Here is a 72,089-nt window from a genome sequence, read left to right on the forward strand (position 1 = left end):
TCTTTTTGCTTTAATGCCAGAACAAGCACTGCAGAAAGTGGAATTAACAGCTGTGAAGCTGCTTCTACAGGTCTCTAAAGAGATAATGAAACACATAACACCAAAATTTGTGATTTATTTAAAAATGTGTACATACATGTATGTTTCAGTCCTGAGCCAGCCACATGACTTTTGGATGCTTTGAATTCCAGCAGCTGCAAAGAAAATGGTGCTATAACACAGAAAATGCCTGCTTCTCCTAGTGTGCCTGTAACATCATCTAAGTGGAAGTGGGTGCCAGAGGAATACCTATTACGAGCACACCTAGCAGGTATATAGCTGACCTCAGCTCACACAACTGCATGCTTACCTGTTGAGCTGGATGAGGCACTGTTGTTTAATTGAAACATTTTGACACTAAGGCAAATTTTGGTGAAGATGCTGGTTCTTGTTTTAATTGTTAAGATAGAAGACTTGTCTGCTACCAATTGGAGTGCATACAAGGCAAACGTGTGCTTATGAGTGCTTTTCTCTCACAGATGCCAAAACTTAGTCCTTCCTAAATGAAGGACTTGCAGGACTGTTCAACATCTTGGCACACCCACTGGGTGCACCATGATGACAGCCTGCTTTAATCTACACAACGTGTTGTTAAGTTTATTTGGATTTGTTAAGAAAAACTGCATTATCTGCTTTCTCACTTTGCTTCATTTGATTATAGTACACCATAGAGCCTGGGCAACCATAAAAGTCATACTAAGTAATAAAAACTGGGGCATGGTCTATCCATAATACACACACTCAACCTGTATCAGACAGATATCAGAAAATAATCATTTCTCATTCATAGCTCATAGCTGCAAAGGATTTAATACTTGTTGCTTCAGTGGGATTAGGGCTGCTTTTCTGCAACAGGAGCTCATGTATTAAGTAAAATGAAGAAAGATAGAACCTCTTCAGGTGTAAAATAGTTTAAAATCAATGAAAACAGGGTAGTGCAGTGTCATACATGGCAAAGGGAAGGAAGCTCTGTGTTTGTAGCATCCTAAATTGTAACTACTCCCAAAATAGTATTACAGAAGGCTAACTGGCAATCCTGTGTAATCGCTGTACTAAATTATGTGTAAAAGATAAATGGATCCTTCTAAGACTTGTTAATACCCATAGTGCTAAAGAGTTTAAGTATTAATATATGGGAATTAAAAACAATAATAATTTTGATCTTTTTGGTCTTATTTCATATTAAATCCTACCATCCATCTCCTGCTCCTGATCATATGAGTAGAATGATATTGAAAAGCACATTAGTATGATCTTAATCTTTTTTCCATCTTCTGCAGCTCTCTTTCTTTCAGTACATAACACTTATGTTTTCTACTGGAATCATCTTTGCTTTCATAAAGGAAAAACTAAAGCTCTGATGACTTATAAATATCTGGGGTGACTAAGTCATAGCAAACTGATCAGTCATAACACAGCTCATACACTAGTTACTTGTATAAATTGTTCTTTTACTTTTCACATTGAAGGAAGAAAACAAGATTAGCGTTTCAACAAGTTCTGTCTAACTTGCTGCTGTGATAGTTTTTGCCCTTTTACCGTTGTGCATCTTTTATCATCATAAGTTGCTGCCTTCAAACTTTTCTGTAAGTTGTTTGTCCAGGTTCGCTTTAATTTGTTTTCTCTTGGTATCTGCTAAAAGTTTTTATGGGTTTTTTTATTCTTTGCTGTGATAGTAGACAGGATGCTTATAGCAATGAGGAGAAACATTGTTACATCAGGCACATTGGATTAGATTTTGATCATATTTACAGAGATGTGAAAAATGGAATTATGCCTATCAGTGGATGGGAGATCAGCATCTCACCTGTAAGTGTAAGTCAGCAGCAGAATATAAAAAATACTGATATTTAACATTGACAAAACCAACTTTAAGTATATGACCACCAGATTACATTTCTACTCTGTAAATAGCGAAGCTAAAGTTCTTAGCTCAAAGTAAAGCTTTGCAAGGCACAGGGAAATTAAACTCAGTTCCCTGCAGTGTTACATCAATTCAAAAAACATCACTTCCAAATAAAATATGTTAGATAACACACTTTCTAAATCACATATAAATGCCAAAATAAGTACAGAAAGGCACCATCTTATAATTTTATTAACAATAATAATTTAATTCTCAATTATGCCATGCTGGAATACTGTTCCTTTGAATGGATGTAGGAAATGTGTAAAACAGGGCTGTGTACCAACCATTTTCACAGCAAGTTATGTTTTGTTTTATTTTCACAAACCATCAATCCTGCTCATCATCATTGGAAGGGTTCACGACATAGGCTCTAGATATCACTTCCTCATATTTGCTGTAAATGCTGTATTTAATGTTCAAGCTTAGCAATGTATGTGAGGTGAGACATTTAAAAAAGTCTCTGAGTGAGATTTTTAACGGTACTTAAGAATTTAAAGATCCATTTAGGAACATTGAAGGATTTTCAAAAGCATGGAAACTCCCAACTCCTACAAGTCTGGTCCTTAAAGGGACTTTGGGACACATATTCCTATGACCTTTACGAACCTTATGCTCTTGGGTAATTGAGCTTCGAAAATCTTGCTTCTAGCTTTGCAATTGATTCACTAAGGATTTTCTCATAGAAGTGAACTCTTCAGAGCATGGACAGCTTCTATATGTGGATGCTATTGTTAAGCACACATAGCACAGGGAGTGCAGCTACACAGTTGCTTTAACTGGGCATATATACCCCCATGCCACGAAAAGCAGCAGCTCCATCTGCCTCTTGTCCTAGGCTGCTCATTCCCACCAGCTCCCTATGCCAATACTGGTGATGGTTAGTTTCCAGCTGGATCGGTTCCCATTAGCCCTGGTGCAAGGCCAAGGGGCAGGGCTTAGCAGCTGCGATAGGGAGAGGAAGGCACTTATGCTCTTTTCAATAGCAGAGTGGACTTCTGCCAGGTTAAAGCAAGCATTTAACCATAGCCTAAAAAAATACAATGCTCTGATAAAGATAAAGCTTCCAGTGCTGTTCATACTTAACACAGGCAACTTTCTGGGTCTTGTATTAGGTTTACATTATTATTGCTTTTACAAAAATTACCTCTACTTTCTAACCTTTGAGCATTGAGAAGTGAACAGGGTTAGTAAGATGGAAGGCAATCATTTCGGTCTGGGAATTAATTTTGAAACTGTAAAATAAGCTTCAGTTTAATATTCCCAGTCATCTGACCTGCAAACTAACCAGAAGAGTCAAGATATACAGCAAGAGAGACTGTTAAAGGATATGTCAGCTGGTTCTTGACATATGATGCGAAAGACTTACTGTACAAGACTGTCAGCAGTACTCGAAAGGTTAATGGAAGTGGGATTTGCAGAGAAGTGACTGATTCTTCTAGAACAGGTGAGGAAAAAAAGACGATTTGGACAAAGACCTTTAAAGCCCTTTTGCATTTGCATCTTTCCATCTGAAGGGAAGAAAAGTGCTAGTATCTCTTTTAACTTAAATCACTCTAATTTCTTGGAGGGATCCAAAACTTGTCAAAGAAAACATTTTCAGACTAAGAATGAGCTATCAGAATGGGTGAAGTACCCAGTGTGAAACTTACGAAAATGTATCTGTCATGGTGTAGGAGAGTGCCTTTAGTACTAACAGAGTTAAGGATAAATGTTTTGGGTTTACTGTGTGTTGCCCTTTCTCACACATATATCCACATGCCTGCATATGCGCACATTTCTGACTCACCTTTATCACATCTAGTTGAACTGTAGGTCCTTTTTTCTTTTTTTTTCTTTTTAAATTTAATAGGATGAATTAAAATACTTTTACACAAAGAAAGCAACTCACAAAAGAGAATTATTCTGTTATCAGGCCACCTGTGATTTAAATTCCTCACTTAGATTAAAATGAAAATAAAAATATATAATGGTCCTGTTGTATGTTAAATATAAGACACATTCTCCTTGCATTATATGAATTCACACTAAGCCAACAATTAAATTAAAACATAATAGGATTGGTAATTTTCCTGGCTGACAGCAAGACTGGGAAATCTAGAAAATGACCTTTTTTTCTAGAAAATAACCTCAAGCAAAGCCCTATAACAGTAACTGTAGTAGGCATTAGTCTTCTTACTCATTTTAATTCCTAAGCCTTTGATCTAGACCCTGCTGCCCCAGCATCACTGAGCAGGTTGCAGATGCCTCTGCTGAGCAGTGTTGGCCAGAACTCTGTATACATGAAACTCCCTTTGGTTTGGTGGGGCAGAACCAAACCCATTTAAAGATGGGGGCCTGTTGACCAAAGTTGCAAACTTCTCTGAGATATATAATGGACCCTACTCATCTTAGAAGATGACTTCCTTAATATTCCCAGTGTTTCAGCTTAGTAGGATGTGGCCCTGGGGACTTAACTTGGCTTGTGAGTTGGGCTGTAACTGCTTCAATATGGCCTGGCTATAAAAGACAATGAATGTTAAGCTACAGGGAATAGAAATAAGCTTTTCCTATAAAGAAGATATCCTATAACTATTTCCTTTTGTATGTTCATGTCTTCCTGTACTACACATGAAATTAGGAGATGGCAGGCTATCTGCTCCGTATCATGAACTCATTTGGCAGAGTCTACCTCTGCATCTGTGTTCTTCTTCTCTTGTGGCCCTTTTCTTATGGCCTGATGCAAGTAATTTGCACTCATTTCAAGAGAGAAGCAAGGCCAGGGGTCAGAACTGGTTCATTCTTGCACAGACATTTTGCTTGTGTGATACTGGGAGATCATTCACTAGAGCCTTTTCCTTCTGTGGTTGTCAGGACAACTTGTCATGGGAAGGGTCCAAGCTGGAAATGCCACTAGACTCCTATCGTTACCCACAAGCAATGTATTCATTAAAATGAGAGGATTGTCAGAGGACCTGTGAGCTTTGGAAAGCCAACTGGAGAGTGAGCAAAGTCAAGAACTCAGCATTTATCAAAACAATGGTTACAGGTAGTCTGGTACACTAAAGTATTAAAACCCAAATTTATCCTGGAACCAATGCTTTTATCAGCAATGAGAATAATTCATCACTAGAATGGTGTGGCTGGGATTGTGGTGTTTTTCTCTAGCAATGCTTTGAGTTTCAGCAAAACTGGTTTGGATTTCCCGGGTCACAGCAGGGGACAGAATACACAATATCCCAGTTGTTCCTTTTAGTCCTTGCAATGCATGAATGCAACTCTCTTCCCTTGGTAGGCCATGACTTTCTACTGAAGAATACAACATCTCTTATCTCCGTGATAACCTACAGGGTGTCATTTGGGAAATGTTTAAATGAACATTGTTCTCTAAGCTAAAGCATTCCTGTGGCCTTTTTCCCATTTACGTTCTGGTTTATGTAACGTAAAGTAAAATGGATAAAATAGAATTAATTTAATCATCATTTAGTAGATGGTGGCAATTCTAAAACAGTCCCTTTGTCTTTCATATATATAACATTCACTTACAAGCTTTGTCAACACTTCAACACTGAAAGTTAAAAGTAGCTTAGTGTTTGTTGTTAGATTATTTTTTAAAATCTGTAAATCCTAAAAATAACATGAAGCTGTGTTATCCTCAACATTAATTTGTCTGCCAAAGGAGGATAGCATCACCTAACCTGATTTGATGCCCAGCAAAATAATGCAATTTGACAGAATGCACCGTTCAGGCGATTGATTGACTGATCTCAGTTGACGTAACTGTTGGGCAGGCAGCCTGAATTTTGATAGAATATTTAATGAGATAAAGGACTGACTAAGTATAATTGCATGGAAGTCACACCTCTAGTTTATCCAGTAATCTCCCAGCCCTAACCATGGCTGGAGACTTGATATGGCTTCATGTGCCTTTCTGATTGTTTTCTGGCTGTGGTTTTTAACATATTTTCTGCCTGCCTTGTCTGTTTGGTGTAGAGCTGGGGGAAACCTGCACTATTTTCCATCTACTCTATCTGTTTTTCAGGGCTTACAAAACTCATTCTGATTTGATTTTCCTCTGGAGTTTAACCTCATAGTTTTGTGTTTCTCCAGTTTCCCACTGCTGTAACTACACGCTAGCCAGACAGAAGGCTGGGCTTTTGATGAAAAGAACTATTTGCATGGTATAAGTAGAAGTGGTATTGGTGACACATACACACATGCATACATTCCTGTAAAATAGGAATACGATTTTCTCCTCCATGACACTCTTTTTGTCAATCCTTGGGCAAAATATTTTGGTTACGTTTATTTCACACCACTTTCATTCCTGTTCCTAATTCATGCTGGCATACACTAGAAAAAAATGAAGCCCTTGGCCCCTTGGGAGGCTTTTCTTCCTGCTTTTTTTTGGCAGAATATGTCAGATTACACCTTTCTTAGGTTTTCCATCTCTGCGTTCATGGTGCTGCTCCTTCATATATTCTCTTTCAGGCCTAATCCAAACAGTACTTCTGTGATTCTTTGCAGTGTAGGTTGCATGTTATACTTAAAACTAAACTGTATTATTTAGTAAGTTCGATTTTTGTTTGTTTTTAGTTTTTCTTTTGAGAAACTTAACAATTCTTTGAAATATGGTATCCACATGTCTACTCACCAGCTGCTACTGATTAGTTGTCTGTCCTCATAAGTGTGAATATGCATATATGCAAACTATGTTTCTCTTCATTTTATCACTGCTGCAAGAAGATCCATTTATCTCTCCATTTTAAATCAAAGTATACCTTCCTGTGGATTCCATAGACCCAAGTCTTCATTAGCAACGGAGTAAGTGGGCCCCACTAATGGGATCTTTGCTCCCAATGTCAGTAGTCAAATATTTTTCATACTAATTGCAATGGTTCAAAAAGCTAAAAAAATCCTTACAGCAAAAAGTTTAGGAAGCTTTTCAGTCTCAAAATGAGCCTAACTTTTTGCAGACATTTGCCACATACCTGTGGGCCAAGGAAACACAACAAAACATTAGGAAATGTAGTTTCAGATTGCCAGCATAAGGTATACTGAATATTGCATCCATAAGGTTCTTACATGTTTTCATTTTAAAACTTCCATTTAAATGCAAATTCTGCCAATTAAATAGTATCTGCATGTACTTTATTACATTATGATTATTGCTTTCCATCTTGCTAGACCTGGCATATAATAAGGCCAGGAGTCATTTTGCTAGTCCCCTGAAAGTGCAATTGAAATCAAGGACCTGTCTTCTGCTGTATTTGTGAGTGACACACGTTTTAGGAAAGATCTGAGGACAGAGTTAAGTAAATGCTCTAAAAAATATTGTGTCATTGTACTTAAAAGAACATTTCCACTGGAAAAACAAGACCCCTCCAGAATTTACCTCATCTAAATGTAACCCTCTAAAAGTTAGTCCTTTAACCTAGGGTAGTGTCATGGTTTAACCCCAGCTGGCAACTAAGCACCATGCAGCCGCTCGCTCACTCCCCCCACCCAGTCGGATGGGGGAGAGAATAAAAAAAAAAAACAACCTCGTGGGCTGAGATAAAGACAGTTTAATAGGACAGAAAGGAAGGAAGATAATGATAATGATAATAATAATAATAAAATTACAATAATAACAGTAAAAGAATTAGAATATACAAAACAAATGATGCACAATGCAATTGCTCACCACTCACTGACCAGTTAGTCCCTGAGCAGCGATCTGCCCCTCTCAGCCAGCTCCCCTCAGTTTATATACTGGGCATGACGTCATATGGTATGGAATATTCCTTTGGCCAGTTTGGGTCAGCTGTCCTGGCTGTCTCCCCTCCCAACTTCTTGTGCCCCTCCAGCCTTCTTGCTGGCTGGGCATGAGAAGCTGCAAAATCCTTGACTGACTTAGTATAAACACTACTTAGCAATAACTAAAAACATCAGTGTGTTAGCAACATTATTTTCCTACTAAATCCAAAACACAGCACTATACCAGCTACTGTGAAGAAAATTAACTCTATCCCAGCTGAAACCAGGACAGTATGCACCCCTTATTCTATACCATATACATCATGTCCTGGTCCCACACTTTCCAATACATTTCAATTAATCACCACCACTTTTCCTGTCTTTTGATACATATACACACAGATATCATTCCCTTCATCTATAGGCCTTTAAAATGTCCATTTAAATGTCCTTTTAAAATGTTTGTTGAGTTAATTTAGTCCATGACTTTGGGCTCCATCTGTCATAACAGTCTGTCTGGGCAGGAGGGATGGTGCGAAGTCCGCTCAGTCGGCAGAACAGGATTGGGCTTCGGTGTGATGTGGCAGGCAGGTGACATTAGGCGCAGCGGGAGGATGGTGTGTGGTGTCGGATTGTTGCATGCTGAAGTCAGTCCTGGTTCCATCACTACTGCACTTCATTCAGTTTTGTCAAAGTTCATTCTTCATTAATCTAAGTAATTCTTACTGTAATACCATTAATATAGCACATAACAATTATAATAATGATGACATACAGTGGTAGGGTTATATAGCAATTAATAGCATACAATTTAATCTATTGGCTGTTCTCACCTAAAATCAAATCCCCTTGAGGCACACATCGGACTTCCCCATCCTTCCGCATCGCCCACCAAGTGCACCCAGGCCCTTGAGCAAAAGCAATCCCACGAATGGGTTTGCCTTTGCCTGAGGCAGGAGTAACCCAAACTGGTTTTCCTAGCATATTTTTTATGTGCACTACAGGGACTTTATCCCCTTCTACAGTACATAAAAGTTCTGATTGGACGGGGCCAGCCCAATTGGCAGATCGTCTAGTGTTGACTAACCAGGTGGCCTTTGCTAGATGTGTATCCCAATGTTTAAAGGTCCCACCATCCATTGCTCTCAATGTAGTTTTTAACAACCCATTGTATTGCTCAATTTTCCCAGAGGCTGGTGCATGATAGGGGATGTGATATACCCACTCAATGCCATGCTCTTTGGCCCAGGCATCTATGAGGTTGTTTCGGAAATGAGTCCCATTGTCTGACTCAATTTTTTCTGGGGTACCGTGTCGCCATAAGAGCTATAAATAATTCACTCTTATGTTGCCGGTCCGGATCCACCTGAACCACTTCAATCTTAGCAGCCTGATCCACCTGCTGGTTGTTTTGATGTTCTTCAGTAGCCTGACTCTTGGGTATGTGGGCATCTACGTGACGTACTTTTACAACCAGGTTCTCTAGCCGGGCAGCAATATCTTGCCACAGTGTGGCAGCCCAGATGGGTTTACCTCTGCGTTGCCAGTTACTCTGCTTCCCTTGCTGTAACCACCCCCACAGAGCATTTGCCACCATCCATGAGTCAGTACAGAGATAGAGCACTGCCCATTTTTCTCATTCAGCAATGTCTAAAGCCAGCTGGATGGCTTTCACCTCTGCAAACTGACTCGATTCACCTTCTCCTTCCGCAGTTTCTGCAACTTGTCGTATAGGACTCCATACAGCTGCCTTCCACCTTCGATGTTTTCCCACAATGCAACAGGACCCATCAGTGAACAGGGCATATTGCTTCTCATTTTCTGGCAGTTTATTATACAGTGGGGCCTCTTCAGCACACGTCACCTCCTCCTCTGGCGATATTCTGAAATCTTTGCCTTCTGGCCAGTCCGTGATCACTTCCAGAATTCCTGGGCGACTGGGGTTTCCTATTCGACTTTGTTATGTGATCAGTGCAACCCACTTACTCCACATCACGTAGCATCAGTTGCATGATGTGTCAAGGGGACCTTCCCTTTGAACATCCAACCCAGCACTGGCAGTCGGGGTGCTAATAGGAGCTGTGTTTCAGTACCAACCACTTCTGAAGCAGCTTGAACTCCTTCATATGCTGCTAATATCTCCTTTTCAGTTGGAGTATAGCAGGCCTCGGATCCTCGATATCTCCGACTCCAAAACCCTAGGGGTCGACCTTGGGTCTCCCCAGGTGCTTTCTGCCAGAGACTCCACGTAGGGCTATTCTTCCCAGCTGCAATATAGAGCACATTTTTAATATCTTGACCTGCCTGGACTGGCCCAAGGGCTACTGCATGACAATCTCCCATTTAATTTGTTCAAAGGCTTGTTGTTGCTCAGGGTCCCATTTAAAATTGTTCTTCTTCTGAGTCACTTGATAGAGAGGGCTTACAATCAGACTATAATTTGGAATATGCATTCTCCAAAAAACTACAACACCTAAGAAAGCTTGTGTTTCCTGTTTACTAGTCGGTGGAGACATAGCTGCTATTTTGTTAATCACATCCATTGGGATCTGACAACGTCCGTCCTGCCATTTTACTCCTAAAAACTGAATCTCCTGTGCGGGTCCCTTTACCTTACTCTGTTTTATGGCAAAACTGGCTTTCAGAAGGATTTGGATTATTTTCTTCCCTTTCTCAAAAACTTCTGCTACTGTGTTGCCCCATACGATGACATCATCAACGTATTGCAGGTGTTCCGGAGCTTCACTCTGTTCCAGTGCAGTCTGTATTAGTCCATGGCAAATGGTGGGGCTGTGTTTCCACCCCTGGGGCAGTCGATTCCAGGTGTACTGGACATCCCTCCAAGTGAAAGCAAACTGTGGCTGACACTCTGCTGCTAAAGGGATTGAGAAAAATGCATTAGCGATATCAATTGTGGCGTACCATTTGGCTGCCTTTGTCTCCAGTTCATATTGAAGTTCTAGCATGTCTGGTACGGCAGCACTCAGCAGCGGCGTGACTTCATTCTGGCCATGATAGTCTACTGTTAGTCTCCATTCTCCATTAGACTTTCGCACTGGCCAAATGGGGCTGTTAAAGGGTGAGCGAGTCCTGCTGATCACTCCTTGGCTCTCCAGTCGATGAATCAACTTATGGATGGGAATCAGGGAGTCTTGGTTGGTGCGATATTGCCGCTGGCGCACCATTGTGGTAGCGATCAGCACCTGTTGTTCTTTGACCCTCAGCAACCCCACAACTGAAGGGTCCTCAGGAAGACCAGGCAAGGTAGACAGCTGTTCAGTTCCCTCTGTCTCCAAGGCAGCTATACCAAAAGCCCACCAATACCCCTTTGGGTCCTTAAAATACCCTCTCCTGAGACAGTCTACGCCAAGGATGCATGGAACCTCTGGGCCAGTCACAATGGGGTGTTTCTGCCACTCATTCCCAGTTAGGCTCGCTTCAGCCTCCAACACAGCTGTTGGGATCCCCCTGTCACACCAGAAATACAGATGGGTTCTGCCCCTTTATAACTTGATGGCATTAGATTACACTGTGCACTGGTGTCCACTAGAGCCTTATACTCCTGTGGGTGTGATGTGCCAGGCCATCAAATCCACACAGTCCAACAAACCCGGTTGTCCCTTTCGTCCACGTGGCTGGAGGCAGGACCCCTCTAATCCTGATCAGAGTATTCATTACTCACTTTTTGTAAAAATGACTTAGAGGTCCCTTCAAGAGAGTCAGAAGCCCTTCTACTCTGTCTGGGGAATTGCTTGCTGGAAACTGGAGCGGCATTTTTCCTGGAAGAATCCCCTTTTGTGGTTGTTTTTCCTTTCAATTCACGTACCCGTGCATCTAGGGTTGAGGTAGGTTTTCCATCCCACTTCCTCATGTCCTCTCTGTGGTCATGCAGGTAAAACCACAGGGTACCCCATGGTGTGTATGTTCTATATTCTCTCTCTTGAGGAGAGGAACACTCACTCCTAATAGCTGAGATACTGGTCCATACAGGTGGGGAGTAGGACTTTTCAGTCAGCTCAATCAGTTTTTTGGACTTTTTGGACAGTTTTTCTGCAGCCGAGATGCAGGCTCATAGGGAGGATGAGAGATTTTCTTCATATTGCCAGAGCTGGTGAGCCATTTCATCCACCGTTGGTGCCTCTTCGTCTTTCCAGGTTAGTACTGCCAATGGGTTGGCATATGACAATGGTGCACTCCTTACAAACTTCTGCCACATGGGTCGTGTGCATTGGACTTCGTCTGGATCTCTGGGTAACTGTGTGTTGTCCAGGTCATAATAAATCATCTATAGCATGGCTAATTCCCTCAGGTACTGGATACCTCTTTCTATGGTGGTCCACTTGCCTGGTTGACATATAACATCTTCCTTGAAGGGGTACCTTTCCTTCACACTTAACAGGAGTCGCCTCCAGAGGCTGAGGGCTTGTGTCCCTTTTCCAATCGCTTTGTCAATGCCACCTCCCTAGAAAGGGATCGTAGCTGTTTGGCTTCCCTACCCTCTAATTCTAGGCTACTAGCCCATTGTCCCAGCATTGAAGCAGCCAGGTGATAATGTGCTTGCCTGGACGACCACTGAAATCTTTTTGCATATCCCGCAGCTCACTCAGGGATCAGGAAATTACCTCTGTTTCTGCCTCTTCCTCTTGTTCTCGTGATGACCCTGGTTCATCTTCATCCCTTACTAAGCGAACTGATTTTTTTGTGCATTTCTTCTTCTGTATAGGGGTGACTGGTACTGGCACAGGTTGGTTCTCTGGTTCAGCCGCAGTGCCTGTCACCGGGGTTGGAGCAGCCGCAGTGTCTGTCGGTCTGTTTTCCCTCCCTTCCCCCTGAGGGTGCTGCATAATATCGAGCAATGTTTGGTAGATACTGGCCAGGGCCCAGCACAGTGCAGTAATTTGTGCCTGTTTGGAATAGCCACAGCATTTTCCTTTCAAATATTCTATCACTTTATCAGGGTCCTGTAGCTGTTCAGGAGTGAAGTTCCAAACCATTGGAGGTGAGAAGTTCTTTAGATACCTGCCCATGTTCTCCCAGATGCAATGCCACCCATGACTATCCAGCCTTGGGGCAGGTCTCTGGGTGGTATTCTTAAACAGTTGTTTAACCTTAAACAAGACCTGGAACACATTCAGGAGACATAGCAATAGGAACATGCTGGTTTGAACATCCCAAGGATGTTCAAAATTCTCAAAAGCTATTGTAATTTTCCTGGAGGAGAAGGGGAAGGTAAAGAAATATGTTTCCTCTGTGGATTGGCTCTCCGATAAGAAAGGGTAAAAGGTGTAATTATTAATAGTTTCTGATAGATGGCTCCCGAAGTATGGAGATGATGGCAATGCTGAGTACAAATAATACCAGATTAGTTTCACGACCAGCAATTCTATCATATCATAAGCCAGTGTTACAAAGTACAACAACATGGTAACTCTGGCCCAGTTCCCACAGGTGATAAACAGCACAACAGGGAGCATATACTGCAAGTAAGGTATTACATAACGCACCTTTAAGAACAAATGCACCAACCTTGAGAGCAAATACATCAGCATTGTGACCAGCAACTATTGAACTATTATAATGAATGCTTATAACAAATTTGTTCTAACGCATTCCAGTCATATTTGTCGTTATCTCAACCTGTCGTGCCCCACGTTGGGCACCAAAAAGGACTGTCATGGTTTAACCCCAGCTGGCAACTAAGCACCACGCAGCTGCTTGCTCACTCCCCCACCCAGTCGGATGGGGGAGAGAATAAAAAAAAACCACCTAGTGGGCTGAGATAAAGACAGTTTAATAAGATAGAAAGGAAGGAAAAATAATCATAATAACAATAAAATTACAATAATAATAATAAAAGAATTAGAATATACAAAACAAGTGATGTACAATGCAATTGCTCACCATTTGCCGACTGATGCCTAGTTAGTTCCCGAGCAGCAATCTGCCCATCTCAGCCAGCTCCCCTCAGTTTATATACTGGGCATGACGTCATATGGTATAGAATATTCCTTTGGCCAGTTTGGGTCAGCTGTCCTGGCTGTCTCCCCTCCCAACTTCTTGTGCCCCTCCAGCCTTCTTGCTGGCTGGGCATGAGAAGCTGCAAAATCCTTGACTTACTTAGTATAAACACTACTTAGCAATAACTAAAAACATCAGTGTGTTAGCAACATTATTTTCCTACTAAATCCAAAACATAACACTATACCAGCTACTGTGAAGAAAACTAACTCTATCCCAGCCGAAACCAGGACAACTATGTAACAACATCTCTGTATATTGCTTTCCACCTTCTGTGTTTATCCTCCTTTTTTGAGTACAGTAAAAACAGAAGGCTGCTCCTGAAATTAAGTCTCTACTGCTAATTTAAAAAGCTATGTTCTCTGCACATAAAACACTTAACTCTGGACTACTGAACATGCTGTTATGACTTAACCAATTGGAAGCAGCTACCTGTGCTAGATATTATCCACACAGTAAAGGTGTGCTAATTTAATCAAAACTGATTTTAAAACTAATCTGATTAGGCCAGTACAACCCCCAGTGTAGATACATTTTTGTCCATTCACACTTCATCCCTATTAGTTAAGCTTACTGTGGTAAATTAATTTATACATTGGTCTTAATTAAAGCAGAAGAACTTCTGGGTGTATCTCAACACCAAGTTTATTGTCTCTTTGGTCTGAATTTATAAGAGTTTTGCCCTGAACTGAATTGCCCTGAATTAGAGAGGTTAATACCATGGGCCTATGGCTCAGTCAGTACATGTTCTGTCCCACATACACAACCCTTGAAATACACTCCCACTCTTTTCTAGAAACATCTAAATGGCAACATTTTTTTATGTTAATTTGGATTAACGTGAACCAGATAACATGGCAAGAATATTCCTGTCCATCCCAGACAGGCATGATTTTAAAAATATTTATGCTGTGAGAAGACAGCATATTGAGGGAACATTTCTGTCAATATAACTAAGTAAGTTCAGTGGCAATGAAGAAATGAAAGAAAATTAAAGTAATGTTGGGAATTACTAGGAAAGAAATAGAGTAGAAAAATGGAAGACATCATTATGTCATTATAAATGATCAATTTACATTGTAAATATGGTGTGTGGTTCTTTCCCCTTCTCCTTTCCCACAAATGATATGGTAGAACTCGAAAAAAATACATTAAAAAGTGATCAAAAGTCTGGAAGAGTCACAGTAGTCTGCCAGATGCATAGGCTGGGACTCTTCAGCTTTAAAAAAAGATGACTCTGTGTGACATGACTGGAGTCTCTAAAATCAGGCATGCCAGGTGAATACAGTGACTGTGCATTGTTGCTTCTATTATGAGAACATGGTTGCATCGAGTTAAACTTGGGGAGGAGGGGATGGTGAGAACAAACAGAAAGAGGTACTTCTTCACCTAACATCTAGTTAAGTGTTGGACAGTTGCCACTGGATATTGAGGATGCTAAAATTTTACATGGTTTCTAAAAGGAGCTCATGATTTTTGCAGAGGAAAAATACATCAGGGGCTCTTAGGTGCAAAGACAACATGTCTATGTCTGGAAGTCATTTAATTACAAACTGTTGAAGACTGGGAGGGTTTTCTGGGAAAATATTGCCATATACTTGCTTAGTTCTTATACTCACTTAGTTCTTATACTCTTCCCTATTAGCTGTTATCAGAAATTGATTATGGAGCAAGAAAGCTGTTTGGCTTGACCCATTATGGCTATTCTTTTCCATTGCTTCCCACTATCCAAAGAAATTTATTTTAGCTGTGATCACTGGTTGTAGTCAAGGTAGGATAACAAACACTGTGTTCTGGCTGTCATTAAGTTAGGATAACCACCAGCCCTGACAGCCTGCCTTAGTTGCTCATTGCCACCCTTTCATCAGTGTTTATGATGCCCCTTACCCTGGGTAACTGAGCACAAATGCAAGTGTAGTCATTGCCTACCCTCCTTCTGTCAAAGTGATCCACATTTAAAGGAAGTAATTTTCTGGCTACCTTGGATCACTTGTGCTGACCTGAGTTAGGAGAGGGAGTACAAGTACAGCTTTGCTGTCTGGTTCTGAGTGAGCAGTGGGGTTGCTTAGCAGGCTAATATGCAAACTAATGCAAATTAAACTCTCTGAGTTGAACAGCCTTCTGCTCCCAGCTGCCTGCTCTGTCTTTTCCTTTAAGATCACGTCCCGTGTGGCAGGGCTGACTAATGCACATGCAGAACAGCTCCTGGAGCTCCACATTCCATACATTAAAGTAGACTGGGATTCATTATTGGTTACCTTTGAGTTGAGCTTGAGTTGACTCGGGATATGCTGTAGAAATAGACCCATATATGGGTTTAAACAACAGCTGAGCTGAGAAATTACGCATGAATGTAGCAATAGTATGTAACAACAGCCTTTGCTCAGATAGCTTTGGACAGAAAACCACGCTGTGTAAGAGATAGCGTAAAACTTGAAGGAATGGGACTTACCTTTAACTAGTCTAGAGTAGGAGTTGGGATCCCAAATGAATCCATTGTAGGATTGAAACAAAGATGCTTTGATAACAGTAAAGCTTTTTGCTAACTGCTGGAGCTGGCATGGGGGAAATGAAACTAAAGATTCACGGTATTGAAAAAGATGATCTTCTGCACCAGACAACTTCCTTTAAAAAGTCAAAGGTTTAAAACCATAGTCAGGATGCCTTATAAAATGGAAAAGTCAAAAATCTTTTCTAAAAAATAACTATTTAAAATTTGTTTCTAAACTAACACTTCTAATTTTTTGTTTTCTAACACCCTCCTCCCCATAATTAATAAAAATACATGTTTTTAAAAAGTATGGAAACATACATGGTTTATAAGGAAGCTTTGAACTAGCCCTATTCACCATATCACTGTTTGTTTTTTCTGAATGCTATCTTAGAAACATAGGCTCAATTTAACAGGCAGGATGCAAGGCAACATCTGCATGCTTTTGGGGTTGTGTCATTTGTGCTATAGTTTCCCTTGCTGATATGTTTGGATAAAGTCGTATAGGCCTTCTGTGGCCTCTGAAATAGCCATTTCACATACTGCGAAGCTTACAGAGGCAATGGAACCTTTCTGGGTTGTGTTTTATTTTTGTATTTTTCCTAAAGAGATACATGAATGAGGGAAGACAGATGTGGCAAAATCATTATTCACGTTACGTGGAGTGATACATCAGAAAATGTTGGCAAGGCCCAAGGGAAGTAGCCAAGGCATTGGCTAATCTGGCAGCATTTCCATCTCTTGTTGGAGGCAGTTAAAAGGGATGTTGTAATTACTGAGATGGTCGCAGAGCATTAGCAGCCTCCAGAATGGATGTTACAGTTGTCCCAACAGCGCATAGTGGTAACATTTTATACGTTCCACTATAGAGCATATTCTTTAAATATAGATCATCTCATTAAGTACTTTTGAAACAACCAGGATATACACTGTATGACAGTGTCAAGTCCACAGAAGAGCAAAGAAATACTGGGAGGGAAAATGGTGTCTTTTGTTCTTAGCAGAGAAAAGAAAAAGGAAACTGGATGACAGGGCAATGGAGACATGATAATGGTAATTTGAGTAGATAAAAGCTGGTGCAAAGATTAAGGAAATAAACAGCCTGCCTCCATGCCCAGAGAAATTGGAAAAGTAATGAAATTAAATTCCAGCAATGTTTACTATGAGGAGACATTTTACCTAAGAGGGGCTAAGCACTGCAGTAGTCTGCAGGAGAAGCAAGGAATCTCCATCAGGGAAGGTCTGATGGAGGTCAAATTAGGTCAAGCAAACACCTGCCAGAAATGCATAGATATAGCTGATCTTTCCCTTGGACACAGTGGTGGGCTAGCTGACCTCTTGAGGTCCCTTCCAACTCTACTGATAATAGTTCTGCGAAGACTGACGGGTCACAGATACACCATATTTCAAAACCGTCTCAAGTATCTTTGAAAAGTTTGCCCAGTTTTTTCCCTAATTCATGCATGATTAAACATGTTAAACAATATAGAATTTTACCAGTTGCATGTGGAAACTTGGTTTTCTCATCCAGCTTGCTGAATCTCTTGTGTCTGGGTGCTTCATCCTCTTAACAGCATGGAAGGTGACTTGCAATAGAGCTTGCTTGGGAAGCAAAGCCCAAAGTCAAGCATTCACCACAGGTTGCATTTTTATTCTATGTAGGGGAAGAAATTACTTCATTCTTTTTAAGGAAGACCTTTCATTGCACCAGAAGCCTTGCATGTACAGTGATACTATACAGCTCAGCTGTTCTCCATCTTCCCATGTCCACTTTCTTATCTAAGCTCTCAGATGTGTGACTCTTGCTGTGCCTTCTGTAACACTGGAGTCACAGTAGAAACAGGAGTGAGGCAAAGGCTAAAAGAGGTAATGGCTTCTCCCTTTGAACAGCAGAGTGAGGTCTGCGGCAATCTCTTTCTCTGTTGTTTTTGGTGTGGTTTTTTTCCCCCACAGATCTGCAGCACATCTATAACCAACATTTTTATGGAATATGGGTATGAAAGATACTGTGTCTGTGGAGAGATTCCAGGTAAAAGGTAGTAGTAGATAATGTAGCTTATATCCCAGTCTTTATTAAAGAACTTATGGTGTATGAATTGTTCATTGACTAAGTGATGGAGTTGCTATGACTAAAAGGAACAGCTGGTTGGAGAAGGCAAAAAGATGATACTGTTAAGGTATATTTCTTTTCCAAGTCCTTGAGAAATACTGGTCCTGGAAATGAATAGATGCAGTACATCCAAATTTAATAAGTTAGCAACTGCTTTTCTTGGAAGGCCTGAAGGCAGCAAGAGATGGGAGGGAATAAGGAGATGGCTTGAAGGAAACAATTCAGAAGTGCTAATCATTGTCTGAGCTTGCCTTGTAAGGAAGCTCCAGAGGTTAGAAGTGACATATTAATTGGAAAGACATCAGAACAAAAAAATTAAACCAAAAAATGAGCAAAACCACGGTTACAGAAACTCTAGCAAAAGACTAGAAAAGCCTGCCCCATTGCTAGCTGGGTTGCATTTGGCTCTGATGCATTCTTGTGCTAGAAGCGTTCTAGTACAGAGTGGGCACATCAAGTGGAGGTGACAGTGAGCTGTATCCAGCACATAGGTTGTCTCGGGCATATTGAACAAACTGTTTTAACAAGTCAAGTGAGTCTGTCATTGCTGTGTTCTGTGCAGTGATCTCTACCATGAGTTTAGGATTAAAAGACAAAGATGTACATCATCGGTAAGTGTTGTGGGAGGAAGGTGTTATTAAATGGCCCTCATACTCCCATGAGGAGAAATTCCTTGCTCTCTCTTGCTCTCCCTACTCACTCGTGTGCAAAATCCAGAATGGATGAATCTCGTCTTTTGATTTCCTGCATCTTTCTGTCTGGAGTTGTGTTATCCCTGAGTCTTTTGATGGTTAAATGATCATACCAAAAAACCCGTTGTCCTCACAGAGTGTCAAATCTGATGCATGGCTGTCCTGTCATACTGGTAATTGGCATAAAGCATCACTGCGGTTTTTACTGGTGTTTGTTGTACTGTTTTGTGGAGATGTAACATGGCCATTCTAAGAAGAGTGAGTAGACATAGAAATGGTTGTGTATACTTGGTTAATAATGATTCTACCTGGAAGAGAGGCTTTTACTTTGATTTGTGGCAATACTATAGTGCATCCACTTCTGTTTCAAAGAACTGTTTCAAATTTGCAAATTCAAGTCTCTAAGAAGCTCAAGGTTTAAGATTTTCAATTAGGAAGTCTACAATTTTCAGTTTGAAATGAATCTTAGTTTTTGAAAGAGATACCCCCCCCCTTCATTTCCACTAGAAATAACTTAGAAGTTTGTCCCTTGAAATAAATTATATTCTAATTTTATCCTTTGGTACTCAATTTTAATTAAATTTTCATACCAGTTTTACTGCTCTAGAGTCAATGTCAGAGTCTGAGTGCCTTGGAATAAAGCATTTTCACCCCAAAAGTCCTCATTTCTTATCAGATTTACTCTTCTGTTGCTCTTTTGTTGTCTTTCTTATGATGTAACTGTAATTCAGACAGTAAGAGATATTCATAGAATTTTCTGCATTTTATGTCTTGGTAATGAAATGCAAGCACTTTCATTCTAATAAATGCACCTTAAAGAGTTTACAGTACCTTTAACAAACACTGGGATAAAACTCCAGAATTTCTGATTAAGAAAAAACGAAGTGCTCGCTAATGAAATGCCAAAAATAAGATACTTGATCAGAGTGAAATTCATACGTGCTCAGGGAACCCATAGCTGGCATAACTGTCCCACAGGTCATGAGTAAGTGCTTCTTTGGCTGTAATGGTACCGCACATGGGAATGGATATCATCTGTTGTCCTTAGTTACATCTGCCCTGAATGTCCTTTAAGTCTTTTAAAAGTCAGCTTAACACAGTGGCTGGACCACATAGTGGTTAACTTACCTGCTGTCAGCTTTCAACACCTCTGAGAATCTCTTAGGTCCACCAGGAGAGACCTCATGGTTTTAGATACAGAGATCTGAAGGACTCTGCAAAACCAGAGAGTTTGTGTCACAGAGCAATCGGCAGTGTGTTGTCTATACAAAACCCAGGCTGAGTTTGTGTTGTCTTTTTTTGAAAGGTCCCTGGTCCAAAAGAAGGCATCTTGTGAAGTAAGCTACTGCTCTGAAAAGTACAGTCTGCACTGTTAGGGGTTAGAGAATAAAGACTTAGTATGGCCAGCTCATCTCCTCTATCATTTCTGTAAAGCAAATTGGTTTTTTGAGTACATCCTGTGAAATGAATTAAGAAGACACTAAAGTCAAAATGCAGCACTGCTTCTTTTAGTTACATCTATATGCTTTTTTAATAAAAATAAAGGAGTATTCAAATTTGCATTTTTATCTCACTTCCTTGTTCTATGGTTTATTTTTTTCACAAGAAATGTTGAACTTCAAAAAAATAGAGCCTTTCCCCCTGAAAATACTCAGCATCTGCAAATTGCAGTTGACCCTTATATTTTCCCCATCCTTAGTGCCCCATCTGATGATGCATAAGAAGTGCCTACGATGCTCAGTACCTGCTTCTGTCAGATACTATATTCCTGGGAAAAAAATACTTTGGAGAAGATGTATTTATATTTTCTTATTCATATATCTATTCAGAATCTAAAAACATTACAGGAGAAACCTTATCAATGGTGGAGCCAGAAGTAATCTGCTGTGCTTCATATACAGCTTTTAGTTTCATATTCAAAATGCTGAAGACTCTACAATAGAAGTGCCTTAATCTCACCCTGACTTTTTGGCAGTCAAATCCTTGTTTCTTTTAAACCTCTTAAATGTCAGTCAGGTTTCATAGAATCATAGAACAGCCCAGGTTGGAAGGGACCTCGAAAGACCATCTGATCCAACCTTTTGTGGGAAAGGGAGTCTAGATGAGATTATCTAGCACCCTGTACAATTGCATCTTGAAAAATTCCAAATTTGTCTTTTATTTTAAAAAAACCTCCAGTTTGTCCATTGCTGCAAGCCCCAGCTGCAGAGGTTTTGGGTAAGTCTAATAGATGGACTGTCATGGATGTGTGCTAAGTATTTTAAAAGACAGAAAAGACAGAAGATATTATGGCCTTTTCATTGTTTGGATGGCACTGATCAGGTGAGAGGATATCCTGAAGGGGTAACTGCTGTAAATACCCTGTTTAAACGCACAACAGGGAGGCTTAGTATTAATACTCTGCAGAAAATCTAGCAGTAAACTATCTTACTAGTTTTACTGACTTTAAGGTGGCTAATCTCAATGGCATTTAAGTATTTATTATGTAACCAAAAAGCCATGCAAAATTAAAAGCGTTAAAGAATCGTTTTTGTTTGGTCAGAAACAGAAAAAATGAAGAGTAGTAAACATAAACCTTAAATTAAGCAAGTTTCTCAGTACACAGCATGCAGTGAAGTTTGTTAGACTGGCTTCTGGAGGAATTAATTAGGTAATGTATTTAATGTGTCTAGAGTGCTTTGAAAAATATGAAGTGCTTTATAACTGCTAGGAAATTTATTTCTTAATTTGTTAATTGTGTATTTATTTATTTTTAAGTGACGCAAATTCCAAAGCAGACATAAGAAACCTCAATAGCTTACTTCTTCAAGAATTCAGATTTTGTTTCAGAACTTCTTTTAAAATATCTGGTCTTTTTATTTGCAATACTTTTCATTTCAATAGCTTTGTGCAAATTGAAATACCTCATTTCTATTCTTAAAGGATTTCTGCTTGTGTTGTAACAAATCAGTGGGAGACTTTGATGCAGAAAATATGGAACACACTTAGGGGCAGAACCACACAGAGACTCGCACGTCAAAACAGCCAAGTTCTCTTACTTTTTACTTTTGTGTATCACTCAGTAAGGATCCATACAGGCTGCACAAAGGTTATCTGAGGGAAGACAAGAACCCAGGATCTCCTTCTTTCTGGAAAGTAATTGCCCTGCCTACTAGTCTATAGACTCATTGATTAATTCATTTTCTCTCATTCTCATTCACTCATTCTCTCTTTTTCTTTCTTCTAGAAGCATTCACCATGGGCACAAGATGTGCAGAGGAAAGGAAGACTTTAGACTTGTAGGTAAGTACAATGTACAATGTACTTGTAGGTAAGTACAGGACATATGTGTTTTTCCAGACGTTGTTACATGTTAGTGGCTGGTGCCCTCTCCGAGATCGTAGTGATGTGGACAGGTTTTGGAGAACTGAACTCTCATGGAATTTTGTTGCCTCTTGGGTGATTTCAATTAGCAGCACAATTTAATTTTCAAGGGACTAAATGTAATTTGTGTCCTCAAAACCCTTGTTGTTTTGAACCTCTTTGTTAATTTCACTAATTAGAGTATCAGCTGTTTCTAGTAACCTCTGAAAATTAATCCAGAGTAATATGAATTGTAACAAAAAAGCTGCTCCTAAATATCACCTGGAGTTAGATATGATCTCAGAATTCATGGTTTCTGAATTTTAATGGAAAGCTGCAATTTTTCAATAGAAAGTAACTTTTCCAATGCACTTTGCCTCTATCATTTTTCTTTCCCCCCTTTGCTCTTCTTTCTCTCATTTGCATATTAATTTGCTTCTTCCCCCATCACCCTGGTGCCTTTTGCATCCCTCCCCGTGTGTTTCAAACACTATTATAAAACCCAGCTCTCTGGCAAGCTCTTTCAAGCCCATTTTCTTGTGCACCACTGAACTGATGTTGACAATAAATTGCTGATGGCTGGGCATGTAGTCTGTGTGAATTAATTAATAAACTGTGTTCATTTATTTTACATTTTCTCACAACAATGAGGCTCAGAACATGCAAATTTTTTGCACATGTAAAAAATGTGTTCCCCTTGATGTAGTCGTCGTTCCCCTCTGTTCTGTTGGCTGCATCTTCCATCACATTTGTGTGCATCTAGATTACAGTCTTGCAGTGCGTACAGCAGCCAGCACAAAGAAACACAGATCCAGACCAGAATGTGTGCTGCTGTCATGCTAATAAAAGATTTCCAGTGTATTTGCTGTTTTCTCTAAAGCTTTCGTGCTCAGATGACAGTGATAGAGCAGACTCTGGCTTCAAGAAGCAAGAGCAGTCTCATTCAAGCATCCTTGGGAACTGGGGGGGGGCAGAGTGGGAAACACAAGGGGAGACTTTGGGGTCAATCCCCATAAGAGATGTCTACATCATTGTTATTTTTTCAGGAACATGGCTGGTGAGCAGGTGGGCACGAAATGCACTCTTTATCCCATTATCAACTCTATATGCTCCATTTATTACCATATAACTGTCAGCACAGCAAATGAAACTCAGATTACGCATATAAATGATAGACTTTGGCTGACTAGCATACTATTGCAGGGAAACAGGGCTGTATATAAGCATTCACATCAAAAATGGATACTTTTTTCCTCAATCATTTTGCATTGTGTTTTGTGCTTTTATCAACATATTTATAAGCAATGATCATTGTTTCTGTCTTTGCTGTAAAAGCTTTGTTGTAATGGATTGGGAAATAGCAATGACACACATCTGACTTTCTGTAGCCAACTGATGGAGACTCAAAAAGGGTGGCATTTTACAGAGACTCTCATGGGCCAATGCTGTCTTCATGAGATGAGGAATATTTTGATGGAAGGCTGGGACTTGTGCATATTGGGACAGACAGGATATTATTCAACTAGTTTATACCAGATACGGCATCACTGTTTGAGAAATCTATGATGTGATCTTCAGCCCTAGGTTTCAGAGCTGGCTCAGACTCTTGCCCAACATATCACACCACTATCTATAGATTTGGTCCAAGCATGCTGGAGATAAGACCCCGCCACTCAGGGGCTGTCTTGATCATTGCAGTCTTGACTTGAATGAGGCTAGGAGCTACCAGCCCTGTAAACACCTGTGCTGTAGGCAGGCTCATGGCGAAAGTAAGGTCAAGAGGCAAATTGTCAACAGCACGCAAAAGCCATCAGGTATATTGTTCCAGTCTTTTCCTAAAGAAAATCCTACGTTTTATTCTCTAAGTACACCTCCAGCCCGGTCTGGGGCAGAAACTAGAAGGCTGTTGCTGTCATCTTACAAAAAGATGAGAACAGATGCAGCCAAAATATTCACCTTCTCAAATGTCAGCAGTGCACTCCAATCTTTCCTCTTATTGTACAAGAGGATGTGGTTTATTTTGTGTGCCAGAATGATTGAAGACACTCTGGAATGCCATCACTTTGAAAAGGATTTATGCCTTTCGTATGCACAAATTATCTGAATGAATATCTTGTAACTGACAGTGTTCTGTTTTATTGTGTTGTGTGTTTTCCCCCATCACTAAAACAGGAGGCTCTCTATGGTAGGATTTTGCTTGCTCTTCATTTTGGGAGACTGAGGCAGTGAGAGCTGTGCCTTATTCTGGATTATTTTCATATTCATCTGGAATGCAGTTTGCTCCTCGCCACTCGAGGGAGGAGCTGTTCTACTGCACTGAGGTTAACATTCAGTGAAGAACTATAGGAAAAGTGACCTGAAGTCTGAAAATGTAGCTTTCTGGTGTTACATTACCCCTTTTTTTTTTTTTTTTTTGCTTTAAAGACCAGGTGTCTATGTATGATCCCTAGGGCTTCTACAGTGTTGGGTTGTTTGCTTTTATTACTCTCTCTACAAACTAAAATGAAATTATTTTAGTCTCTGGTGTATTGTACTTGAAAAGACCTACATTGTGATGGAGATATTAACTTTCCACTAGGACTAGCTCAAAAGAATTTTACAGTAAAATGCATGTGTACTGTATTTTAAATCCAAATTCTATCACACAAATGCCTCTTACTTTTTAATCTCTAGCATTATGCTTCTTTAATAAATTCCTTCTTGTTGATATTTTATACATCAAACCAAAAGGATATGTTTTAAAGGATCAAAAAGTGACCTGAAAAAGCATCAGTGAGAATTTCAATAGAAGAGAATCTAAGCCTGTATAAGAATTTCAAATTGGGTTTGTTTTCCTTATTTACAGAAAAGTCTGCATATGTTTGTGTGTCTGCTTCCTGGTAGTAGATGGAAATGGAAGGGCAATGTGGAAAACACTGCATATGATATTTATTACATAGCCAGCCCCACGGTTTCCTTAAGTCTTGAGAAGAGATCCTCTATGGGTTCAGTGCCGTCATGAATGCCTGAACTAGGAGAAACTCTTGTTTTCTCATCTAAAGCTTGTTTATAACAGGAAACGTGTTGTTCCCTGCACCCATGTCACCTATTATTTTGTTGCCTATTTATTTCTGGTAGTAAAGATTTCTCCTTTGGGCTGTATGCTTGTTGCACCTCTTAATGCAACTTAGCCTAGCAGGCCTAGCTGTGGTGATCTTTGATGTCTTTGTTCTCAAGCAAGCCAGAGAGGAGAATTTCTTTGTGATCATGACACAAGCAGCAACCTGATATGTCATCTCAGCACCCTGCAGGCAGTCATTGAGACGTGTTACCAAAGGGGTCAAAACAGCTACGCCTTCCTTGCCTCACTGAGGTCACGTTGGCTGGAAGAGTGTCATGGGTGAGATGGCTGAATCCATGTGCCTGTGCTCAGCTAACTGGGAGTTAACAAGCAAAACACAGCTGGGGTAAAGCCAACAAAACCAGTTGGCTTTATCATGTTGTTTTTTTTTTTTAAGGCCAAGTCTGCGGAAAAGACAGCTCTATGGCCACATGGCCTCACTGAAGCAAGATGTCCTCTTTCAAGCAAGATATTGGACCATACAGACAGGTTTGTTTCACTGAGCTCCAGCTGGCTAACAGCTGGGCAGCTAGCTAGGCTTCCTCCGTAATCACCAGAAATAAGCACCTCCAGATGTGAAGCCATTGGCCTTCTTGGTGTGTGTTAGGATGGAAGAACACACTGTGGAGGTGCCAGAGGCTGCAGAGGCAGCTTGGAAAGATGCATTATACTAGATGTGTAACTTGCAGATGCCCAGCTGCAGGTGAGGTGACTCCTCCCCATGTCAGCAATCCATTTGCCTCTCAGTATACTTACTTGCACAAGCCACTTTCCAGCTCAGCAATTAGCTTAAAAAATGGGGTTTTTGTCTGAAATGACCCCAGTGGGAATTATTCATCACCCTTATCTCTCAGCTAGCCTGTCTTGGTTACCACTGAGAATTTTCAATCTGACCCCAATACGCCAAGCCACAAAGTCTTCAGCCCCGTAGGGAAGATTTCAGAGGCTTTGACTCCTCTGGCATGCTCAGAGCTAATCTGATGGGCACTCTGACCATACAGATACATTAGTGTCATTGACATAAGCACTGTTACCATGTGGTTGAAAAGGTACAATTGCGCAGGCTTGGGATCATGTTATCAACCTGTATCACCTGGCTTAAGAGCTCTTTTCTTCAGAGCCAGAAGTTCACCTCTGGCTCCCTTAGTTATTGTATGCATAATATTTGTAAAACATGAACAATGAAAATAAAATTAAGTCACTTGTAAAACAAACCTTTACTGACAAGTAGCTGACCTTAACTGATTCATTGCTTTATTTTATACTAATACTTACATTGAGATCTCATAGTCACTGATTTATTATTTTTATAGCCTGCTTCATTTTCCACTGCTGACTGGGAATTTCTTTATATAATAAGCTTTTTTTATTGAAAAATGATGATGTGTTGCATGGGAATGGGTCAGGCTTTTTGAAAAAGTCCTCATTTTTAGAAAGCATTTAGAGATTGATTAAACATCTTCTTTGACATTTTCAGAATGAAAACAGAAATATTTTTTTATGTTTCTACTGATTTTCCTCCTCTGATACTCAGTCATTTTTGTTTCAAAAAATAAAAAAGGTCAAAACCAAAATGAAGTGTTTTAAAACTAAATGTTTTGAAATTGTTAAGTTGCAACTTAACAATTAGTTTATGAAAAAATTTATAGTTCTTCCACTTCATCCTGAAGATGGAAAAAATTTCATAACCTGAAAAATGTTTTTCATTTGGGAAAATCCTTTTTTCGCCAGGTTTGTTAAACTTCCATATTCACTATTATACAAATATATCATATCTGCCTTCTTTTCAAAGAAGAGAGAAAATGGCTTAAAATTGTCTGGTAGAAAAAGGTATTTCATAACAAAATACCATAAATTTTTATTGTTTCCCTGAACTACATAACTTCTACATATGCTGCTCTGAAAAATTAAAACAAATACTTCCATTTTGAGATACTTTCTCATGCAGACTGCAAGATGGCTATGGTTCACTGACTTCACTCCGCCTCCTCTTTATTCTGGTCATTTTTGATTAGGAAACTCTTCACTTCTAATAAGTAACTAAAGCTGATATGCTCTAATTGTTCAGTTAGTTAACTAGATTTTATTGCATTCTAGTGGGAATACTGTACTCTGGGTTATTGGTTTGTCTATCTCAGGAATAGCAGGTCATACAAATGTTCTGATTATTACACAATGTACAGGCCCAGTTCTGCTTTTGGGTATTACAGTAGATTTGCAAGGCTGAGTACCAAATGAAGCAACAGAGCACCAAGGGGAAATCAAATCAAGTGGTTTTACATTTCCAGTGACATGAAGAAAGGATTACTCTTGTTCTACTCATACTGAAAAGCAATTATTCTGTAATGAGGATGACAAATTATCATCATAATAATGAAGCTTTGCTATGGTTTTAAATACTTCCAATTTATTACACATATTTGGCATATTATTGACAATCATTATCTTGGATGATATTACTGGCCATCCTTGTAGTTTTTTGAAATAAGAAACAGGTTTAAAACCATGACAGTTAAAGGATCATGTTGATCCCCATGGCTTTATGGAACAAACATACAAAAGAAACAAAAAGAGCTTTTCCTAAAGCTTCTAGAAGGGAATGGATGTCCTTCAGGACAGGTCACACCTGAGCTACTGCTGGGACAAAGGAAAGATGGATCAGCCTTAAAGTACTAAAAGGTTTGAGTATGCTCAGTTCAGATTAGACAGGGGCTATGCCATCTAAGTGGATGTTGAACCAGATGCACATAACATAGAGAATTTCTGTGTCAAGGAAGAGCTTCACCTGCATTCTCTCTTCTGGGGAGCACTGTTCACTTGGAAGCTGTGGAGTTCATAGTAGCAAGAAAGAATGAAAACGGTACAGTGACTGACTGAGGGCAGGCAACCATTCCATCTCTTGTGTTTTGGGCACTGTGAAGTCAAGGGCTGCATAAGACTGCCTGCCCTTCACCTGCCTTGGTGGTTCACAAGGGCAGGCAGGTTTATGAAGCCCTTGCTCTTCAGGTAATTGTAGCTGCCCTGGGCTGGAGACTGGATGAGGAAGGGCATCTCAGCAGCAGACCTTGTGTGCTTCAACTACCCACAGACTGTGAGGGGCTGGGTGATGATATCTGCCTTTCCCATGCACATTAATAAAGGAGGACAGTTTGGCCACCACCACAGTGGACTTGCCAGCCCCAAACTAGTTAACCACTGAACAACAGGAGATGCGAGTAGTGAGTTTCCATAAGGTAACTGTCATTATCTTCAACACAAGTATGGGCTCCCAAAATTTTGTTCAACAAAGCACAGTTCTATGACAGAGGACCTCTGCCATGGCCCCATACTTGTCCCTCGGGGGTCCATATTGGGACCAGTACTGTTTAATATCTTCATCAATGACATAGTGGGATTGCGTGCACCCTCAGCAAATTTGCAGATGACACCAAGCTGAGTGGCGCAGTTGACACATCTGAGGGATGGGATGCCATTTAGAGGGACCTGGACAAACTTGAGAAGTGGGCCCATGTGAACCTCATGAGGTTCAACAAGGTCAAGTGCAAGGTCTGCATCTGGGTCGGGGCAATCACCAATATCAGCACAGACTGGGGGATCAATGGATTGAGAGCAGCCAGTGGAGAAGGACTGGGGAGTACTGGTGGATGAAAAACTGGACATGAACCAGCAATGTTCGCTCACAGCCCAGAAAGCCAATCATATTCCTGGGCTGCATCAAAAGAACCATGGCCAGCAGGTCAAGTAATTCTGACCCTTTATTCTGCTCTGGTGAGACCCCACCTGGAGTACTGCATCCAGCTGTGGAGTCCTCAGTACAAGAAAGACATGGACATGTTGGAGCAGGTCCAGAGGAGGGCCACAAAAATGATCAGAGGGATTGAACATCTCTCCAATGAAAAAAGGCTGAGAGAGTTGGGGTTGTTCAGGCTGGAGAAGGGTCCAGGAAGACCTTATTGCAGCCTTTCAATACTTAAAGAGGGCTTATAAGAAAGATGGGGACAGACTTTTTAATAGGGCCTGTAGCGATAGGACAAGGAGTAATGGTTTTAAACTAAAAGAGAGTAGATTCAGACTATATACAAGGAAGAAATTTTTTACAATGCATTGTGGTTTAAGCCCAGCCGGCAACAAAGCACCAGGCAGGGGCTCGCTCACTCCTCCCCCCGGCGGGATGGGGAGGAGAAAATAGAATGAAAGGCTCGTGAGTCGAGACAAGGACAGGGAGGGATCACTCACCAATTATGGTCACAGGCAAAACAGACTGGATTTTTGGGAAAAATAAACCAATTTAATTTGTTAAAAACCAAATCAGAGTAGGATGATGAGAAATAGAACCTTATCTTAAAAACACACTTTCCCCCACCCCTCCCTTCTGCCCAGGCTCAGCTTTGCTCCCAATACCTCTACCTCCTGCCCTGGCAGCGGCGCAGGGGGGCAGGAATGGGGGTTGCGGTCAGTTCATCACATGTTGTTTCTGCCACTCCTTCCTCCTCAGGGGGAGGACTCCTCACACTCTTCCCTGCTCCAGCGTGGGGTCCCTCCCACGGGGGTCAGCCCTCCATGAGCTTCTCCAATGCAAGTCCTTTGCACGGGCTGCAGTCCTCCACAAACTGCTCCAGCCAGCATGGGCTTTCCCACGGAGTCACGGCCTTCTTTGGGCCCAGGCACCTGTTGCGGCGTGGGGTCCTCCATGGGATGCAGGGGAATCTCTGCTCCACTGTTAAACCTCCATGGGTTGCAGGGGGACAGCCTGCTGTCTCACCACGGGCTGCAGGGGAATCTCTGCTCTGGCACACCTCCTCCCTCTCCTTCTTCATTGACCTCAGTGTCTGCATAGTTTCTCTCACATCCCACTCCTTTCTTCACTGTAGCTCCTCTTCCTCCTCTTCCATCTTCTTCTTCCTCTCCTTCTCTTTTTACCGTAGCTCTTCTTCTTCTTCCTCCATCTTCCTCCACCCTTTTACTCTCTCCCTCAGCAGTCTTTTCCCCTTCTTAAACATGCTGTCACAGAGGCGCTACCACCATTGCTGATGGGCTCGGCCTTGGCCAGAGGCAGGTCCAAGTTTGGAGCCAGGGAAGCTTCTAACAGCTTCTAACAAGAGCCACCCCTGTAGCCCCTCCCCCACTACACAAACCCAACACAGATGAGGGTGGTGAAACACTGGAACAGGTTGCCCAGAGAGGCTGTAGATGCCCCATCCCTGGAAACATTCAAGGTTAGGTTGGATGGGGCTCTGAGCAACCTGATGTAGTTGACGATGTCCCTGCAGGGTGTTTGGACTAGATGACCTTTAAAGGTCCCTTCCAACCCAAACCCTTCTATGATTCTATGATTCTATATGTTTTGCGCCCACAGCTGGTTGTCCCATGTCCCAAAGATGTCCCTGCTTCTTTGGCTTACCACAAGATCATAAGGTCAAATAAGGCTCACTATTGAATGGGTGGCCCTGTACAGGCAATGAGGGCAGCAGCCGCAATGTGCTGCCATCATCTGCGTGAGTTTTTACTGTGTGGACAGTATGGTATTTGCAAGAGTGGCCTGCTAAAGGACCTGCAGTCCAGAAAGCAGATTCTTGTGGGACAGCTTTCCATGGAGTAGCTTTGAACCACATATATAGGGGCAAGCTTCATCAGAGGGACTGGACTAGATCCAGTCTGAAGTAAGACTTAATGAAATGCCTACAGCATGGATGTTGGGTCCCCAGTGTCAACTGCTTCCATGTACTAGTCTACCCCTATTGGGCCTCCTTTCTTGCAAGTCTGGACATGGTCTGATTTTACAGGACCGCTTTTAGGTGTGCTGCAATTAGAAAGTTGCATAATCAGGACAAAATAGTCCTGATCACTTACTGAAGCACAGGAGTAGGATGCTAGCAGTTCGCTCTCTCAGGACTCAGGAGACTAACTTAAAAGTAAACTGAAAACACCTCATTAAGGGGAATTCTTACTTCACTGCTGCAAGTATCTTGCTGTGTAGCAAGACTGAGTCATCTGGGGAGCTCACAACGGGCAGAGGTAGGAACAGGACAATAACTGAGATGACAAACTATGCACTGTGACACTCTGAAATGGCCTCTGAGTGGCTCTCTGAGGGAACTGACAGGCTTCTTGCTACTGTGAGCTCCCTCTGCCCCCCATTCACAGGTGGCAAGCTGACGAGAAGGGGAATAGCTGCACTTATCAATGCAGTAAAAGATTTATATCAGGAGATGGGATGCATCTATGGTGTGGGAAGGCATCGTGTAGAAGCACTGAGCAGTTTTAAGCAGCTGCAATTACATCATCTCAGCTTATTATTGCTGTTATAAATAAAAAAGCTGAACAGTAATAAAGTACAATGAGCTAGACTCATGTCAAACCCTGCATGAGTGAACACCATGAAGAAAAGCCATTTTCATTGTCCTTCACAGAGGCTGGAAAGAATAATGTCCCCATGTTGAGTGGGAATAATGAGTATAGGAGTCAGCTCACCATGGAGCAGGGACCATGCTGCTGCCTCCTCATGGTTGGTGGAACCACCATGGGGATGTATGTCCCACCCCTTCAGAGAATGTATGTCTGACAGGGAGCTTACTTCTTGCTGGAGGCTCAGACCTTGCTGCATGTCTTGGCTGTTTTCAGGTTTTGGAAGCAAAGGTAATCTGGGCCTTATGTTTTCTGAGTTCTTATTTTTGATGAAATTCCGTCTCGTTAAGACAACTATTGACTTCAAGAAAAACAGGGCTTCATCCTCTCTTTGAAATAATTTCTCTCCTGTTCTGAACATTGTTGTCCTGACCTCAGTTCCATCATTAAATTCAGTCATTAAAAGGATTCAAACACAGATCATTTTCTGTACTGAAATCTGCCTACAAGCATGTCCTTGTAAATCGAAGCTGTTCTTCAGAGACACAATCTAATCTAAAATTTAGAAAAAAATATGAATAAAAATGCTTGTGCTTCAGACTTTGGCCTGAAGTGTCAAATTTTTTATCTTTGCCAAACATATCTCCAAAATATTTTTTTTTCCTCAAACCTCAATGTCATCGAGTTTTGTAATTTACTCAGAATACATATTTAGTATATATTCTAATATGAATAAGATATGGAAAATGTATCAGGAAGAAAATATAGAGAACATAAGAAGGACATTTTACCTACTCCCTGCACAACATTTGTAAGATATTACACTCTGCCGTATCATCTCTGTAAGGTTCAAATGAGGGAACCTTTTGTCTTTTTTTGGCATTCTCATAGGTTTTGCTGCCAAAAGGAGCAACTAACTTGAGAAATTTGCATGGAACGGTTTGATCTTGCTAAATCAACAGTTTCTAATAGACGAGCATTTTGTTAGAAAACGTTGATCTGACTCAGTCCTGGGTATCAAAAGAAATGCTGTCAGGATGCAGAAGCTTGGCAAAACTGTGCTGTCATGTTATGGCTATGAGTTACTAGTCATATCTGCCCCTTTTGCCTTTTACGTGAACTGAGTGTTTGCATCTGAACAAGACAGTAAAGGAAAATATAACATGTATGACAGATCTCAGCAATCTGAAGGTCTTAAAGGGAGCTCACAAACTGGTTTTGACTTTGGTAACTACTGAAATTGTATACGATATCATTGAGCTTATATTCATTGTGGTAGTACACTACAGGCTACTGTATTTTCTTTAGGAAGTACTAACATTGTACACACGGATGTGTCTTGTACCTATGTAGCAATATATAAATGTGCACTAATATTCTGTCTTGAAAAAGAGCAATTATAATGACTCTTACTACCCCTAATTAATAGCCACAATTTGTCCTTGAGTCCTCGATGAATATGGGCTGGTTTCAGGCTGATGTAATTCCAACTCAAAAACTCTGCCTTACGCATAACAGACATGCCAGCTTTGGCAATTTTGATTAGCCTACCAGGTGCCTGATTTCACACAGCATTTCTGAAAACCAGCCAGCAGCAAAAAGTAAATAATCTAACAGGGTACCAAAACACAGAATGAAGCACTCATCTTCTCTCTACCACAGTCCTCCTTAAGGACCAAACTTGGAGTGGTTCTGAAGACTTGCATCTCCCACGGACTTGGCTAGGAGTTGCAGCAGCAAAGCACTGTTTAGGATCAGCAAACCTGGCCTATTTGCCTGTACCATCTGCTGCTGTTCTGCTGATGTGGAGAATTTCTCTCTTCTCAGCGCCTTTCTCAATGACAATAGAGCAAGACCTCAGATGCGTCTTTGGAGCGCACTCATCCTGCTTTCTTTCTTCACCTTTTCCATTGGCATTAGGTATGCCACGGGCAGCAGTAAGCTGCACCACTATATCCTTTCTTACACAAATTCAGAGGCAACGCTACTCTGCAGAGAGATCATAGCAGCATGAAGAAAGCAAGTGATACATTTTACAAGCCAGTTGCACAGGCAGAGTGTTAAGTGCAGACAATATATTTCATAAATGAAATATACGTTTAATGGCTGTAAAGCAGTTTCTGAAGATACTTAAAAGTCTGCTCTCTGAAAATGTTAGTGTAAACCTAAGGGTGCTTGAAATAATATTTTTATAAAAATAGCAACAGGTTTATTTATAAATTGATTTGTAGAGCATTAGTTGTACTTTGTCACACTATTGGAAGATGATGAGCTTCATGGCACAGACACAAATCTTGCTGATCTCTCTGAGAGTTTACGCAGTACTACATCATGTTTACTGCTCAATTATTTACACACAGAACCTTTAAGTATTCCTCATATGAACCCTCATGTTGGAAAGATGGGACTCTGCAGTACATTTATGATTCCTTCATCACAATCAATGGCAGCATGGCCATGTCTAAATCTTAAGATGGGTGCTCGATGCCTTGGAGCCAATGTAGAAGCTGTGCCCTACTGATTCACAGATTCCCTCAATTTCAAGGACTTCGCTGTCATGATGATACATGGAGACCATGGCATGATACGTGGAGGACATTACATGTTTATAAAGCTATGCAAAACCAAACAACAACATTGGGAGGCAATATATGACTGACTTTCTCCCTGCTTTCTTCTCTTATGCATACACTGCTTGGTTTTGCTGTGCCTCTGCTCTCCTCTTGTCCCTGCTCCTTTCAGCAGGGAACTATCACTTATCATGGAATCATAGAATGGTTTGGGTTGGAATGGACCTTTAAAGGCCATCTAGTCCAACCCCCCGGCAATGAGCAGGGACATCTTCAGCTAGACCAGGTTGCTCAGAGGCCCGTCCAACCTAACCTTGAATGTTTCTAGGGATGGGGCATCTACAGCCTCTCTGGGCAACCTGTTCCAGTGCTTCACCATCTTTATCGTAAAAAACTTCTTCCTTATATCTAGCCTGAATCTACTATCTTTTACTTTAAAACCATTGCTCCTTGTCCTATCACTACAGGCCCTATTAAAAAGTCTGTCCCCATCTTTCTTATAAGCCCCCTTTAAGTATTGAAAGGCTGCAATAAGGTCTCCCTGGAGCCTTCTCTTTCCCAGGCTAAACAACCCCAACTCTCTCAGCCTTTCCCCATAGGAGAGGTGTTCCACCCCTCTTGCATGGCTTCTCATCTCTGTCATGACGGGAGAGTACTAGGATGGAGCTGGACATTTCTGAGAGGATGAGACAGACCGCTGCTCTCAGCCATAACCCTACATAGCCTTATATATGCACCCAAAGCTTAAGATTATCACAGTACCTGGTGATACCATGAGAGTGTTTTCAGAGTTGGGTTCCTTGGCATCTCTGCCATGGAAAATTCAAATGATGCGCCTCAGCCATGCTTCTTCATACTCTCTTAGCTCATTTCCACTGTCACTACAAACTCCATAATTAAAATTGCAGGTTAAAAATGCTCAGGCAACTGGCATTATTTACATGGCATTACTTACACAATCTCTTTCCTCTGGTTGATCGTGAGGCTTGTTCAGGACTTGGTTACATTTAAAACTGTAACTTCCTCCTTCAAATTTGGTCAGAAATGACAAATTAAAAAATATTATATCCATATGAAGCCAGACTAATAAACAACTCCAGTGTCTACCTCTACTTTAATTCAGAAAAGAAGCAGAAGGTCTCTTGTAATTCAGGAACAGTCCCATGGAGTTGCGTAGAAATAAAGGCTAATTCTCATGCTATAATACTGCTTCAATATGTGCCAAGGTATCCCTTGCAATTCTAATGAAGACTCTTGCTGTCACAAGTTACAGAAAACTCTGTATTACCTTGTGCCTTCAGGCTTTAAGCAGAGTAAGTATCTAATCTACACAGATTCTTGCAAAAAACAATATTAACATCGGAGTCAAAGCTTGAAGATTCATGGACAATTTAAAAATAGGACAAAAGAAAAAAAGAAGGTCTCAGGAACATATATGAGTCAGGTAAAATGTAGTTTGTGTTGCATGATATATTTTTACATTTACTGCAATGTATCTGATTACGCAGGTCTGAATGCCAGCCTTCCTTACCCATAACTTCCAAATACTGGCTCTTATGCATGGGTCTCAAAGTTTATTCCAGAAAAAAACCCTAAAAAGCATTTGGATTCTCAATTCAGTGCATTAAAGTTAGTTGCCATCAGATGCTGGTAAAGTCACTGCTGTGATAATATGAATTGGTCAGTATGGTGTCTGTGTGTCTTCATACGCATACAGGAATTGCTGCATGAAAGGTTGAGGTCTCTCTCCTGGGATCAGGCAACTGCAAATGGCCTCCTGGCCTTCGGAGCAAGAAAGGTGCAGGCTGTAAACAACCCATCATTGCAAAAACAAAGAGGACAGTGCAGCATTTGTGGGAAGTGTGCCCAGTGAAGTCAGAGAAAGGTCTGGCATGTTGAATGCGCAGCTGATGCATGCAACCCAGGCTATGGCATCTTACAGCAGAAAAGGCAGTGTATGTCACTTCACTGACATGCCAGCCATATGTCACAAAAGTGTCCATTGGTATCTCACCATGTGGCAACAATCTGTATCAATTGGGTTTGCAATGTGCCCAGGCTATTTGATAGATAGCTTATCCATGGAGAGCTCAGGGGAAGGCTAAGCTGTCTGTGCCTTACACATTGAGCTAAGGGATATTTTATTTCTCATACAATGCTGGTCTTAGCTCCCTGCTGTATTCTGCACCTGGTAAAGAAGCCCACTGCACGACGGAAAGGCAACAAGTTGTATTTGGCAGTATGGTTCAAAGAATTAAAGGTGATCAATGCCTGCTTGTTAGAGGAGGAGATATGTAAATCTGCATTCCAGCACAACTGCAAGTAGTGCCTCCTATAGCAGGAAACAGATACTCCGCATTAGCTGCTCTTTTCTTCAGCTGCACAGAGGTATACAGGCACCTCCTTGGGACAGTGACTTTTATCATTACTGTCATCAAAGTCATATCCAAATAATTTCAGTCTGTTAATCTGTCATCATGCATTGGCAGCAAGATGTATTATCTCAATGTTTACTATTTTCCCTACTACTATTTTTTTGTGCTGCTGGCATCATACGCTGTTCCCTTTTAAGAAAACTCATTGAGGCTAATCCAGCAAAACTCCCACTGAAGCCAAGGCTTTGTGTGACCAGAGAGAGCAGGAGCAGTGCCGGCATCTTCCCCTGTCAGACCCCATTGTAAGAAAAGGTAAAGGTGACTTACTGTAGTCCTAGACAGAGAGCAGTTCCAAAAATGATGTACTCCAAAAAAGGGAGAAAATAAATCCAGCAAGAAGGAGAAAAGCTTGTCTGGTTGGAATCTTTCTTAGCTTTTTGTTCAGCATGTATGATTATGTTTTCTAGCTTCCTTTGTTCAGTTCTTTCTATTTTGACAATGCTGCCTTGACGACTCCTTAAATTATTATTAAACTCCATGAGCAATGATATAGGATATAAGAACTCTTCAGTTAACTCTTTTGTTACTTTTTTACTTTTCCAAATTTGTTTATTGAAGACATACTTTGTGCTGCAAAATTCGTTGAACACCAGTTCCTTTAAATGAAGTCTCCTGCTAGTTAACACCCTTATTAGAGCTTCGTCTACATCTAACCCAGGCTGGTTATTTCTCTTTCCCATTCCTGTTGCTTCATCATCTCTGCAGTAATCTTTATTTCTTAGATTTAATCAATTTTAGGTCACAGATGAAGTAACAGAGCAGTTTCACTTAAAAATACTCAGAGACAATAATGTCTAACACTGTTCTCTGTGATTTAATGAATAAATCATCACAAAAAATAAATGGTAACTTAAGCAAAATACTTTCAATACAAGATTTCTATTATAAATATTCAGTGTGTTCATACTGAAAATCTCTGTATAAAACTTGGGGATGGGGTGGGAAATGGCTTTTAACTGCCATTACAGGGAAATTAATACTTTCTCTTAGGAGAGTTTTCTCTATTGATGTCTGGCCAGACGTTCATGCTTTGTTGCTTTAACTTCTGTATAGTTGTTTAGACCCATGCAAGAGGAAGCACAAACAGCATCAAATCCAAATAGGGTTGAAAGTTTGCTTGTTGTTGATGGAAATTACTACACAAAGTGCAAGTTGTTTCACACAGGCTTTTAATCCTGAATGAACAAACAAACAAACAAACAACCCCCCCCCCCAAAAAAAAAACAGTTTAGTCTGTTCACCTTGCCACTCAGCTGTGTGTCAGACTTTATCTACTGCACTCCTGTAACAAAATCATGACTTCAGTTACATTAATGGGAAAATTCTATAAACTCATCGAAAGGTAAGATTTGCCCGTGGAACAGTTTCACTGCAGCTGATCTAAGTACCTGTTTCAAAGTCTGTTAAACCCAGTGCTGGTTTGTCATTGCTTCAGATGATTTAATGCCCAGAGAGACCATTCTTCATCATCAAATCTGATCTCCATAGCCAAAACCCCATAATTTCTTTCTGGAAACCTTTTAATTTTTGGAACTGGAAACTATTTTTGTGCTGGTTTTACCAGCTTCAGTGAATACACCACTTTGTGGCTTGTTGCAACAATTAACCAGTCATGATTAACAAGCAGTTGCCCAAATGGAAAGAAAAGCTCTAAATAGAGGCACAGATTTAGTTCAGTGAATTGGTGCTAGATGAAAAGGCTGATAGTTACACCGTGTTTTGCTGGTTCCAACTTGTTACCAGCGTGTTTGACCCAAGTAGTTAACAACAGCATACCCAGAAGTGATGAGATCCTGGCAGCTTTGCAACTGCTAGTTAGTTGCATTCCAGCATCAATAGTGATTTTTTTAACAGAAGACTTCTTCCCAAAGGCTTTGCCAAATGGCTTGCTTTGAATGGCTAAACCTTATAAGCAGCTTCATTTAAATAAAAGTGGGCATAATAAGTTAAGTGAAAAATCAAAGAAACTGAATTGTTCAAGTACATGTATAAAACCAATGTGGCAGAAAATCAAACTGTGCCTTCTTCCCTTTGCTTTCATATTGATTTCAAGGAAAAGCAGCAGCAGTTTGTTTTCCTGGTTTTCTTGCTGTCCTGGTTTCGGCTGGGACAGAGTTAACTCTCTTCTTAGTAGCTGGTACAGTGCTGTGTTTTGGATTTAGTGTGAGAATGATGTTGATAACACTCTGAGGTTTTAGTTGTTGCTAAGTAGCGCTTATCTTAAGCCAAGGACTTTTCAGTTTCCCATGCTCTGCCAGCAAGCAGGTGTGCAAGAAGCTGGGAGGGAGCATAGCCAGGACAGCTGACCTGAACTAGCCAAAGGGATATTCCATACCATGGAACGTTATGCCCAGTATATAAACAGGGGGGAGTTGGCCAGGAGGGGCGGATCGCTGCTCTGGCATTGGTCAGCGGGTGGTGAGCAATTGCATTGTGCATCACTGGATATTTTTTCCTTCCCCCTCCCTTTTTTTTTTTGTTATATTCCTTTTCATTACTATTATCATTATTATATTTCATTATTATTATTGTTAATATTATATTTTACTTCAGTTATTAAACTGTTCTTATCTCAACCCACGAGTTCTGCCTTCTTTCCCGATTCTCCTCCCCATCCCACCGGGAGCAGAGTTGCGGGGGGTACACGGAGTGAGGGAGCGGCTGTGTGGTGCTTGGCTGCTGACTGGGGTTAAACCACGACACTTGCTCCTAAATTCTCAATTTTCCTTAGTGATTAAAACCTTGCTCCATCGCAAACAGGGTTGTTTTATGTATGGAAAATTTAAACCCAGGGAGACAAATGGGTAGTTCCTCCTAACAATTAAATGTGGTTTGAGAATCCACATTTTCTATGCTAATATATCCAAAGTCTTTCTGCCAATCACTTGCTCTGATGCACAAAAGAGCACATACTCTTTACCTGTAGGGCCTACATCAAAGGAAATATTTACATGACATGGCATAAAACTGAAATGACTCACCAGTAAATGTCCTAGCCTTGTGTCAGTCTGCAATCAGTAGTTGCACTCATCCTGAAATGGGAGAGATGAGAGATTGTTTATGTCCTTGCTGGTATGAAGAAGAAGAGCATCTGAAGGACTCACATGGAAGGGAACAAACGTCCAATCAGCCTTAGTTCTCTGAAGAACTGCAACTGCACCCAGAAATATACACAAAATTAAGTCCCCTTCTCTTCTGTCTAGTTGCTTCATCTCTGAATGCTTTGTCGGCCCATTTACAATGGTGACAGGCAGCTTTAATTAAGACATTAAACTTGAAGTTGTTCTAATTATTGGTTTCTAATTACTGGATTTTTTCCCTGGTTCCATTTTTTTTTTTTATTTCATTGTTTCCTGCAATGTAGTCTAACAATACATTCCTGCTATAAAAGCAGTGTTGGCTGGCTAAGTAAATTTTCCATTATTCTGTACAGGTGGATGTCCTACAGGCTCAATCTTCAGCAATCATGTTGAGTGTTTTGCCATCAGTATGCTAATTGTAATGGGAGAGGGTTCTCCCTCACACAGATGGGAAAGACTTTAGGATACCTCCTGGTACCCCTCTTCACAGAGGCCTCCAAACATTTCTATTTTTCTGCAGTCACTGCTAATCTTACTGTAATCACTACTGTTCTTATTCCTCTGCAGCTACAGATAATAAGTATGAAGAACAAGCATAAAACCCTCTTTTCCCCTACATCACAAAAGACAGCAGAAAATAGTGCAGTCTTATTATCAAATAACATTAATAATTTCTGTCATATCTGTGCAGCAACAAATTGGGAAACTGAAAGCAGTTCTTAACAGAACAACCATCTTGCAGCCCATCCTGTGGTTGAAGGGCCTTTAGCTACCCATTATATGGTATTTACTTCCTATGTATATCCACACTACAGATGTAAATGGATCATTGTGCCCACCTGGTTAACTCTAGCAGTGAAGGTACCACAGGGTAGGCTTCAATGAAAGTTGCATGAGTCTCCTATGGCTCCCCCATCTATCCTCAGCTGCTGAATTCCTGCTGCCACGTCTAGTCCAAGCTAGTTAAAGTTGCTTTAACCTGCTTAGAATCTAGCACATGAGCATCACACTAGCTCTCTGGCATGCAGGGCTATTTCTTATCAGGCAAACAGTTACAGGATAAAGAAAGAGCATGCCTTTGGCTTAGGTCTTATAATCAGGCACATTTCGCTTCCTTAAAGATCCATGGTCACAGAATCATAGAATGGTTGAGGTTGGAATGAACCTCGAGATCATCTAGTCCAATCCCCCTACTCAAGCAGGGTCACCTAGAGCCAGCTGCCCAGGACCATGTCCAGACAGCTTTTGAGTATCTCCATGGAAGGAGACTCCACAGCTTCCCTGGACAACCTGTGCCAGTGCTCAGTCACCCTCACAGTGAAGAAGTCTTTCCTGATGTTCAGGAGGAACCTCCTGTGTTTCGGTTTGTGCCCATTGCCTCTGGTCCTGTCACTGGGCACCACTGAAAAGAGCCTAGCTGTCTTCTTTACACGCTCCCTTCAGATATTTATATACATCAATAAGTTTCCCCCTGAATCTTCTCTTCTCCAGGCTGAATAGTCCTAGCTCTCTCAGCCCTTCCTCATAGGAGAGATACTCCAGTCCCTTAATCATTTTAGTGGCCCTTTGTTGGACTCTCTCTGGTATGTCCATGTCCCTCCTGTACTGGGGAGCCCACAACCAGACACAGCACTCCAGGTGTGTCTCACCAGTGCTGAGCGAAGGGGAAGGATCAGCCCACATGACATGCTGGCAACACTCCTCCTAATGCAGCCCAGAAGGCTGTTGGTCTTCTTTGCTGCAGGGGCACATTGCTGGTTCATATTCAACATGGTGTCCACCAGGACCCCAAGGTCCTTTTCTGCCAAACTGCCTTCTAGCTGGTCAGCCCCCACAGTCTTTGTGTATCTCCCCTGACTGGAGATCCTTCTGACTCTGCTTAATTTATAACCATTTAAATCAATCAGTGCTCTTCCTTTTGGAATAATCCCCTCCTCCAAAATTTTTCAACTTACTCGTTCGCATTGTCTGCATTACCGTTCTGTTAATAAGAACAATTGTGTGAGTAAATCTCTCCCTCCCCTAAAGGCCTATCTGCTCAAGCACCATTTTTATTTTCCTTCTGGAATAATTATCTTTGATTTATGGTGTTCCAGTGAGGAATTTTTGGTGTGATGATGATGAACAGAAAGTTTGGATTTCTGGGAGGCTGGACAAACTCTTAAGGTGTTTATGTCTTCATCATATAATCCTAAAAAGCAAGCAAGCAAGCAAGCAAGCCAAAAACTGAGGAGCAGAGAAAGGAGAAGCTTGTAGAAGTATTTTCTGTAAAGCAAGTTTTAAAGACGTTTTCCAGGGACATCAGTGAAGTTTGTGAAAGGCTGTTATTTGGTTGTTCACCAGTAAAATTGTATGTTCAGGTTTAGATTGAGCAGTTTCTTCTTTCTTTAAATGTCTTGTAAGTATTGTTAGCATACACTTAATGCAAAAAACTATGATGAAGACTTTAAAAAATGGGATCATCTAAATCTGCATTGAAGTACAAACCTGATATTCAAAATTACTGTGTTCAGCAGTTCCTCTCCTAGCAATCCTCGTATTTACCCACTGAACAAGCACTTTGGCATTAATATTTTACCCCATACATGCACTAACAGGCAGTTGAAGTGTTCTCTAACCTGTATAGATTTACTTCAACCACGATTGCTTGAAATCTGGAGCAATGTGCATTTATGTCACACTCTTCACTTGAAATATTTTTACCTTATCACCCAGGAAACTGCATTTGGACATTTTTGATAAAAGGCTGTGCTACAACTGAAGCCTTTTTCATAGTTGATGTCCTGAGGTTTGTGAATCATAATGAGATTTTGAACAAGGTGTTTAATCCCTGCTAATTCAGCATGGTCTCTGTCATGATCTTGTGACAGGTGTATATAACAGATCCTATAGCCAGTCTATAACTACTTGTCCCAGTCTTGAATGTAGATGCTACCCCTTTATCACTGATGGTCAGGCAGCATCTTAATATAATCTTAAGAAAACATTTCAAGTATCTTTTATTGCTCTTACTTCAAAACAACGCTACAGAACCAGTACTGTGTAAGCATTTGTGCCTTTAAAGACCATTCTCACTATGGCCTGATAATCATGCTTACATCCTTGCACAGTGCTAATTTCCCCCATTCAGATTGTAGGCTTTGTAACAAATTTAAATTACAAACAAAGAAAAGTGTTCATGAAAAGTGCATTAGATGCATAAGCCAGAAATACAGAAATTGAATATGTGATTTATGCAAATGATGGAACTGCAAGTGCTTTCCAAATTAAGCCACTAATCTGTAATGTAAACATAGTAAAATGTTGCAAAAAACATTGAGTGTAGCATGAGAAATACTGTATAGCTACTGTATAAAAGGCTTTATTTCTGGTTGTGCCTTCTGAAAACAGGAAATAGAGTCGATAAGCCTGGAGAACCCTCAGCAAGGAATCAAACGCCTGACGTTCATTTTGTTTTGTGGCTTGTGATTTCTTCCCTTCCCATGTGGAACTATCAATCTTTGCATGAAAACCAAGAATTTGCATGCTACAGTTGGCTCCATTTTGTTAATTTGGTAAACACCAAATTATTTTCAAGGTTCTTTTTAAGATGATTGTAAACAAATCTCTTCATAACCACTGACGGACCTCTCCTCTATAAGTGATTGTGATCTCATATTTGCTGAGACACAGACTTGCTGCTGGGCCTCTGCCCACACAGAATTGGGCACTGCACACAAAAATGCCATCTTCTTGGACTTCACGCTGTGACGGCAAGATCCTCTAGAGCTCCAAATAATGGACAATATGTAGTTATATCCCAATAGATCCTCCACTGTCCAGGATCCTAACAAGATGGTGAAACCTCTCCTGTTCATCCTTGAACATATATGTGTTCACTCATTCATGACCAAGATACTACTCTAACCCTACAGCCCTAGATCCTGGTGGGAGAGCAGCAGATGTCCCTTCTGGCCCTTCTCTTGCCCTCCTGGTCTTCTTTTACTCCAGTTGGGAAATGAAGCTGTTACTAGTAAAAACAGTGACAGGCAACACTGCCCAGATGAAACTAAGGCTCTGACCATCCTCCAAGCATTCAGGCAGAGGAAGAAAGCATCTGTGAAATGGACTGGCTGCACAGAGGAGTACCTGAGGAGGTTTTCTCCTCTTAAGCCTGTAGTCAGGCAGTAGCAACAATTTATGCTAAGAAATGGCGACATTTTGAAAGCTGTTTCCTTCACACAGCACAAAGGAAAGTGAAATAATGGTAGAATTTTCCATTTGAGATCATTAGTAGTTATTCTAGGCACTCCAGAATGTCCCATGTCACAATAAATAGAATTATTTTGTTATTATGTAAAAAAAAAGTGCAAAGCATTTAAAATGAAATCTGAAAATACTTTGAAAATTCAGGGTGAACTATTTCTCATGGAAAGTCAATTTGATCCATTTTGATAGCATCAGAATGGAAATCCTAACTTTAAAACAATCCTTTCATGCCTAACTGTAAATTTGACCAGGCTTATTCAAAATTAACCTGAGTCAATATCCATAACAGAAGTTTTCTAGACTCAGCTTGTATGTCATGTTGTCTACATGGCTCCATTTTCTGCAGAAAAAAATATTTCATTTAAGAGATCTGATACAAATCCCATTCACATTAATGGGTGGATTCTCTCCGACTCATACGGATTTGGGTTCAGGCATGGAAGGGCCTGCCACATCCTCAATGGGCTGGAGAACTGATTAACGAGCAATGCTATGGAATGAAAGCATATAGTAAAATAGAATGATGCTTTACTTTCACTTCTGGAACAAGTACAGCTGTGGAAATGCTACGGCAGCGATTCATTGTTGTTCCAATGTACTGAGAAGCCATAGGTCTGCAGCTTGGCTTAGAAACATTTACTTTCTTCACAGGTAATTCTTCTTGTTAGCACTTGGAGTACCAGAGAACTACACATAGAATTAAAATTGTCAAATTCATGTAGCTGCAGTAGATGGATGGTGTTGCACAAGAGTACAAAGAATTACAAGAACTTCCTTAATAAATTTGTTTTAAAAAATCAGTATTGTATCATGCCCTTTATAGTAAGCGGTATCTGACTGGTGCCTCCTTTGATCAACTATAACTGTGGGCCCAAATGATGTGTTTTGGAAAATCAAATGTTGTGCCAGTACTTGGAGAATTGGCTTGTCTATTGAAGACCTTGTACAAATTACCATTAATACAGTGGTACTGCCTGAAGGGCCCTTGCAGAATGTGTAGGATAAATTGCAAGATAGTCTGAATGGCTATACTAGGTCACATCAAAGTTCCCTGTAGCCCAATATCCTGTTTCTGATGGGGCCTGAGAGGAAATAACAAGGTAAGCATTTATGGTAGTTCCCCTAACTGATCTCAGTCACCAGTTTTAATAAATATTTCAGCTCCTATCCTTGCTAGAAAGGAAGACTTCTGTATGATGACTTTTCCTGTCTATGCAAGAATAAAAGTTTGAAGCTGCTTTCTATTGAAGTTCAGTCATGTCTTAATTAATATTCATATCAAAATCTATGCCAAAAAGATTCGGATAGCATGGGACTCCCTTGTGCTGGCATGGCTTGAACGTGAAGGTAGACAAGGTCTTTGCCTAAAATACACTTGTGTGTATAATGTACATTTTTGGAAGATCAGTCATCTACAAAAAATGCGTGCCTGAAGATAAAGATGATTGAATACCTAGGATGTGGCAACTACAGATATCTGTGAGTAAGGTTAGATGACAGACAGACACTCCTTCCGGGGAAACAGGGTTTCAAAAAGGGCTAAGGGAGCCGAACACAAACTGTATTAAATTGCAGTGAGACTTACACTGCTAAATCACAAAGGATCATGTTTGCACAGATAGCTACTTTTCAATATCTTTTTCCAACTTTTTATTTTCCTGGCAATTATAAAGCTTCTTGAATGTAGAGATTAAGTATAGTGATCATCTTATAATAATCAATTTGCTTTTAATTTCTGAACAGGTTTTACAGACTGAATGTAATCTGAGCATTTTAAAGCTTTTCCCTTGGAACATGCTGTCATTACATTCATTAAAATATCCCCTGTGGAGTCAGCTTTTATCAAGTAAATTATAGGGACTATCATCCATTTGGCATTTCACAACTTTTGATCATTCAGAAAGAATTTATATTTAGAATATATAGGTATATAGGTATAAATTCAGGAAGAATTTATAGGTATTACGTAAGATTGTGCTTCACCAAGCTGCTGTTTGATAAAATAGATCGAGTGTATCACCAGGTAAAAAGAAATCGTACTCAAGTTAAAGAAAAGAGGGATGTGGATCTTAAAAATTTTATAGTGAGCTTAGAATACAGTACATAATGTCTGCTTTCTAATTGCCCAAAGAGCAACAGAATAAAGGTTTGTGAAGAGTTTGTGCAGGTGTGTGATGCGAAAAACTACTCAAGATTTTGCTTGTCTTTGAAAGTCTTCATTGCATATGATGAAGTGGTCTGTGTTGAAAACAAAGTGGTCTCTACTCTTTTCTGCAAACTCTGGTGATATTCTTGTAGCTGAGTTCATAAACCTATCTCAATAGTCTTTCCTCCTCAGATTGCTTTCTCCAGCCATTGGCTGAAACCTTTGTGCTATTTGACGTTGTAGAAACATGTGTCTAGAATTGCCATCCCCTTTATACCTCGAAAGTCAGTCAGAATTCTGAACATTTCCTTGTTAATTTTTCCATGGTCAAATTTAGCTCGCTTGACCCTACATCCTCCTGAAGCCAGAGAACATACTATATGGAACAGTACCATTCACACCTGAGTAACAGTTTCCATTTGCAGGTGAATAAAATGTAAGAATTGGCCTCTGCACTATAAAATAGGACAAATTCTTAGACTCATGTATTTTGCTACATGAATGTAAATGTTCACTATTTACAAGCGTCAGAAATACAACCGAGAATGCTTTCTTGTTATGTTACCAAAACACATTGTGTACAGGTGCAGCATAACCTTATTGAATCACATAACCTCTGGCAATTCTATTTCACAAATAAGCATTTAATAGGGAGTGATAGAAAATGAGTTGTTACATTATGATGTGAAGTCTAACCTTATAACCCTGACTTCTGGATACAGTGAAACATGAATTGTAGTGTCATTTCATTTCTCACTATCGGATGGCCAAGAAATGGAGTATTGTCACTACAACCTATTTGAAGTTAGCTGCTGTTTTATGGGAAACTGGGAAAAACACTGTACTCGGAGAATGCAGTATATAGCTGTTATTTTCTATCTTCTCTGACTTTTCTCAGAGACATTGGAACAAATATAGGACTGCTGTTTCCCCCAGGTCCATCTACTCCCACCTAGAATGGGAAATCTTTTTAGATTAACCTCCTAGTTAAATATACAGCACCAAGTGGGAGGTACAAAGGAGGCTTTTAGTAAATGCTGGTGACAAGGAGGTAGCTGCAGGAGCAGCAAATTAACTCCAAGGAATAGGGATCCTGTTTTCATGCAAATGTTTCCATTAATAAGGAATGAAGAAGAAAACCACAGAAAATCATAATTTATATAAAAGGTCTCTAAATAAAACATTTTTATTCCTTGAGATGTCAGCAAGTCTTCAGTGCTTGATGCCTCCATATATGGGTATTGGAGTATTACATATAGCTACATGTATTTTTAATAACAATAACACAGGAATTGATCTTTCTGATTACATCAGTGTGCTTTAGTATAATTTGCTGAGACAGAGAAATATGCTTGATTGCAAATAATGCTTTGAAGACTCAATAATTGACTATTAAGTCTAGGATTAACCAAAAGGAGATCATAAAACAGCATGATACAATATGCTAAGTGATTGCAAAGATGTTTGAGGAGGTAACTTTTAAACAACTTTGACATTCCTCTGGGCCAATTCTGCCATCCGTAGTCATTTTGAGTAGTATTTTATTCCACTAATAGCCCTGAACTGATCAGTGGGACTTTTTGCAAAATAAGGCACAACTCAGCATGAGCCAACATGGCAAAAATGGGTCCATGTTTTACTGTGTTTATATGCTTATTTGTAGCTACTTGGGGAAATGATTTGTTGGTACTGACTTTTTGATACAAAAACACAAATTAAACCTGAGTGTATTTTTCAAGAACCTGCTTCTTGCACTGGGATTTCTCTGCATCATGAACAAAAGGATTGCAGTCTGACTAGATATCCATATGATCTTCATCAGTCTGGTGTTTAAGGACTGGATAAGTATGAATTCCTTGGAAAGAAAGGAGTATTGTTTTCACTTGATAGCCAAGGAGCTGAGGCACACACTAGATGGAAGATTTGAAGAATAAAAGAAGTTGAGGTAAGGGGAAAGGCTAGTGTCCTAGACTTCAAGAGGAGGCAATTTTCTTTTGAGTTATAGTCAGTTTTTATTGTCTTTCCCCATGTTGAGGATGAAGTGGATTAAAATGCTTATTAGCAGGGCTTTGAACTTTTTTTTTTCAGTCTGCAGGCACAATCTAGTTCACTTTTTATTAATCTACATCAATTGACATACTTAAAAAAACATGAACTTCTGCTATTCTGAGTTCATTGCCTTTCTGGTAGTTATGGCTTTGCTATAAAATCCATGAATTTGTAAATGACCTTGATTTCTCTCTTGTTGTTTATTCTGATGATGACAATCTAATGCTCTCTCCATTGAGCTTTGCACTGTAGGCCATATTATCAGAGAGATTTTCTTAATAAATGTGTTTATTCATAGTTGTTTAAACAAATAGTGCTTTTGAAGAGGCAGAAAAGATTTCTAAGTGTGACAGGAGATGAGAAAGTGAGAAAATAAGTGTCACACTTGAGGAAGGTGTTAGTTTAGTGTGACACTTAAGCAACAGACGCTTTCACTATGCTGCTACAAGGTACACATTGATCCCTAGCTTGTCACACTGGCCTCTTGATGACTTTGCCTGCCTGATGTATCAACTTAATCTTTTTTGTTATTATTATACATTTCTTTTTAATCCAGTAGCCTGTGTGGAAAGCTAGAGACAGCTCTCAGTTGTTCTTGGGGGCGACTGCACAGAGCCTAGTGCTGCATGCTTTCAGATCTCTCCTCTCTGGCACAAGCTGGAGAGCACACAGCACAGCAGGGGTATATTGCAAAGGAGCATATATACGCCTATGAAAATTCAATTTTATTTTTGTGTAGTGTTGCAGCTCATACTAAGATTGAGGTGTGCTTCCAGTGGTAACGGCCAGCAAGTCAGGTCTGATGCCAGCATTTCAGCCAGCTCTATGTCTGAAACATGTCCCAAAAGACTACTTTTGTATCCAATTAGAAGGGCCAGGCGCTCCAAGAGAATCAGTTCTGGAGCTGATTCAGAAAGAGTCTGGGATTTGAAAAATCAGGCTTTTTAAATGCAAGTCAAGAGACAGGTACATAAAACCTGAAGAATGGTCATGCTGGGTCAGACTGAGGCCCACCTACATCAGTGAAACACATCTTCCCACCTTGTCTTGGGCAGTGGTGAGCAGCCAACTAACCACAATACCAACTAACCACAAGAAGTAGCAGTGATTCCCTTTCAGTTTCTGGTTATCAGCAGGTTAGGGACCTCCTGTTCTGGAGATTGCATTCAGAACAGCAATGGAAAAGTGTTCATCCGTCTATGCTCCTTCACCGCACAAACTTGTTCCTTTGCATATTTTTTTAATGTAGCTGTTTTTTACTTAGAAGGTCTATTACAATGAATATAGTGCAACATGCTATGAAAAAAAAGGTGTTTTGACAAATATTCTGTGTATACTTGCACAAAAATATGGAAAAAATGGATTAAAAAAAATTTTTAAATGGAATTGCTTAGACAACCTGACATTGTCTAAGTCAATTTTAATAAATGTTAGTGTGAAATATGTGTTACGTAGCCCTGTTACACACAACCAGGCGATTGTTAATTCTGCCATTCACATTCTGGAGGACTAATCCAGTTAAGTTTTGCTTACATCTGTAATGTAAGATAAGACTCATTAAATGTGCTGTTACCTATCCAGGTTATACTAAAAAATTGCAGGCTTACAGTTTATATTACAGCAAGAGCTCCCTGTTTCCTAGTGTTTCTGAATGCCTCAAGTCATATTTTGGTCTCTCAGCCTTTAGCTGGCCTTGCAGAGTAGGAATTTAACAATTGTCAGCCACTCACCATGCTGTAGATTTGACAACACTTATGTTTCCTCCTTTCAGTAGTATCTCTTCAAGCATCATTTCCAAATAAAGTATTTTTATTTATAATATCTCTTTATTCCTAATGCTTTGCTAAAGATATTACTCACACACTTTTCACTACAACCCAAGTTAAAGAGGCTGATCCTTAATGGACGACAATGAAACAAGCTCAAGTCTATCCCATGGTGCATATTCTTCTCCTGCAGGAAACTGTGTACTTGTATGTTTTCAAGGAAGTGTACTTTGCCAGCTCAGACTGGCCCCAGATCATGTCTAACCCATTGAACGCTTTGCAAACCCCCCTCTCTTAGATTCTTTGGTTTGGACTTGCAGATGAAGACTACCAAAGATACTTGATGCAGGATTGAAACAGCAGGTTGCAGTTGTATTTACATATTCTGTGTGTATATGATATATATAAAAATGTGCATACAGATATATGACACATATAAACATGAAAAAAACCCCTTATTCTGTGCCAGGATGTTAACTATATATTCTCATAGGATGCATAGAATACATGTATGATCCATTAGATCTTTTTTATGGATGACACTGCTCAAAAAAACCCCATGGTCTAAGATACATGGAAATTTTCAGCTCTTTTCGCAAAGCTCAGTATTCCCCAGCCTGTACCTGAGTGCTCCCCACTGCAGACTAGCCCTTGAGCCCACTCAAGGCCTCAGGCTGCTCCTTTACCCTTTTTCCCCAGAGACCAGCCTTTGATCATCCAACCTCACTGAAATCCTCTGTGCAGGAATGTGTACTTGCCAGATTTGCCCAGCTGCCCTCAGCACTGGGATTTCAGCACCTTGCTTAGCTGTGTGATGTTGGGGTGTCCTCACACTTACTCAGGAACCCAAAAGGCTCTCGTGATCCAGTCCCACTCCCATTCACATCTCTCACATGCGCTCATGTACTTTGCATATAGTTGGGCTCAGTGTTTTGAGGTGACCTCAGGTCTAGGCATAAAGGTGTAAAGATACAGATCTAGGTGTAACATTTTCCTTTTACCTGGAACCACTCTGTTTGGAAGCAGAAGACAATGCAGCCCTACTGTCAACTCCATTCATATGCTATCTTTTGAAACCACTGACCTCTTGAATTCATACATTTATGCAACTGCGTGTTGAAACACTCTTCTCTCTTAGAACAGCTCAAAAGGTCTCCTCAGAAACCTTGTGCATAGAACACCTGGTGATATGCTTCTTAAGCGCTCCCTGTCTGACCTGTACAATTGTCAGAAAGTACAATTGTCATCATCATGCATTTGATGTAAAACCAGATTGACCTGAACTGCATGTTCGCACAGCTCAGGAATGGTATCACTCTGTATCAGCTTTAACATAGATAACGGTCTCTGTTACACCAAGGACAGGAATCTACAATGGACGCCATCCCTTTTTCTAATCTTATATTAGCTTCAGACTGCCAGAACAATGTGAAGAAACACATTTTGCAGGCTTCTGTGTCTTCTCTTCTGTTAGCAGAAAGTTATCTGCGAAGAGAAGAACCTATTGGTAGGTGGATGGGTGGCAGGCCACTGCTCTTGCAAGCAGAACCATACACATAGATGTAACTGCAATCAGTTTAAGTTACAATATGGTGACTAGGATGCAGGTCCGTGTTGCATGTGAACTGGGTTTTGATCGTGAGTGATCATGTGTCATTGCCTTTACATGTAAATAAAATCAAAGAAAAAAAGTGAGGGCTTACACACTCTGAGTGCTGGGCACATGCAATCCCAACGCCAGGGTCCAGCGCCCCTCCTCTCACACAGCATGTGGGCAGGACCATGTGCCTCAAAGTGAGATCTGGGCTGTAATGAGCATGACCTGGCCTGTGGCTGCCCACTTGGAAATGCTGAACTCAGACATGTGCCCAAAACCTTACTTTTCCCTGAGACTTGGGCCTACCCCTTAAAAAAGGTAATAAGGAGAACCCTTAAAAAAAGGTAATTACCCTTTTAAAAGGGTAATAAGGAGGACCCTGGGAACTACTGACCGATCAGCTTCACTTCAGTGCCCAGTAAGATCATGGAACAGATCCTCCTGGAAGTTATGTTGAAGCATATGGAAAACAGGGAGGTGATTAGAGACAGCCAACATGGCTTCACAAAGGGGAAATCGTGCCTGAGTAATCTAGTGGCCTTCTATGATAGAGTGACTGCATTGGTGGATAAGGCAAGAGCTATTGATGTCATCTACCTGGCCTTTGATACAGTCCCTCACAGCAGTCTTATCTCTAAATTGGAGAGAAATGGGTTTGATGGATGGACAATTCAATGGATAAGGAATTGGCTGGATGGACGCATCCAAAGAGTTACAGTCAATGGCTCAATGTCCAAGTGGAAATCAGTAATGAGTGGTATCCCTCAAGGGTCCTTATTGGAACCAATACTATTTAATATCTTCATCAATGACATAGATAGTGGGATTGAGTGCACCATCAGCAAGTTTGCAGATGACACCAAGCTAAGCGGTGCTGTTAATATTCTTGAGGGAAGGGATGCCATCCAGAGGGACCTTGACAGGCTGGAGGAGTGGGCCTATATGAACCTCATGAGGTTCAACAAGGCCAAGTGCAAGGTCCTGCACTTGGGTTGGGGCAACCCCCACTATCAGTACAGACTGGGAGATGAATGGATTAAGAGCAGCCCTGCAGAGGACTTGGGGATACATGATGGATGAAAATTTGGACACAAGCTGGCAATGTGCACTTGCAGCCCAGAAAGCCAATCATATTCTGGGTTGCATCAAAAGAACTGTGACAAGCCGGTGGAGGGTGGTGATTCTCCCCCTCTGTTCTGCTTTCATTAGACCCTACCTGGAGTACTGCGTTCAGCTCTGGGGTCCTCTGTGCAAGAAAGACAAGGACCTGTTAGAGTGGGTCCAGACGAGGGCCACGAAAATGATCAGAGGGCTGGAATGCCTCTCCTATGAAGAAATGCTGAGAGAGTTAGGGCTGTTCAGGCTGGAGAAGAGAAGGCTCTGGGGAGACCTTATTGCAGCCATTTGTAGCGGGATTACATGACAAGGTTTTGTAATTTTTTTAATTTTGTAATTTTAAATTTTGTAATTACATGACAAGGGGGCTGCAGGGGTGCCTTCTGTGAGAAGATGCCAGAAGCTGCCCCCATGTTGGACAGAGCCAGTTCCAGCCGGCTCCAAGATGGACCCACCTTTGGCCAAAGCTGAGCATACCAGTAACGTTGCTAGCACCTCTATGATAACATGTTTAAGAAAGGCTAAAAACTGCTGCACAACAGCAGCTGGGAGAGAGGAGTTACAATATGTGAGAGAAACAACTCTGCAGACACCAAGGTCAGTGAAGAAGGAGGGGGACGAGGTGCTCCAGGTGCTGAAGCAGAGATTCCCCAGCAGCCTCTGGCGAAGACCATAGATAAGCAGGTCGTCCCCGTACAGCCCATGAAGGACCACGGTGGAGCAGATATCCACCCTGCAGCCCGTGGCGGACCCCATGCCGGAGCAGGTGGATGTGCCCTGAAGGAGGCTGTGACCCCGTGGAGAGCTGATGCTGGAGCAGGCTCCTGGCAGGTGTGGCAGGTGCACCCGCGCCGATAAAGGCCAAAACTTCTCAACCACTGGAAGGAAAGAGTTAAATTAGAAGCCACAGTTTGGAGGTCGAGCCAGAGTGCCCCAAGTCACATACCCCAGCTACTCGAGCCCACCAAAAACACCTCAACCAGTGAAACCCCTCAATTAAGAGAAGTTTCCAGAGTGCTGACCATATATGACCACGAGCCTCGATCCAACCTAGACTATAAATGGAGTCCCCCTGGAGCACAAATTGAGCCAGTCCTTCTCGGAGCAGCGGGTCTGCAGTCGGAGACTCTCCCCGTGGGTTGGGACACCACCCACAGAAACTCCTGCAGGTTGAGTGCGTCGCCTTATTGGTGAGTGATTACGCATTTTGAGTCATCATTCTAAGCTTAGATTTGGTTATAGTTCGTGTAGTGATAGTTCCCAACTGACATCTTGAACCTGTAAATAAATTGCGTTTGTTGCAGTGTTTATGACCTAATATTCCTGTTTAATCTGGCTATTATATCTCAATACAATATAACATTCCTGTTCAATTTGACCGTTACGTTCTGATATCATTAAAGAAAATTGACTTTTAAAATATATCACTATCTGTCTAGTGTTTCTGCGACATTAATTGGCATAGTTGGCAGCATGTTGATCGAGGAATTATTACAGAGGCACAGCTGTGCCCCTTCTCCCCTGGGACTCGCCTGGGCAAAGTGGTACAACCCAGCAGTGGCTGTGGACAGAACAGAACAATGCTGGGGTAAACGTCGGGATGGCTAGGGAAAAAGAACTGTGTGCGCTATCCTCAGCACCTGCCTAACTCAGGTGCAAGATCATTACCAATATTTTGAAAAATTGGAAGAAAAAAATCTACAACAACTAGAGATAGACTGTCTAAAAAATAAAGGGAGAAAAGGAGCGTACACATTTTTTAGAACAAAGGATTGAACTAATGCTAGCAGAAGCAGAAAAGCCCCCCAGTATTGTCCAAATCCGGAAGTTGATTATGGGCATGGACCTGGAGGAGTGGGATGGGGACATCTGGGGAGACTCCAATGAAAATAACTCTAGAGAGCCAGAGGAAAGGGCCTCCGAGGAGGTGGAGGAATTGGAAGAGAAGGATGTATGGTGTCGTGGTTTAACCCCAGTCAGCAGCTAAGCACCACACAGTGGCTCCCTCACTCCCTCCCCGCACCGAGTGGGATGGGGAGGAGAATCGGGAAAGAAGGTAAAACTCGTGGGTTGAGATAAGAACAGTTTAATAACTAAAGTAAAATATAATGCTAACAATAATAATAATAATATAATAATAATAATAGTAATGAAACGGAATATAAGAAAAAAAAAAGAGGAGGGAAAAAAAGAAAAAAAAACAGTGATGCACAATGCAATTGCTCACCACCCGCTGACCAATGCCAGAGCAGCGATCCGCCCCTCCCGGCCAACTCCCCCCTGTTTATATACTGGGCATAACGTTCCATGGTATGGAATATCCCTTTGGCTAGTTCGGGTCAGCTGCCCCGGCTATGCTCCCTCCCAGCTTCTTGTACACCTGCTTGCTGGCAGAGCATGGGAAACTGAAAAAATTCTTAAGACAAGCGCTACTTAGCAACAACTAAAACATCAGTGTGTTACCAACATTATTCTCACGCTAAATCCAAAACACAGCACTGTACCAGCTACTAAGAAGAGAATTAACTCTGTCCCAGCCGAAACCAGGACAACGGCCACTTACTATGACAGAGAGACATACAAGCCCCCATGGCGGCAACCCCCGCAGTACCATTCGCACGAACCCGTGGACAGGACCCGAGCGTAGAGAACTCCAAGCCACGTTTTCGTGCAAGCCGGGCGAAACCGAAACTGAACATTTGTGGAGAGTTTCTTTGACGGGTGGGAGATCGGATACTGTTCGAGGCGAGTGGATATTGGGGACCAATGTTTCTAAGTGACGGGCCGGCGGGTCATCAGTCGATAACGTCTCGAGTAGTTTATTGGGCTGTGGGTGTGGACCCCAAGGAGAGAGGAGAACCTATTATTATTCGGGTAAAAGGATTGTCGGAATTAGCCGAAGGAGTGCAAAAAGCTTCTTGTGTTCCGGCGATGTATGAAAGGGGGCAGCAAGGAACACCGATAGCCGCGCCGATGGACCCTAACCACCTTAAACCCCTCACTGGAGGATTGCCGGATGCTTTAAAAATACATGCGCAGTCCCTCAGAAAAAGGGTTCAGAGGGCCATCGAGCGCAATCAGCAAAACTCGCAGAACCCGCGTTGACTCGGACGGAGCCGCTACACAACACAGCTACTCACGGGCGCGAGATGGGATGGGCGGAGCCGAGCGGTGGTGCAGGTGGAAATAGAAAGGTGCGGCAAACCAGTCGAAAACCCCGCCTCGAACGGCCTCCCTACCGGGAGCCTGAATCCTTCCCAGGTAGATCGGGTCGAACTTACGATCCAGGAGGGAATAATCTTTGGCGAAAGGCGCTGGCGCTAGCGTTGGGAGCACGCCGGACGATGTTGCACCGGCAATTCACCGACCATATCCGGAAACGGGTGGAATTGCTAGAGGGGAAAACCGGAAGCCGGGGAAAACACAGGCAGCCGCCCTCCCCCACAGTAGCACAGACACAGTTAACCCTTTCGCGCCTCTGCAAGGGGAACTAGAAAACCTAAAGAAACTAGAGATCGCGGTTTGGGGTTCGGGCCGCCCACTCCGCATGGTAAATTCCTGCCAATGGTCCGCTGACAAGGAACCTTATATACATATCCCCGTGGGCCCAAGGCGAATAAGTTTAGAATTCTTAATTGATACAGGAGCCCAAATTAGTGTTCTAAACAGACAACAAGCTGATGAATTACTAATCAAACCATCACGAAAGGCTATAAACAATAAAAAATTAAGGAGGCACCTGAATTCACAACTGACTCAGAAACACGGGGGGTGTGGTTCACCAATGCATCTGCCAGGCGGATAGGGTTAAAATGGCAATACAAAGCAGTAGCACTAGAAATTGGTACCAGGACGACTGTTCAGGAAGAGGGAGAAGGCAGTGCACAAGTCAGAGAGCTACGAGCCTTCTTACTAGCTGCCAAAAACGGTGCCACTGCTATTTATACAGCCTTATGCAGCCTATAAGGGCACTACTGAGTGGATATGCCACTGGGAGTCTAACAAGTGGGAGACAGGCCATACTAAGGTGTGGAGAGCGGAGGACTGGCAGCGTCTATTGGAAATAGGGAGATCATGACCCTTAAAGATAGGGTGGGTGAAAGGCCACACGTGGGAGGAGACCCCCACCACTAAATGGAATCAGCAAGTAGACAATTTGGCACGAATCAGAGTAGCTGCTTGCGAAAAGGGAGACTAGGATCACTTAGTCGAGTGGTTACACATTAAGAGAGGCCGCTGAGGCAAAGCAGACCTCTACTATGAATGCCGATCCCGAGGCTGGCCAATATCAATGAAAGCATGCGAGGCAACCGTTATTGCTTGCCCACAATGTCAAATAAGACTTAAAGCCAACCACCCAAACCAGGCTCCTCCCCAACATATGAGACAAGGAAAGGCCCTTTGGAGCACCTGGCAAGCTGACTATATTGGGCCCTTGAAACCATCCCACAGGAAAAGACACATCTTGGTAGGAGTAGAGGTGGTGTTGGGATTGACTATGGCCACAGCAGTTAGCACCACTACCGGGGAACAAACAGTTCGAGTTCTGCAAGGATGGTTTAGTGTTTTACCCATCCCTGAATGTATCCAAAGTGACAACAGGTCACACTTTACGGCCACTGTGGCAAAGGACTGGGCACGAGGAGAAGGTATCAAATGGGTGTTTCACACACCATATTATCCCCAGGCTAATGGTATGGTCGAACGAACCAACGGTTTAGTTAAGAAACACACTGATGTCTCACATCACAACTGGGATGATACACAATTACCATAAGCAGTCTTTATTGTTAATAACTTCTGGGGAAGTTATGGAAACTCAAAAATTCGAGCCTTTTGCCCTACTGAACTATTAACAAGCGACATCCCCTTACCTGACAGTCAAAGGGGTCAGCTCCCAACTGAAATACATGCAGGCCAACCCGTCGTGGTAAAGTGCCCTCTGTTGGCATTGTACCTATGACCCTGGCAAAGCCCAGAGGCTTGCATGCCTGGGAGGCCTTAGTGGCCTGAGTGGGAAAGCCCATCACATAAGTGCTTGATGGATAATTCCTGATTTCTGAGACCCAGTCCCAAGGCCGGAGGTGCAATTTGTGTTCTCTTGCAAACCATGGAAGAGCAAACCATTCAGACACTCCTACTGATAGCAGTGACAACAGCAGGCATGGACAGCAAGAATCTGGACAGCAACGTGGTGGCTGAACTGATAGTGGGATTCGCGCGTATGGTAAACGTAACTTTGATAACAGCCCATCTGCCCACCCCTAAGTCAGCTGAGGACCCCCTACCAATCTTTGTGCAAAACATTAATATATCACTAACCCTTGAACTCACATGGCAACAGCGCAATAATCACAGCTGGGCCTGGGGAACGGATGGAAAGGATGGAGGTCACACTCATACCATCTGTAGTTGGTCACCTGGCACAATAAATACCAATTCAATATGGAAGGCAAAAGGTAATTACCTCTTCCTACCCCCTAATGAGGCCACAGGGTGCAGTTCTAATGGTACAATGCCATGCTTTAATGTTCCCTGGGGAATTCTGAACCCAATGACCAATGGAAAAGGGACGACAATTCACTGCAATATACCAAACCATTAAACACCACCTGGTATATTAAACACCCCGAGAATAATGGTAGCGATTGTCCCAACACTTGTCAAGAACCAGGGTTCAAGGGAGCCTGGCAAAAATGTCCCCTCAATTGCACATGGGGACCTGATGGGATTGGGCAAAGAAACGGGGCACCACCAGTAAAAAAGTCCCCACTTTGGGACTCCCAAACAGAAATCCAGTGTAAGAACACAGATAAAATGCCATTATTGTGGTTATACTCCCTCATTCAGGAAGCTCTGGTACAGGGCTGTCTGTGTAGTAATACCAGCTATGCGTGGCCCGCTGCCTTAAAATGGAACGCTTATGGGGACTGTCCTCATATACCCACACAAGGCGTATGCCAAACATCTTATGTGCCCGCCCCTCCCAATTTAGTGTGGGCATGTTCCGTCGGCCATCTGTATTCCCAACTACACCTAACTGTTCCTGGGATGGCTTGCACATTAGCCATGCCTTCCCTTTGTCCCAGTTACGGAAAAGAACCTATACCCCATAAGTGGTGGGATTGCAGCCCCCAGGAGGTAAAACCACTACAGAAGGGAACATCGCAAAGAGCAAAAACACGACTGGTGTGGTAGCTGGAGGCCATGTTTGGAATGGGGACTGCCTCCGTCAAAACCCAACAAGCCATTTATGACCTAACCATGCAAGTGTCTATTTTTGCCAATTCTACCTCTGACAGCTTAGAACTCTTGAATGAGCAATTACAACACACCAGCAAAAAGACCGCCCAACACTCAGCAGTATTAGACCTGATACTGCTAAAGGAACAAGGCGTGTGTGGAATGCTGAATTTATCAGTAGACGACTGCTGTGTTTGTATCCCAAATGTATCCATACCCCTCCGAACCCAAACTGACAGAATGAGGAAAGTAGCAAAGGACTCAGAGGCAATTGCTGCTGCATTAAACATCAACTGGTTGGGAAAGATTTTCAATGCGTTCGTGTTTTCCCTGTTGGGATGGTTAACCAGTCTTTTGCAGTCCCTGATAGTGGTTGTAATCATAATTATTGCCATTTGTACTGTAATAACTTAAGCGTATGTTAACGCGGTTCGTCTCCATTGTTAAGTATGCTCCTTTAGAACTAACCCAAATAGTAGATGTTCCAATAGATGTTCCGTTATAATTGTAAAATAGCTGACGAAATGATGATTCATAATGAGCATCAATCCTCACCAAAGCTGTGCTCCCTTTTAGCTTTGGAGGCAAGAGGTGACTGCACCACCACTCCAAAGAAACCAGTCAGATCATGACTGTGGTTACAGGGTGGAGTGTGGCAGGTGCACCCATCCCAATAAAGGCCAAAACTTCTCGACTGTGGGAAGGAAAGAGTTAAATTAGAAGCTGCAGTTTGGGGTCGAGCTGGTCAGCCGCATGGTGACTGGAGTCACGTATCCAGAGTGCCCCAAGTCACATACCCTAGCTACCCAATCCCGCCAAAAACACCTCAACCAGTGAAACCCCTCAATTAAGAGAAGTTTCCAGAGCGCTGACCATATATGACCACGAGCCTCGATCCAACCTAGACTATAAATGGAGTCCCCCTGGAGCACAAATTGAGCCAGTCCTTCTCGGAGCAGCGGGTCTGCAGTCGGGGACTCTCCCCGTGGGTTGGGACACCACCCACAGAAACTCCTGCAGGTTGAGTGCGTCGCCTTATTGGTGAGTGATTACGCATTTTGAGTCATCATTCTAAGCTTAGATTTGGTTGTAGTTCGTGTAGTGATAGTTCCCAACTGACATCTTGAACCTGTAAATAAATTGCGTTTGTTGCAGTGTTTATGACCTAATATTCCTGTTTAATCTGGCTATTATATCTCAATACAATATAACATTCCTGTTCAATTTGACCGTTACGTTCTGATATCATTAAAAAAAATTGACTTTTAAAATATATCACTATCTGTCTAGTGTTTCTGTGACAGCAGGAAGTACAGCCCGTGGAGAGGAGCCCACACTGGAGCAGGTTTTCTGGCAGGACCTGTGACCCCATGGGGGATGCACGCTGGAGCAGACTGTTCCTGAAGGACTGCACCCCGTGGAAAGAACCCATGCTGGTGCAGTTCTTGAAGAACTGCAGCCCGTGGGAAGGACCCTTGTTGGACAATTTTGGGAAGGACTGTATCCCATGGTGGCACCCCATGCTGGAGCAGGGCAAGAGTTTGAGGAGGAAGGAGTGGCAGAGACAAAGCATGATGAACTGACTGCAACTCCCATTCCCCGTCCTTCTGCGCTGCTCAGGGACGGGAGTTAGAGAAGTCTGGAGTGAAGATAAGCCTGGAAAGAAGAGAGGAGTGGGGGAAAGGTGGTTTTAAATTTGTTCTTATTTCTCATTATCCTACTCTGTTTGAATAGCAATAAATTAATTTCCCCAAGTCGAGTCTGTTTTGCCCGTGATGATAATTGATAAGTGATCTCCCCGTCCTTATCTCAACCCACAAGCCTTTCATTGTATTTTCTCCCCCTGTCCAGTTGAGGAGGGAGAGTGATAGGGAGGCTTGGTGGGCACCTGGTGACCAGTCAAGGCCAACCCACCAGACGGTTCAATACTTAAAGAAGGCTTATAAGAAAGACGGAGAAAGACTTTTTACCAGGGCCTGTAGTGACAAGACAAGGGGCAATGGTTTTAAACTGAAAGTGGGTAGGTTTAGACTGGATTTAAGGAAGACATTTTTTACAATGAGGGTGGTGAGATACTGGAACAGGTTGCCTAGAGAGGTTGTGGATGCCCCATCATTGGAAGTGTTCAAGATCAGGTTGGATGGCGCTTTGAGCAATCTGATCTAATGAAAGGTGGCCCTGCCCATGGCAGAAGGGGGTAGACTAGATCATCTTTAAAGGTCCCTTCCAACCCAAACCATTCTATGATTCTATCATTCGGAGGTATGGATATGATGGCAATGGGAGCCATAGAAGAAATGGAGATAGATAGATCATACTAAGAGAAGCAGCCTGTAAAACTATGCCTTTTTACCTACCTCAGCCAAGAGTTTCATTTGCATTCATTATCAGACAGAAGTTATGCCCTCTTTTGTGAAGACAGGGAAGAAACTGTTCAGCTATATAAGCATGGGCATCTGTCCCCATTTACATGCTCTAGAGGATCGCACATGGCCTCCAGCAGCCCCTTCCGAGTCTATAGATCTCCCTGAAGTTCATCTGCAGCCTTGTGAAGACATCTTGATACCTAAAGATGATCAAAATGTTGCTACACGCCGATGTTTAGTCACTCCCAAAACATTCTGACTGTGCTGTACAGGCCTCAGCTATTTTTCCTTCCTCAAATACCTCTCTCTCCTCCAAAAGTCATCCGAGTCCAAACTGCTTCTTTGATCCCTTACATAAAACACTTGAGTCATCCTGTCAGGAGACAGGACCAACACAGCATGATTTCATATCATGTGAGTGGGACTGCAGCTGGTGAGCAAACACCTAGCCAAAGAGGACAGTTTGCAAGTCGTTTACAAGCCAGTGTTTATCAGACAGGTCAGACTAATGCACAAACCCATACAAGTCCCGATTCATTCCTAAATAATCTACACTGAGAACAAATGCTAAGCTTGATGAATTAGAAAGAGAATGGATTCCATGCTAAGCTTGATAACGTGGCTAATTCACTGTTAATGTTTTGACGGGTGCTATTGTAAAGTATGACTGAGATTTTCTCTGGGCTAATACATACCCACTGGAGAGATGTCATGTAGATAATTCAAATTACCTTCTTTTATTACAGAAGATCTTTAGCACAGTTTACTAACAGTGCCCTGCCAGCCATTTGAAGAACAGGTGCTGGCCAGAGCCAGCTATTTAAAATGGTCAGCCCTGAAAAGACATAATTAACCTGCTGAGCTATAAGCGTGTCACCATGGCCCACACCCTCTCTCTGCTGTGTAGAGAAATGAGGCCTGCAAAAGATCTTTCAGCATCATTAAGTCCAATTACATTCTAAGTAGGACAGACTGTTAAAAGACTCTCTTATTCAAGATTTTTCCCCCTTTGCTCATCCACACAAGGATGTGTTATGTCCCAGTTCTCCAGGTCCTGAACAGGTTGTTTTTGTACATGGGTAGAGAAGTAAAGGGGGTTTTGCATAATACATGGTCATATCAGTATTATTAATACTTAAAATGGCATTTACATTAGTAAGCAAGCTGAATAATTAAAAAAATGCAACTTTAGACTCCTAAGAAGCAATAACTTTGCATATAAGTTTTATGAGAGTCATTTTCATTCTTTATTTATAAAGTGGTGACAATTAAAATGAGCAAAATTTAGTAACAAAGTGTAAGAGAGAGCCTACAGTCATTTTGTTCTAAGTAAATTTGAACGTGGTGACCTCGCACCACTTTTATATAGAAGTAAATTTGCATTAGCGCGCTCTGTCATTAGTAGCCAACACAAATGTAGGTGAAGCTATTATCCATGGTGGACTGAAATATGAATTACTTCCATAACCCTGGGGTGTAGATGATAATAATACTGTAAGCACACCCTTACATTTATAAGATGGCTTTTGTACGGCGCAGAGTGATATGGAAGTGGCGTACTTGCCTTGATGTGAATTCAAAGCCAGGCTGAGCTGCTTTTGCAAAGTTCAGCTAGCTGCAGTCTTAGGCTTCAGAAGAAGTCCAGGATGGGATGAATAAGTATGGCAAGAAGAGCAAGCAAGGATGCAAAGGCATGAGGAGAAGAGACTGTATTGCACTTCATTTTTTCTTTAGCAATGGTACAGAAAGTTGTATGGGACACTTCTGACTGGAACATTTGGTGAGGTCAATGGAATTTTTATCAATACTTCTTTCTCTCTGTTTGAGAGAGCGCTCACTTTAATTCCCTTGTGCTTGGGAGGCAGAGGGGCAGCTGCCAGTACCATTGCTGTGACCTGGAAGGGGAAGCTTTCCTGTGCTCTGTGCCTGTGAGAAGGGAGCTGACACTGATCTGAACATGATGGCAGTGAACTGTGGATGTTTGCTGAGAATCTACTAGACTTCCATGCCGCCTTTGCTTCTGTCACACTGCCTGTGTACTGACGGAGCAGGACTAGGCCAGCAACCTGATATTTACTTCCACTTTCATGTCAAATGCCATATGTCAACTTGAGGGGAATCTGCTCTAGATGTCCTTGTGGTATTGATAATGTTCTTTCCCTGCAGATGCCAGCTCCAACCAGGAACTCTTACCATTTCTTACCCTGCTGCCAAAGTAATTCAAATTAAAAGCTTATGTGCATAATGATGAGTTTTCAGTTCTTTTTGGCTTCATATTATCAAAGACACATCAATTGCATGCCATCCAGGTTGAAAAGTACTGGTTTTATTGCTGCCTTTAGATCTTTGATGCTTCTTATGGGGGGACTTGATCATTTCAGGCAAACTGTCTTCAATCCTGTGTTTGAAAAATATGTTCTTTCGCATGTGATAAGACCATAAGATCGCACTGACTTTGTTTAACTCTCCTTATGGACATGTTAAAAGCTGAGCAATATCTCTATTTGTTGAGAGCGCCAGTTTTCTTAAAGCATGTCTGCACAGTGAGGTGCAGGTGATTGCATGCTAACTCAGTCCATACTCTGAATTGTCAGGACATGAACCTGTTTTAGATCCAGAGAAGTTCTGTTATCGCAGTGCAGTACAAGTCCCATATTAAGTTGTTTCTGATGGACTTATTACTGCGGGTAAAGCCATGCTTTAATATCACTACATGGAGGTATTCCAGCTGGTCTGTGCTGCCATGGTGCAGGGTGTGGGCAGACCTAGAGCAAAAAATGTTGTATATGGCTGCATATGGGTGCATCTCTGTGCAGCACCCTCCATAAGAGGGGCTGGAATGTGGAGATGGAAACTCCTGAAGGTACTAGTCAGATACAAGCTACAATTAACAAAGCAAAAAAGAGAGAGAATAATTGAAGTTGTTTAGGGGAGATATTTCTGGAGATAGTCTGTCACTTAAATGAAAAATGAAAGGAAAAGCAACTTGCATTTAAAGGATAGGGGAACAGTCTCAATGTATTGGATGGAACAAAGAGTGGAAACGAAGGAAGGATAAGTGCTATTTCTGTTTTAAGAAGGGACGTAATTTTGGGTGTGGATTTTTACATGATGCTTCTGAGTTCTCCAGTACAGTCATACCAATGCAGCCAAAGTAAGGTTCTTTCTACACTGTACCAGTGTAGAAATTAAAATTAATAGAATTTTATTTATTGAATTATTTTTTTCTTAATTAACTTGAGCTACATGCTCTTTTTTCTGTGCTGCTGTGGATATGCTGCTGGTATTCATGCTAGCTACTCTAAAGGCATCTGAGATACCTGCATTACAACTGAGTTACTTATCAGAACGTGAGGTAGGCATTTCTGAAATTCAGAAATGAAATACTTGCTGCGCTCTGACGCTGTTGTCTTAACTTTGAGTCCTTTTACTTCTTTGGTATTGTCAAACCTACCTGAAGAGACCTGATTAGCAGGATAAGCTCCAGGTGCCCCCTCAGGAGATGACCAAGCTGGTAACTTTGAGGAGATCTTCAGACAAATAAAGGAGTGCTTTGCACCTGCATACCTCAGCTTGTAATGTGACCCAAATGTGAGCAGTATTTCAGAAAGGACAGTAGTGGCCAGCTGGGTGGTCACCATTGAGATTGTGTGAGGAACGGCTTCAGCAGTGGTCTGGTAATTTGAGTTTCTTGCTTTTACATATGCTTGCCGCATTTTGGACTCAGGTGGCTTTGCAACTGGGGAAGAAGTACCTGTTAGAGAGTTCACAGAAAGTTATTTTATATTTCTCAGAGCTGAAATCAAATGGTTTCTGAATATGGCCTTGAGCTGTTCTTTGTGTCCTTTTCCCTAAAAGGACCCTTAGGCATTTTGAACCTAGCATTGGCTGCTATCATCAAGACTTGCCTGAGGAGCTATACCTAAAATAATACATTGCTACCTTGTAGCAGGGTTGTGCAAACTAGTGTTTGTAAAATGTTTGCAGTGTTGTGGATGAGGGGACTGGTATGAGCCCAAAGTATTATTAATATTCTCTCTATAGAGGGCTTTGCACTCTGACAATTATTGATGTCTGGTCTGGCTCTTCCAGTTTTGCATTTGTCTTTCTCGCTCTTCTTTTCATAGCATCCTATTTAGAATGCCATTAGCCCAGACCCTGAATTGACTGATAATTTACAGGCATTTCAAAGTAAAGACTTTGTTCCATACCCAGGAACATTGTGCATATCATTGGATACCTTCTGTAACACAGCAGCACTATCTCACAGTAATGGTAGATCAGTCTTTTGTTTGAATAAATCAGCCCTCAGATCATCCAGGAATGAAACTGGTATTTGGAATTTATCTTCTGTGAGTACTCTTAAGAATGGGGAGAAAATAGCAGGAACATACAGAAGGCTAAGTAGAAGGAGAAACAGTATGAGTAAGTGAATCCAACAACTCAGTTCTCTCTTCCTCTGAAGAACAGCCCTAAATATATGATTTCAAAAGAAATTTGATCTATGAAAAGAACCCTTTGCCCATTAGAGAGGTTTTCCAACTAATATTCCCTGCCTGGGCACACACATCACAGGCAGCTCCATGTTACATGCTTGCTGTTACCTGTATAGTGGCCATGTTTGCTGAAGTTTTCACCTGTATCTCAACTGACATCCTTGAGAGTGGATGTTGTACTCCATTAAAGCCCTGCCAAAATCGGCAAGTACTGGTGGAGTTAAGGTACCTTTGTTATACTTAAGCCCATGCTTAGTTTTAAGCATGTGAATGAAACCTTTGATCTTAATGGGATCAAAAATGGAAGAGAATGTTTTCTAGCTGACAAGTAGGTTACAAAGGAGAAGCTAATTTTAGAATTAGTTTGGGAAAGCAAGTAATTCTGGAGTATGGGTATGACAAACTCTAATTAGCATCTGTGAGGAATTAGAGGAGATTTGTAGAATAATAGTTCACACACTGTTCATACGTTACATAATTTGGTCTGAGTGTAATTATAAATAAGCTTTTGCTTCTCATTAATTTTCTACTTGATTACTAAAGCTATTGTTCAAGTGTAGAGCAGAAAGAAACCGTTAGAAACTGTTCACACTCTGCAAATTATAGCAGAAATTATAAAGAAAATGTATATTAATGAATAAAAGGACATTGATCCATGTGCAAAAAATGTTGTGCCTGAATGAGATTAAATTGTACTGATTATTTTAATGCATAACCACAAATAAATAAGTGAACCACTGAGCAGGCCGGTACAACTTCTTACTGATGCTTTTGCAAATAATTTTTTTCTGTCTGTCTTGTCTGGATATTAGTTTTCACCCATAGTACTTGCTAAAATGCCTTATTTGCAAATCTCTCCTTTAGGCTTTGTAATTGCAAATTATGTAAAACTACTGAATATATAATTATTAAACTTCTTATGTAAAAGTATTTAAACATACTTTAAATCCAAAGAAGATGGTTTTGTTTAGTCTTTTCTTGCAAACTTTGAAGCTAAACCTTTAAAATAGTTCATGAATCATGAGATTTCTCATCCTCATGGCTTCATGTGTGAACCCAGCCACAACTGGCTGTTCTCTCCATAAAGCTATATACCTATATATTATCTGACACACTGGTATAGTCAGGAAAAGTTGGGCAAATATGAAAATTCCTCTCCATTCCATTGAAGACTACCAGCTGAAACGGATGGTAACAGAGTATTCCCTTGCGATTCACATCTTTGCAAGGGAGAGATACACTTTTTGTATTCTTCGTAAGGTCAGTGTATTTTATTAGGACCCTGTTTATTGTTTTCTTCGTAACCATAATAGCTGGTTAACCCACATGTGGGTACTTCTCTTTAGATACTGCAGATATATTGTGATCTCGTAGATTAGAGTTTGCTCCCTCCTAATTGCTATACAGTTCTGTACATTTGATTCTCTTAATCCCTATTCTACCAGATTATTTTGCAAAGTGTCCATCATCTCAGAAAGTCCTTTTTCCACTTCTCTTCCTGGCATTACATAGGAAAGCAATTTCTTAGAAATGTCATGCATTTTATCTGGAGCATAAAGGGGCTTTGCTTTGTCTTTTAGAACCACCTTTCTCCTTCTTTTGTTGTGAACTTAACTGTGAAGACTGAATTAGAGGTAAGACAGGATACCACAGGTTTTTGGTGAGAAAGTTCTCACATGAATTTTCTCTATGGTGTATTCTCCTCCACATCCTCCCATAAGAGAACTGAAAAAACTATTGCATTCATAATGAGCTTCTGGGCAAAGATTTAGGTTCACAACAGAAGGAAAAAAACCCACAACAAATAAAACCTTTCTTTGTTTAGATGCAAAACCTCGCCTTCTTCCTCTCCTGCAGAAAAAAATGGCATGGAAAAGCTTCATAAAAACAATCAAACATTCTAGATGGCAATTGAGGAGGGTACCATTTTCCAAATCTCTCTACTTAGGATGCTATTCATGTGAATGAAAAAGTTCAAATTCATTTTAGATATCTACAGTTAACTACAGTTAACAGACTACTATGTTCAGCCAGTTGCCTTTCATATATTTGTCAAGCTCACAGAACCCAAAACTCACTGAGATTTTAAAATGTATGACTTGCTTTAATCTCTGCTTTGATCAGATGACTCTTTTGCTACAGAATTTAAGAAATGTCCAGGTAAGGAGGAGTTTAAATATGAGTTTAAAACTCTAGCCCATTCTAAAAGTTAATTCCGCAGCTTAATGTTTTGCGAAGTCGCTCCTTTGCATTCACATGGGCAAAGAATGTAACATAGTTTATACACTTCCAACTGGAGTATATAGCCCTTGAAATCCTGATTTTCTTTTTCTTTCTCACAACAGGAGAAGCTCTGGCAGGAAGTCACTGAATTCTCTGCTGTTGCTGAAAATCCCGTGGAAAGCAGAACCTAGTCATTTTACATTGGTGCATTTGGGGGGGGATGGACATGAGCTTCACCAGGGAGCTCTAAGATGAAACCACTCATATCTTCAATGTTGTAACTACAGCAGGACAAAAAAAACCAACCAACCAAACACACCCTCCCCCCCGCAACATTATTATCTTCTAGACTAAAGCATAACAGAGAAATGGTTCAATTAAGTCATCCTTCAAAACAGGCTGAAAATCACAGGCTACAGGTATAAATTACTGGTCTCTATTACCACACTGTTTTACAGACAGGCATTCAGTTAAAATGCCACTTAAACTCCAAGATGTGGGGTTTAAAGGCCAACATATGTGGGAGAAAGGTGGGGAGGGGAGAAGAAGTGGTTTTGACAAAGCAGGCGAAGAAATCATTTTTTCCATCTGAAGTTTCAGCTTCTGTTTTGAATTTCAGCCTAACCTAAACAATTTTCACCACAATTTCCAATTAATCAAGCATCCAGCACTCATTATCTCTCAACAGTCTTTCATTCTGAACAGAGAAGAACATCTTTAGGAATGATTCAGCAGGTGGTCTTAGTCAGCTCTTGTGAGTAATCTCCTTTTCGCTCTGAATGAGAAAATCACTCTGAGCGGTACCAGCTGCCTGTAAGGATGTGAGAAGACCATCATTCTTGCATTTCCAAAGAGGTTTTGGATTACATACTTTCTTCTCCTTCCTACATACCTTCTAATTCTTTGTTTGTTTGTTTGTTGTTATTGTTTTTATTTCCTTTGGTTGTTTGCAGTTCATTTTGATTTTAGTTTGTATTGGATCTGTCCATCTGTTCCCCACCACAGTCCAAGGAAGGATGACTGAGCATCTTCTCACAGTCACTGAAACTAAAGTATACTATTAGCCTTTCCATCGTGTGATAACAAAATACGATGTGACGGATATGAGGAAATAAAGATTTTGTAACAGCACTCTCTCTGTAAGCTCTTAACTAGAGTTTGAAAATTTCGTGAGACCAATTTTGTAGATGGGATGTTATCAGCAGATGAAGTGTTTTTCTCAAAATTGAGAAAGAAGCAGTGACAGCATCGGGAATAGAAGGTGGGTCATTTCACCATTATCATCTTCTTACAAAAATAAGGCCAGTTATTGCTTTGCACCAGTGAGCCCACAGGAAGCTTGCTATGCAAGGAAAACAGCTATTTTGTACGTTTAGAGAAAGTGCAGCAAAGTGCAATCATTTTTTTCACTTTGGCCTTTTGGTAAAAACAAGCAAACAAAAAAATACAATCTTATAGAATTATTCAAAAGAAAGAAAATGGTGCATCACCAGCCAAGTTGTTTCAACTGGAGAAAGGCAGTTCTGTTCCATCAGTTCACTTAGCTGGGTTTGCTTTGCTGTGCTTTTTGCAGTCATATTTAATTATTTTTCAGATGCCTTTTTTCTCTACATTTCATTGTTTTCAGAGTGATTTGGGCTCCCCTTCTCTTCTTTACTCATAGAGCAGCCTGCCCACTTTAGACAGAAATGTGTTAGTAAAGAATTTACCCTCAACAGGCTTTTGACCCATTAAGGTGGATACTAGCAGACACTTTTTGTTTGAGTGCTACTTTTTCAGTTCAAAACTACCCACTCAAATACTCTGGGCTCTTAATTTTTGATTCTGGTCCTTTGTCGCTGCCACACCAGCCTGCACGTGGTCTCTCCTCTCGGCCCTTTCCTTCTCTTTTATGTCTCCTGCTGCTGACTTGTTCTCCAGTTCTTTATCAATCCTACAGGCTTCCTCACCCTATCATGCCTGCCTTATCTCACACCTTCTTACTGCAAGACTTTCATTGCTGTCACCCCTGCATCTTTTGAGATAGATAGCTGTAGGAATGATTGGTTACCACATTTAATTGCTGTGTGTTTGTTATTCCTGTTGGTTGCCAGTGGAGCTGGACTGACCCAGTGTTACATTTGCATAATCTGCAGGCTGTCTACAGCTATGGCCATCCTTTCTGGATGAAGTGGTCCTGCTAGAATACAAATTGATTTTAGTGGCTAGAAACAATGGGATTAGGTGCATAGCAGTGAGAATGTTTCTCCTCTACAAATCAAGTGCCTTCCTTGCCCAAAGGAGTTTTACATGCCTCCATAGTTGTAAAACCTCAGTGTCGCCCATGGCCACTAGTCCTTAGAATTACTTACCACCTCCTACATAAGTTTTTCTTCTAGTCAAGATGAAACCCAGTTGTGTGCAGATGATCAATGGCTAGAGTTGGGAATTTGTCCTGGGGGCTGTCCTCAGCTTGAAGTCTTGCTTTAAACTTATGGTAATGCTGGGCAGGTTCTTTTTCCCAGTCATTTGACTGACTCAATCTGTATTTCAGTTCCCTCTTGGCAACTCCTCCTTCTCTGTCCTTTGTGATTTTAGTTGAGGGAAGTCAGTATTTACTAAAAAGTCTCAAGTTCAGAAGGTTTAGCAGGAAAGAAACTGAAGCATATGGGCTGTCCTATTCTAAGGCTTCTAATAGCTTTTAAGATTTGCACAAATCTTTTTATTTTATAGAAACAACTGTAGGACCCAAGTTTTCTTTGACTATTTTTTTCGTCATATCGCAGGTTCTTTTTTCCAAATGCAATGACCATTCTTCCATCATTATAGACTGAAATACTGATTAATATTTCTGCTGTAAGTTTAGACTCTCTCCTCCTTTCTAAGAACAGGATTTAATTTTGACATGCACCTGCACTGTAAGTGAAATGTAATAACATTTTCACCTTAGAAAAAATCTAGTATTATGAGTCATTGTCTGAGAAATCTGTCATTCCATTTTCCATCATTTATTAAAAGTCTGGGTGATTTAAAACCAACCCATTTGGCTTTGACCTGAAGGAGTCAAAATTTTTTACTATTATGTCCTGTATTTTAAGGGGTTCTGAATTAGTTTTATAAGGAATGGTTGGGTTTTTTCATCTGGCTATTCTTAACTTGCTCAGGCATTTTTAATTTTTTTAGGTTTTTTTTAAATTTTATTTTGAAAGGCTTATATTTTATCTTGAAATTCAGATTCCTTGTTCTTTAGGTAACATATTTGACATAGATGGTACAGGACATCGGCAGCAATCCCAATTTCGGGCAGAATTCAAGAAGAGAAAAATCAAGAAGGCATTAAAACAGAATTCAAGTGCAGCAACAACACATTTCTTGGCTGGAAAGTGTTCAGTGAAAGGACTTAGACATTTCCAGGTGTACACCATAAAAGTGGTGTTTCAGTTGAAGTCCAGTACTGAGTTTCACTTTCAGTTTGTGAAACTCAGTAAGAGGGATGTGACTGAGATGGTGTTGTAGCTGGCATTCAGATGTAATGTTTTTTACTAGGATGTTATGGTAAAAAAGTTCAGATAATGTAGCATTTGGACACTGTTGGAGCCTATGTCTCTAAACTTTTGTGGGTTACTGCCAAAAAGTTATCTTTGTTGGAAATTCAAATAGACCAACATTTTGGCTGAAACATTGAGGGAATTTGGACATTAGATCCAATGTGGATGTGCTGCTTTATGGGAGCTTGGGTACCTAGTGTTCATGCTTTTCTGTGATTACTTACATCAAAGATTCCAGGAAATGCTCTTTTCATGACATGTATATATTAATAGATACCAGAGGTCTGTAATAAAGATCTGGACTTGTTTGGGGGCAGGTCCCAGAAATAGTTAAATCAGAAGAATGAAGTTTTAATTTGAGCAAGTGGACTCATAGAACCATGGAATCATAGAATGGTTTGGATTGGAAGGGTCATCCTTCCTGCCAAGTGCAGGGACATCTTTCACTAGATCAGGTTGCTCAAGG

Source organism: Gymnogyps californianus, chromosome 4, assembly GCF_018139145.2.
Source record: "Gymnogyps californianus isolate 813 chromosome 4, ASM1813914v2, whole genome shotgun sequence".
Taxonomy (NCBI): Eukaryota; Metazoa; Chordata; class Aves; order Accipitriformes; family Cathartidae; genus Gymnogyps; species Gymnogyps californianus.